A 72,089-nucleotide genomic window follows, 5' to 3' on the forward strand; every position below is an offset into this window, starting at 1 on the left:
CGAAAGGAGGTTCCGAAGCCAGCCCACAGAGTGATAGTAGAAAAAGTAACAGTTCCTAAAATTGGGAGAGGGAAAGCATTTTCCCAGCGAAAGTCGAACGCGATAAGCCGTGCCTGTTTTATCTCTTTCTGCGATGTCGTGGAGGGCTGGATTTCCAACCTCCTTTCGTCGGACTGACAAAGATTGCGCTGAAAAATTCATCGTGGGCTATTCTGTGCGACCTCCGTAGAGCATGGTGTTCGGCTATTTTTTCCGATGGGATAGCTCCTGAATATGCCTGTCAATTATCATTAATTTGACTAAATTAGACACGCTCTTCACATTGGTGGGGTAAAAAAGTGACCTTTACTAGGCAAATTTTCGACTTAAGCTCGCAAAAATTTACGTAATTAAACTTACGTTACACGACATTCATATGAGGAGGTGGCAAAAACCCAGTAAGAACAAATGCCATTGCCCGCATGACTCTAGGTGGTGTAGTTTTTTTTATTATAATTCAATGACACGTTTTTCTGGGACACCCTGTATATAAACGTTATTTATATACGTTTATATATACGTTATATATACGTTTATTATAAACTTATACGCAGGGTGTCGAATCGTACCCGAACCGATAACCGTACCCGAACCCGAACCGAACTTTTCATGACACTGTCGAACGCGAACCGGAGCAGAACCGTAAAAAAATAATAGCGGTAACCGGTTCGCAACAAAACGATTCGGACATAAAAGATGTCAGCATAAGAGTTTATCTCAATCTCTGAACGAAGACACTTTGGTATCATCATCACGCGTCCATATTATGGATTTCGGAAATTTCCACCTAGCAGTCAAACGAGGACATATAATAAGTATACTATCAGCGTCTTTCGAACACGTTGACGCGCAGTTGTCCTTGTGAGCGCCGCGGCTAGCGCCCCACGCACGCGCTGCGGCGTCTACTCTTCAGAGACGAGGCGCCACGCGGATGAATGAAACAGGAATGGAGTAAGCCAGTTATGTGGCTCTATAGTGCGAATATGTGATTAAGTAAGCGCCGAACATTTCTCTTTACACGTGAGCAGTAAAAATTAAACAAGTCACAAACGTGAGAAGTGGAGGAGGAGCCTACATAGAACGGTGCCTGTTTGATCGGTCGTGGTTTGAAACGTAAATGCAATTCTCTTATTGGATTAACTAGTACGCTGCTGTGAGATCGGACAGAGTAAGGCTGGCAGGTTTATTTTCGACATGCTTCACTACGGTTTCAGATCGATTCACGCTGCGAATGCAGTGTGCTGCAAGTACCGTCGTCTATAGCCCGATTTCACCAGCGGTGGTTAGCTTTGAACAGAGTTCAAGGGTTGCTAAAGCTTCGTATTAAGACTCAGTTCTTGTTTACAAACATTAGTTGGTGACCTGATGAATAATTTAGGGAAAATAACTCTCTTTAGCAAAGCAGAGTTCAGCGTAAAATTCAAGTAAAGGTACCGCTGATATTGGTTGAAATGTTAATCGACGTTGATGAAACCGGGCCTTTGTAACGCTGCCCATCTTATCAGGCTTCCTTTAAGCGTATCTTGCTGGCACTGTGCGTGCGAAAAAAGCTATTTTGGGAACAGAAAGTAGCAGGACTACACCGCTTCATCAGCGTGGACTGTATTTACAATAAGTGTCCATCCATTTCTCCTTTCTCTCGCTAAAGGGAGTACCTGACCACTAAAAACGTCAATGCAGACAACAGCAATAAGCTATTAGCCACGCATTTCCTGATAAAAGCAGTTTTATAGAACATAGGAACATGTAGAACAACCGGTTTGCGAAACGGTTCGATTTTTTGGCGTAGCCGAACCGGAACTGAACCGGAACGAAATCAAAGCAACGCGAACCAGAACCAGAACCGAACCCGTATTTTTCGCGGTTCGACTCCCTGCTTATAAGAAAATCCGTTCCACCTTTTGCGGGGCCTCATCTTGCACTTGTATAAGAAGGGTCCCTGTGTGAACCGCCACTACTGGCTCAATATCGAGTCTTCAGAATTGTACCTAATATAGAGCTTTCCTTGATTAACGTCATTGCCACGCGACCTGCCCACTGGTAGGCAAAACGAATACACGTGATCATATACGCCAAAACTTGCGAATAGATCCACGGGCAGCTGGCTCCCTCAGCTGTGACGCTTCGGTCGCTGTAATGTTTGCATAACACGAGGATGTCTATTCATATCATTACAAGCTGCGTCTCTCACACTCTATTCTCTCAAAACAGTGTCGTCAGACGGGTGGCAGATGCGCACACCGTAACGTAACACTTTTCGAAACTAGAAATTTACTTTATGTCGCATAGAGAACGAATATTTTGAGAAAATTCAATGCGACGTATATTGCAATTGCATAAATAGAGATTAGACCGTAACGTAACTTTGAAACGTCACATTCTCCGAACTGCAGGGTTTAGATGTTTTGGTTAATATATATACCAGGCAATGAAAAGCTACTCACTGCCATATATCCTAAACGCAGAGGTGGCCATGAAGAGTTCGTTGCCATGCTTCTGCTTAGGCGACTTTCCTGCTTCACGCTGGTGGCATCAGTTAGTCTCGTGACCATACCTCATGGAGCATTAAAATATATTACCATTTACACAGGACCCGTCGACGTCCTGTCGTCGTTTCTCTTCTTCTCTGGAGGTAATCTGGCCTATTATCAGTTCCTTATTATCGGCACAACGCATTATAATGCGATGCAAAGGAACGGTCCCGTATAAACGTCGTTGTGTCAAAGAAATGCGTGGCTATCGACGAAATGCTAATCAGGAATATTTCTCGGTGTTGGCGATATACAAAACAAGGCATGACTTAGTTCTGCTTCGGCAATATATTAGGAAGTTTCCATGTATCAACTTAAGCGTATATAATTTAATATTAAACTAGGGCCACAAATAACAAAGTACAGTTGACATTTTATCAACCGATGTGTTCGTTTTGCGTCAATTTCGAACATGGTTAGAGGGTGAGAGCAACGCGGTGGACTTTGTATTCACAGTGCACCAATGTATTACATCTTCGAATCAGTGTTTTGTGTGAATAAACGTTTCTTAGAAATCGCTTCAGTTATTCTGAATACCGTATGACGACGGCAGGCGTGAAATCCAGTAGAAGTCGAAAGTAGCCAGGACCGATCGAAGGGTCAGACGTTAAGGCTCCTGATTGGCCGACAGGCTATGCATAATGTCTACAACGTTGTACTCTCATTGGACATGTGCCCCGTGCTGCGTGAATTATCTCAAACTATGGACTCTATAGGGAGCTGTTGGAGGCCGGAGGAGTCATTTGTGTTATCTATTTTCTTCTGTTCTGTCCAAGCATCCAAGCTCGTAAGCTCGCTACATGGACAGGTACATGGCACAGGTTCCGGCCGATTGTTCGTTTGTTGCACAGCTAAGGAAGCGCGGAATGGACATCGCCGTCAGACTCAAATTTCCAAACGTTCATCGAGAAACAGGGATATCGGTGTTCATCGGTTCAGACCAGCCTTGGAACATCGTAAAAGGGAGCGCGCAGCACAAGGAAAACAACAGTGCGATGGCTGCCATCGACACCTCGTTGGGATGGACTTTTCAGGGGCTCAACAAAACCAGGAACTCCATATCCGATCAGCGCGACACGTTGATTTGCGTTCTACGCACTGCCGTCGAAATCGAGAACGACACATCAATGGCACTGCGACGTTTCCGGGACCTGGAGCATCTTGCAATTACTGATAACCCAACACCAGACCGAGATGACAAAGCACTCATGGAGTGCTTTGGAAGCACGGCTGAGTTCCAGAACATACCTATCGCGTGAACCTAACATTTAAAGTGCCCCTCCGAACTCAGATAACAGCGTTTATTCTATTTAGTCTATGAAAAGAATGCCTCTCAAGGATTCTATACGCGAAATTTCCATCCTGTTTACGAACGCTGTGCATTTCTGTCAATTTTCTGCTCAAAGATCTGCTGAGCCTCCACAAGTTTCGATGACGCCAGGAGCGGGTGACGTAATCATAAGCCTACAAACTAAAATGATGTCATGTTCTGGAGAGGGCATTCCTCTCCTAGCAGGGACACCGGCGTCCGGGGAGGGTCACGTGGTGGAGGAGTCATGTGAGGTTGATCGAAAGAGGGGAAAATGGGGGATGCCTTCTCCTTCCTTTGTGTCTTCTCCAAGGTCAGAGCGGTTGGACGGTATGTCACGTGGGGCTCCGCTACCGGAGTGCAAAAAGTGAGTCCGCTGGAAGGATCGAGGGGCAACAACGTTGCCAGATGAGAGCCAAAGCAGCAAAATATTTTGCAGGAATGTATAAAGCGAGGGAGGAAGATTTCAGTAACATTGCTTTGGTGGGATTCTGAAGACAAGAGATTTGGTCCGTAGTGGCACTTTAAGCAACAGCCCAGGATAGACTTGCTGGACAGCAGAGGGCTAGCACTCAACTGCCTCATTAGCCTGAGCACGAGAATGGCGCGAGACCCAAGCTTCTCCATAGATACGACCAAGCCATCCGACGTACCTAGAGAAGGGACACGCTGAGAAGGTTAAATCGGCTTCTAATGAGGCGGATACGAGGCAGGTGTACTACATGCCCCTCCGACCTGTGATTTGGGAATCCTCAGCCACCACTAAGCTGCGCGTCGTTTTTGATGCATCGCAGCACGCTAGTGATGCACTTTCACTGAACGACAGCCTCGGGAAAGGACCAAAAATGGTGAATGTCCTTTTCTTGCTGTTCTTGAGGTTCCGACTGCACAGAACTGCCATAATATCGGAGGTACGGATGGCGTTCCTGCATACTGGCATAAAGGGAGAGGACAAAGATGCCATTCGGTTCCTATAGTTTTCTGCAGCTCCAAATCTTGGCCACGAGATGCCTCCGTTGGAATAAAGGAGAATGACTTCGGTACCATTTGGAACCGCAGCGAGTCCGTTCCTACTAGCGGCAAGCTAGTCCTATCATCTCAGACTTATAAGGGAGAAATTCCGTGAGACTCCGACAGTGCTAGAGAGGTCCATGTATGTTGATGACATGACTACCGGAGGTGCAACATTGGAGGACATTGCAGCATGCCGCCGTATGAAAGCTAAGGTGACGCGATAACTTAGGAAAGAAGACCGGAGGCGTTGGCGTAAGTTTTGTTACCACCTTTCACTGTTTGGCCCGGCCATAAAGATCTGGAGGAAAATTCGAGCTCTGAATGATGCGACCCTACAAAAGAATCCTCTCGTGGCATTGGCTATCGTTAAGGGTCTAGACGAAATCACGCTAGCGTCTGGGAGGTACCCTGGTTCGAATCCCGGTGCCGGCTGTGCTGTCCGGGTTTTTCCGCAAAACGCTGCTCTCAGACATATGTCGGCAGAGTTCCCTTAGACGTCGGCCCAGGACGCACATTCCCTCAGGGCGTCAGTCGTGACGTTGCCCATCTATGTGAGGCCGACAACGTCGAGCCCTTTCACCGCCACCACCACCACCATGCTAGCGACAGATTTTTTCGTCGTCCTAACGACACCGGCGGCTGCCTCAGCGTCTGCGGTACACAACAGTTCTGTCCAGAGCTTGACGACACTCAAATTCACCAAGACTGGCCCCGTCCACCGGAGGTTATGGACGGCGACTTTACTCTAATCGAGCTGAAGACTGCGTTGAAACTTGTGAATGTGCGATCGTCCCCAGTACCAGATAAAATCACCTATACCGCACTGCGCAACCTTCACCAGCGGTTCTCTTCACCGTTCTCGACCAAGTCTCTACAGTCCAACATGCTCGTGCTCATCAGCGGATCGTTGTGTCGGTTCTCCTGGACATTAAGCGCGCATATGATACCGTCTCGCACTTCTGCGTGCTCCACGCCTTACGGCTTTTTTAGCATCTGGTCGACACTTCAGTTAGCTCTACGATTTCTTTACGGACCGAACTTTCGCTGTCCGTACAGCCCACGGCCAAAGCCCTCAGCACCCTGTTCATCAAGGCGTACCCCAAGGAAGCATTCTCAGTCCTGCGCACTTTAATGTTGTAATGACGGGACAAAATGGATAGTTTCTCGCAAAGTAGCATTCTTCGTGTTTGTCGATGACGTTGCCCTTTGGACACTATGCAAGTCACGGCCAGCCATTCAGCGCTGTTTCCAACTAGCCTTAAATAGTGTTCATCGCTACCTCACGTGACTTGTAATGGACCTTTCGCCTGAAAAGCGCGTCGAGCTCCCTTTCACTTGCAAGGCTATGAGCAATTTCCCTCTTTGGTTGGTGCAAAGAAGCTCGAGCCTGTGCGTTCCCACCCCTTCCTTGGTATTGTCCTGGACTCTAACCTGCGCTGGGCTCGCCACGTTAACCACCTTGAAACCAAAGTGCAGCGATGGCTTCCTGCAATTCAATATCTCTCTGACTTAGGATGGGGCTGTGATCAACGCTCCCTTATAGCGGTTCACGCGGCTTTGGTGAGGGCGACTGTGCCTTACAGCCTTCCAATCTTACACAGGGTTTCCACAACGTCGTTAAATTCCGTTCCGACCCTATTCGCCCGAAGCCTTCGCGACATTTCTGGGACCTGGACGACAAAGCACTCATGGAGCGCTTTGGAAGCTCGGCTCTGTTCCAGAACCTTCCTATCGAGTGAACCTACCATTTAACTACATAGAACCCAGCGCAGAGACGGGACACGAAGAAGAAACAATTCCACACACAGAGCGCTGTGTGTGCACTTGTTCCTTCTTCGTGTCCCGTCTCTGCGCTGGTTTCTACGTAGTTGTGCACCAACTTGCCCAAATCTCCGCCTTAACTACCATTTAAACAACAGCCCCGGGTAGACTTACCGAACAACTGAGGGCAAGCACTAAACCACCTCAAGAGTCTGAGCACGAGAATGGGGCGAGACCGAAGCTGCTTGATAAATGCCAGAGGAATGAGAGAATGTAGAATGTAGAGAGAATGCCAGAGAATGTACCTAGAGGACGGACACGCTGAGAAGGTAAAATCGGCGTCTCATAAGGCGGACAGAAGACAGGCGCACTACACGGCCACGGACCTGTGATTCGAGAGTCCTCAGCCACCACTACTGCGCGTCGTTTTCTATGCATCGTCGCACGCTAGCTATGCACTTTAACTGAACAACTGCCTCGGGAAAGGACCAAAAATCGTGACTGGCTTTGTCCGGCTGCTCTTGAGGTTCCGAGTGCACAGAACTGCCATAATATCGGAGGTGCGGAGGGGATAGAGGAAGAGGACTGAAGTGCCCTCCGGTTCCTATGGTTTTCTGCAGCTCAAACCCCTGGCCACGACATGTGTCTGCTGGAAGAATGGAGAGTGACTGCGGTATCATTCGGAACTGCAGCGAGTCCGTTCCTACTAGCGCCAACCCACTCCCATCATTTGACTTATAAGGGAGGAATTCCCTGAGACTGCGACAGTGCTAGAGAGTTCCATGTATGTTGATGACATGATTGCCGGAGTTGCAACATTGGAGGAAGCAATGCGCATATGCTCTGAATCATTATATTCATGATTCATCATCATCACTATCATGATATTTTCAAAAGGGCAGGGACGGAGTGGGCAAATGGGCGTCTAGCTCTAAACTAAAGGAGCAGGCCGCAACAGACGTGACCCGCGCACTGGGAACTGCCGAAAGAAAGGTGCCTGGAGTCGTATGGTACAGTGAAGACGACGTGTTCAAGTTCGACACTCCTGCCATCGTTGAGTTCCTCATCAGTCGAAAGAACACGAAACGACTTTTGCTCAGAGCACCGGCTAGAATATCTGACCCCTCGGGATTTCTCTCTTCATTCGTCACCCGTGTGAAAATACTATTTCAAAAGCTCGGGGAACACTGAATCGATTGGGACTGTGAACTCCCAGATGACCTAAGCTCAGAGTGGGACACGTGGTGTCAAGGTATTCCGAAACTGAGCCTTCTACATGCGCAGCGATGTGTCCTTCCCCTCAACGAGCACACCTGGTACGTTATCCAGCCTCATGTGTTCACCGATGCTAGCCCGCACGCGTACGGGGCCGCTCTCTACCTGCCAGTGGGTGCTGTGCCTGCGCACGTGCACGTGAACCTCATGCCTGCGAAGGCACGAGTAGCACCCATCAAACGTTTCACATTGCCACGACTTGAACTAATGGGTGCCCTGATTGGAGCTTGGCTACCCACCTACCCTGCAGGTATTTTCCACACGCCCGTCGCTGAATACCACATTGTAGACGGACTCCACAACAGCGCTAAGCCGGATCCGATTGTCAGCTAACAGATGGAAGCCCTTTGTGAACAACAGGGTTACTGAAATCCAAAACATCGCCGATACAGCGAGGTGGAGACATTATCCCGGCCCTTGCAATTCGGCTGACTTGGTAACATGAGACATCACAGCTGAGACCTGTGTTTCGAGCTCGTTGTGGTGGAGAGGACCGGAATGGCTGCAGCGAGAAGGGTGATGCTGGCCGGAGCTTCACACTCAGACGCCACTGACGACAGAACACCGGAAGTTGTTAACGAAGAACGAGCGGAGTGTCCTCACCACCACCTTCTCTTATACCGCGCGTGGCAGATATTGAAGGTCCGTTACTGCAACTTGAGTGCTTCGGCAGGATATCAAGGTTATTGAGAGTGATCACACGGGTCATGAGGTTTGTGGGAAAATGCCGCCGAGCTGGGGACGCACCGATCGGACCACACACTACCGAGGAAATAAAAGCAGCGGAGACGTACTTGATAAGCCGCAGGCAACACGAATAATTCCAACCACAAATTCCTGTGCTCGGTAAGCAGCGTTAGTTTGTCATAAATCAGAGCTGTTCCAGCTCAACCCCTCTCTCGAGGAACGGGGAATGTCGGTGACGGGACGACTCCAACAAGGAGAGCTGGAACAAGCAGTTCGGCACCCCATCATTCTACTTCCACGACATTGCTACACGGAGCTCGTGATTCAGAGCGACACTGTCGCATTTTGCATGGAGGGGTGTTGGACACTGTGACCGAAGTAAGGGAAAAGTATTGGACACCGAGGTGCCAGCAAGTTGTCAAACAAGTAATAAGGAGATGTAGAGTCTGCTGCAGTTGCAAGCTGAAACCAGCGACGGCTTGCACGGCTCCTTTACCCGGTGAGCGAATCTCTCGCTCTGTCTTTCTCACACGCACATACACAAACACACCCCTTTTCCGTCGTGGAAATTGATTTTGCGCGACGTTTTTTATGTTATGACCGACGTCGCTATAACGCGAAGAGCGGTAACTTGAGCTGTGCATCTTGAAATCGTATCCAGCCTATCGACGACGAATTTTTACTGGTTTTCCGGCGCTTTGCATCCCGAGCGGGACTGCCAGAAATGATATACTCGGACAATGCTTCGACATTTCGACGAGCGGCTAATTATGATATTCCGATACTTCTGCTTCATCCACATCATCAGGTGGAGGCTCATGGGGTGGATGCGGGGAAAGGATGGTGCGGACAACGATAAAAGGTTGCCTTCGAAAGGCACTAGTATGAAAGGGCCGGATTGGATACGGTGAACTAGAAACCACCCTCCAAGAAGTTGAAACCGTTGTTAACTCGCGGCCATCGACGATCATAACGTCCGATGTCGACCAGATGGAGCCGCTCACACCGGCTGACTGTCTTATCGGAATGAAGATGACAGCGCTGCCACCCCTGACCTACCGCGCATTACCAGCCGCGACACAGAAGACTGACCCGCCAACTAGCACACAGACAGTAAGTTATGAAGCAGTACTGGAACAGGCGGTGCCGTGAGTACTCGCTACACCTGAGGTTCGCGCACTATGGCAGAGAGAACCTACCTATTCATTTGAATATAGGGGATGTTTAATCACTCATGAAGATAAGACAATAAAACTGAACTGGAAGATGGGGAAAATTTGGGAACTTTAACGTGGAAGTGACAACGCAATAATATCCTGAAAGTTAGAACTGCCGAACGCGAACTGCATGACTGCGTCATGCGGCGGTGGATTCTTCGACTCGTTGGATGCTTTAGCACTTCAGATACTTCGACACATAGTCGACCGTGAGAAAGGTTCCAACGAGCTGAAGAATCCAAAGGTGGAGAAGGATCAAACGTGCTGAAGCATACGTTGGCCCTTTGACATATACATCCATTGGGTTCTTCTTCCTCCTGGAGACTTTTTTTACTTTGAATCCGCCGCCTTGTATTGGACCATTCTTCGATCCGGGGAAAGATGTTTAAGAACCGAACCGGGTGAGACCGTATCGAGGCACACAAGGTAGTGGTCCCACCACCAGGGGGTCACTTCTTCACCCCTCTCCGTTACTGCGCGGGGTGTTCATGGGCCATCTCTCCGTTTGCGCGAATCCGTGACTTGGAGGAGGGTCCGGATCGGGTTTCCTTTGGGAAATTTGTTGTGCTGGCCGTGGTTGACGATTCTACCTCGCTGCCGAGCTAACGCTTGACCTTCTTCGACGTGGGAGCTTCATTGTTTTTTTGTTTTTTTTCACCCATTCTTGTATCTGGGTCTATAGGGTAGTTATTAAATGTTGAGTGCTATAGACAGAGTGCCATTTTATTAAGCAGCTACACCGGCATTCAGCTTCACATTCCTCTACAGGAACGTTAAAAAAAAGTCCTGAAGTGTTTACTGCACGGTTGCGTAGACATCGGCGCAGTTGCATTTGTCGTAGAGCAAAATCTTCGTCGGGCCACAGAGGTAGTCGTACATCTCCAGGCAGCACGGATCAATGTTGTCAGGATCCACCACCACTAAGACGCAGGTGTCATCTGCTCGAAGTACAATACAGAGAAAACCATGATGTAATTTGACAGGAGCTCGTGCATATTACGTTTTAGCGCTACGAACAGTACAAAGACAAAAAATTAATAGGCATGTAGTCCATGCACAGTTACCCTAAAAATTTTTGAAGGAATACTTCATACAATATAATAGCTAAAACGCACAATGAAGAAGTAACCAGACTATATGGTGTTTGCCCATATCAAGCAAAATTCACGTTCTACCACCAGTGCCACAGCACAGGCAGGTACTACTTGTGCGATATATCGGAAGGGATGGGGGTGTTGTGGCTTGCACAAAGCGAACACGAAATCCTTTAGCCGCATCGCCCAACTGACGCCACATTTGCGGTTTCGAATCCGGCAGAGGTCAGGAACAATTGGACTCTCCTACACTGCTGCTTTTGGTGCCGAGTTTTGTGGTGATGTTTTCATCCATTCCGTTTCAAACAACAAAAACAATAAATGATGACGATGAGTTGGGGTGTTTCACCGCGATGGTGCGGTACCCCACCCCATTGCACTTGGAATGTACGTGAGGATGATGAAGGAAGGATGAAAACACAAAAAAGAACTAAAGCGTCTGGAGCAATCCAGTGGACGACAGGAAGTCCATGAACAGGTGAAGAACCCGACGATGTATCGCAGGATATTCATGAGTGCAGCTAATGTGAGCGGCCAGTAGAGTAGAGCGGCCTTTGCGGGCAGTAGAGTGAACATTCCATAAGAATGTGCTGGACGGTCGCCACGACACCGCAGGCGGAACAGTGGCCCGTGTCACAGCATCTGATCATGCACTTGAATTGCGGGTGAAAGCCACATCGAGCCGGAGTCTACGCAGGAGGGAGATAAAATGGCGTAATAGACGGGCAGGGAAAGAAATGAGTGAAAGAAGTGATGTCCCCCGCAGTGACCTAGAAGCCACTGCAGGTATATACGATAACCTTCATCATGTAGACGCTGAACTTGGTGGAGAATGTTTACTACGATGGAGGCCAGAGATCCACGTCAAAGTTAAAGTGTATAGATTTGTGTAGTTTCCCTTTCTTTTCTGAACAACGCGTCCGGGAGTAGCCAGTCCGCGTGGATTGGGACTAACATCTCCATTTTTTCTTGTACAAATCAAATCAAATCAACAATCGGGTGACATGGTGGTTCTACGCAGCGTCCTGCGAGTGCCATGTAATCCACGCGGGAACAAGACTAGATGCATTTCCCGCTCACATTGGACAGCGAGGAAAAAATGCGCCTCTGTGGAAGCGACCAAAATTATCTCGAAGTCTGCCGTTTTTGCCGAGGATAATTTGCTCATGCTATATTGGTCCGACCCTTTTTCTGAAAACGGCAAAAGTATATCACTGCACCAAAGAGAACAGATATTCATATTCAGCCAAAATTCAATATTGCATTATTGAAATGGCCATTAGGGGAAATTGATGGACGAAAACACTCCACTAGATAGCTTGTACGGACGTAACATGGCCCAGTCATTGAGGAATGTATCCCCATTTATTGCAGCTGAAACATTGTGTTTTCATATTTAAAAAAATACCTGCTCGTTAGCGGAAGACCTTGTATATGCATATATATATCCGAGCTTCTGGTCATGTGGTTCATTCGGAACATACAGTGTACTTTTAGAACTACACTTCAAGGTTTAATTACTCATTCGTCACACTATAGCGCATAGGTTCTCCATTCTCCCTATTCATCATCCCCATTCAACTCCCCATTCATGATCAGAAAATGAAGTTGTTGTTACCATAGAAAGGTACAAAACCAAGGGAGCCGGTGAGGAAATGTCAAAGAGAGTGTCTCAGGACGAGAGATACAGATACTTCGAAGAGACACTGTTCCGTGTGAATCAGTTCCTTATCGCTGCTCCAGGGTACTCGTCCCATATGATATGATGCCTGGACAGTGGTAGCTAAAGTATTGGCTAGTTTTGGTAAATTTCGTAGGACTGGCTGGCGGTATTTCAGTATTTTTAACTGCCAACTGTGGGTGTGAGGGCAGACTCAGTCTTAAGTCATCAAATGTACGCATATACCAGTAGTAGTGATATGGTGTAGGAAGATCAAGAAATATTGCTCGTTCAATTCCTCAATAATGCAAATAATAAGACCGAAATGCATTGGCATTGAACGTGTTATCTCCTGTATTTTATGACTTAGTTAAGTCATCTTCCGCTTTAAACGTTTCTCCTCATTTGTTCCCTTTACGCGCTCTCTGATCACCATTACACTACCGCAACCAGTACTACACCACCAGATTTCCACCACCACCACGCCACCACATCTACTCTGTATGTCCTATCTATTTTCCTTCTGATATCCAACAGCTTACGCCTCTACTCGAGACATCACACAATTTTTCAACATGGGGGTCGTTAAGCCAACCTCGTGAATGAATTCCTCCTTATGAAATTAAAGATGTTTTCTTGACAAAAAAAAAAGGGACAGAATATGTGTCATAAGGCAAAGTAAGTTAACGATAGTGAAATACTGCTGGACTCAGGTATTTGATCAAGGTAAGACAAAACGTTACAATTAGCCACAAGCCCACACAACACACACACACACATAAATGGGATGATGATGTGCTGGGTCGTTTACCGCCGTTAGGGCTGTACACTGCCAGAATGCCCTTGTGCAAGGGACGAGAAAGTGATGATGGAAAGGTGTACGTCCTATTAGAGTTCATGCAGTAGTCGAGTGCTGGAGAGGACCTCAGCAACAACTCGTAGGCCCTCCATTTGATGTGATGTGTCCGTCCACGGCCCAAGAATATTGGCCAACAACAAATAGCCATCTATACTGCTCCGGAAATATTGAAACAATTTTAGGATTGAACGTCAAGCTTTCATCTTAAAGTCTGTGTAACATCGTGAACATTGATGAAGCGATCAATGGCTATCGCAACACATAATAATATTCCATGCACCTGAGACACAGTGTCTCATCTTGTGAAAATACCATGACTTCTCCCGGTCAACTGTGCCTCTCACGAGTAACCGCGCCAGCACACATGCTGTAAGTGAAATACGAAAATATGCCTCCTCCAGGAATTCCATCTCATTATACTATTGCACGGTAAGCCAGGTAAACAAATTATGGTTATATGTCTTCGAAATGAAATACACAAATGCCTTTCCGAAAGTGATGATTCGGCTAACTATTCCTTGCTGGTAATTCAAATTGATGCGAATGTGACAAACTGAACGCTTCATAAAATGAACGAAAGGTGTGCCATATGGAAACACTGATGCAATTGATTCGATACTCTTGAAGGTCAAGAGAGAGGAACACAAAAATGTTTCTTACATCTAAGCTGGAGATCGTTGTAGATGATGCAATTCCCACACTTGCTGTAAAGAACAGGGAATGGAGAGTACGCCCCGTTCGGATCTGTAACGGGAAAAATACATCGCAACGTTATATGCACACGTATTTATAGTTCTAGGTTCAGCGTTTTGTTTTGCACCTAATATATCCAGGCGAAGTCAAACGGAGTGACTGAATGTCCCCTTTATACAGTCTTTGCAAGTCCCCTCCACTCATGATCGTCACTTCCTTCCCTTTCATTGTACAATGATTCCGTTTTACAATTTCTTTCTGTTTTTTTTTTCTGTTGTTCTTCCCACTCGCCAGGCAACCTAGGTCAGAGTGAACAAGGCTACTTGTGTTATTTACATTGTTATTTGTGTTTCACATACGGTTATATACAATCGGTTATCTGGGTAACAACTGAAGATTTGGAGTTCCAGACAAGTTAAGCCATATGTGTGTCGAATTAATTGGGGAAATCGTCAAAGTCAGACATCGAATTTGCAAAGCCCACAGCATTATGCATTTTATGCATAGCCTTTGTACACTAGAAGAGAAAACGTAGCAAGAACACACACACAGTAAAACATGGGAGCCATGACAGTCTACTAGGTAGGGGGTGAGAGCTCTACATAAGCTGTCCTCTGCATAGAGACACATATGTATTACTCCACTGTCGTGTTGGGCTAAAGGATATATTTTGAAACACTTTATTTTTAACGAGATATTTCCTAACGATATATTTTTCATGGTGGATTTTAAGCGATTGTTTTTTTTTGTTTGTTTTCTTTTTGTTTTGGTTTTTGTAAGCGGTTTTCCACAATTGGTCCAGAGAACTGGATGGTGATGAAGTAGGCATGCTTTAAAGGGATGTATCCGGCAGTCATGCCCCGCTATTTTTCCGCGGTAACGGCGCCCACAGTGCACTGGATACGGTTAAAGGGGCCGAAAAGTGAAAAATAACACCCATATTTTTGCCCACTGTCGTGCACAACATCGTTGTTTGATAAGACACAGAGAGCATAACTTCTCAATTCGGCATATTTTTTACGTATAAATATTTTGAAGATTGCGGGAACATGGACGGTGCTGCCAGCGAACGGTGAAAAAGAGCAACTTGTGTTTCGGGTTCAGGGCTCCCAGGGATTGGTCAACCCTTGCCACGTGAGAGTTAATTTTGTAGAGAACAAAGTTGACGCACATTATCTTATTGCTAAACGCCATTTTAAAAATGACGCTCACTTCCAACGCTTTTACGTTAATGAAGCATTCAGCTATTTCGCCGCTACGAGCTACGATCCGCCGCGTCACGCGAAGAAATGTTCTGATCTTCATCAAGATGACAGGTCATTGCTTGATCTGCAGCATTATTGTTCCTGTAATCTTTTCTCCTGTAATCTTTTTCACCAACAGAGAATACAAAAGTGAACAAATGGTAAAATATAACTAGCTTGTTAAATTCAAAAGCAAAAGACAAAACTGTTTATACGTCTCTTTCTCTTGTTTATTTTGTTGCAGCTTTTACAACTCTATCAAGTACGTCAAAACATCAGAGGGCAGGAAGTCCTACTCTGTTTCCTAAATCTCTGGACAATAAAAAAGAAAGATATAGTTTGAGTTGTAACAAAACGTTGCTTCTGCTCTTATATTATATTTCAATCAAATGTTACGATGCATTTGCAGTCTACACTGAAGTCAGTTTCAATTTGCAGGACTGTCAAAAGTACTTTACAAAAGTACATCTCAATTACGGTAACAGAGAACTTATGCAATAAATTATTTAACCATTTTGGAGTACTATGCACACCAATGGTGCATGGTTAACTTTGAATCGAGATCAAGGGTTAATAATACTTGAAGTCAGCCCTCAAGTCCTCCTTTACAAATGTTAGTTGGTGAATGTGATAATGAATCGGTTACTCCGTTTAGCAAAACAAAGTTAAGTGTTAAATTCCAATCTTGGTTCAAGTATTAATTGACATTTGGAAACGTAGTCACTAAAAGGTTATGAACACGGTTCAGCTGAATGACACTGATGAAAATTACCTTACTTACTCCTCACGAGTATAACCTACAAATACATCTATGCCCACAGGTTACTTAACCCTCCAGGAACAAACTAGTAATTATAATATGCTGTGACAGCAAAGAAAAAGCAATGAGAAAAACTTGCAGCAAACAACAAATGAAAATATGCTGACAACATTTCTACAAGTCAGCGCACTGATGGGAAAGCATCCCTAATAGCATGCATGACGCAGATCGAGATCCAGTGGAGTACTTTCTATTGCATTTTCTCGGAGCACCCCATATCCTTCTTGTGAATGGAAGACAGGTGGTATAACGAAATTTCCTGCAGAAATAAGGTTTTCCGTCCAGTTTGCCGTTCAAGTAGCGCGTAAAGACCACACTGCGCTGCCGTGTATGTTGCCATGCTCTTCGGTTTCTCGGATGTATGTAAAAGACACTTGCAGTACTTCGGTGTCAAGGCACAGTATTTCGAAATATTCGTTAGTTCTGATGCAATTGTCTGTCTGCCTTCCACACGCATTCTCTACCTCTCGGCAGCAAAAACCGTAGTATGCATCCGTAGTATCCGTCGGTTTGCATTTCACACATGAACACCTGGACGACGAAAAAACAGCGCTTGTTTCGGCTTACGCAAATGCTTCTCCCTGATACATAGAAATTTCACAAAGCAGTCCATGTTCACGGCACGGTGAGCTACTGCTGAGAGCGAATGTGACTCCGACTAACCTCTGGACGAGGAATCTTCTGCTGCGAAGAACACACTTTCCACCACGCTAAAGCACGAACAACAGTTCTGCGTGAGCGACAGTTCTCGAATACGGAATTCCAGCGCACTCATGTTCAAGAGGCTCGACATTCTCGACGTAGAAAGCGGTCACAAACGCCCACTGCCATGTTCGTTTTCGCCGGATTAGCGCCTGGATGTGCGCGTATTACATGCGTCCTCGACAGATGGCGCGGGGCTGATTGTGAGAACCGTTTGCGGCACAGTGGACGGAACCCGCGGAAATCATTTCATGGTCCCTGTAAGGAACGGTGGAAAGAGGAACGTATGTAATGACGTGACTTAGGCTCAAACATACGCGTAGACGTGCGCAGCGGAAGCGGGAATATGCCCCCCAGCTCAAAATGAAGAACAAGAGAAATCACACCACGCTATAGGGAATCAGTGCACCGCAAGCATCTCGAATGCTACCTATTAAAGAAGCACTGAGGTGACCCCCAAGTTTTTTTGTTTGCTTCGTTTTACAGTACTGAGTGTTCCCCAACGAATAAAATGAGTTGCCGAAAGAAAAAAAACATCACCGTAGGTGACCTACAGAGTAAGCGCGAGGGTTCTGTTGCGCACACATTGGAGAAAATCAATTTCCACGTGAAAATAGCGCATCGCAGAACGAGAGGACAGCCGCCGGCTCTAAAGCGAAACGCACCGCCTCCAAAATAATGTCGCCACCGGCGCGCGTACGCTAACGATCTCTGATTGGCTGCGCAATATATGAATAAATATTTGGATGCTCATTGGTCTAGAAAACTGGCGTCAGTTTTCTTTGCGCTGATTGGGCGAGAGTCATTTGACTGAGGAGCGAGCATCCGAACGCGCGAACCGCTCAACGGAAGCAGCCGAACGGAGGAAAGAGAAAAACGACAGGAGACATCGCGTCTGTCCGACCACGCGTGTTCTCTCGGACTGCAACCGTTGTGCACGCAGACGCTCGGGGGTAGTTTGAGAGTTTTGAATGCTTTAGATTTAGATTGTGGCGAACTGCTAATGTGAGAACGGAATGGCACATCCACCTTATCATCACAACAGCGGGAAGACGAACATGACATAGAATCCCTGCACCTCCAAAGGACGCAGAAATCGTCAGAGAGGAAGTCTGCACTCTTTCCGACGTACTGCAGGTGATCGGTAAGACAAGTTTGATTACTTTTTTGTGACTGAAGGAAGTAATGCAGGTTTATCACGTTAGGTGTATTACGTACAGCATTTACGAGTCACTCAGTACGTTAGCGGCGTTTCATTGTGCAGTGCATTGCCGTAAATTGTACGTTTCTGGTATGCCGGTAATCAAATTATGTGTGGTTATGCTAGCTGCCGCTCATGCGCGTCGCAGCCGTTCATTCACTGTGATCTACGAACATTCGTGACGAATGCCTTGGTGTTCAAATACGAAATCAAGATCGATTACCTATCATAGCAGTGATTTTCGTGCAGAGTTACGGATCATCAATATATTTTTTGTTTTGTTTTAGTTCTACCGCAGCCATCGGCAACAACGACGCACATAGCTCAGCATTGGCTTTTGAACTGCCCTTCGATGTCGAAGCACCTAAAGCTCCACAAGAACAGTGAAGCCTGTTACAAGACGTAAAAAGATATGTACTCTAGCTTTTTCGAGGCAGTTCCCGAGGACAAATAAAGTTGATTTGTCATACACCATCGCTTTTTGATTGTTTGCTTTGGGACAGCATGATCGTTCCTCTACAGCAAGACAGCAAGCGCCGAAGACAAACCACAAACGGACGAGGCTGGGGGGATAGGGGGGACGAGAGGAGAGACGAAAAACCCGAGGAGAGAAGGGGAAGGAGGTTGGGAAAGGAGGTCGTCTGCGCATGCGCACTGGGCCCGAGCTTTTTTCCCGCGCTGGCCAGCAGAGACGTTGTGAGTGGCTCCTGGGGATCACGTGGTTTGGGCGCCCGCCATTTTCCCTGGACCATTGCGTAAACGGCAGCTTCCGGCGGATGGAGAGGACGTCATCGTATGCTACTTCTCTCCGTGTGACATACAGCGGCATAGCTCAAGCACGTATAAGCGGCTCGTGAGCTGTGAAGATAAAACGAAGGGAAACGGAAGCGCGGAGCCTTGACGGCATCACGAGCGCATCCTGTCGCTAGTGTGAGGCTGCTTCCTGCCACAGGTTTTTGGAAATAGACCTCTACCCAAGAAATCGAAACCGAACAACTACAACTGAAACCGAAACAAATCGGAAGCGGAGGGCTGGTTTCCACAAATGGGAACTGTTCGCTGCCTCCTATTGAAACAAACGTAGGACCGAAGGTCGCGTCCCTTTCAGGGAGCATCGTAATCTCCTGAAGACTGTGGCTTTCGGTCGCGTCCTTGTTCGCCCCTCACTTCCAGCGTACACTCTAAATCCGGCACCCGATATGTACCGCATGAAAGAAGACCCGCACCTGGGCCAAGCGGTCCACATGAGGTACACTTCTCAACCAGCAGGTACAGTTCGCGGCCACTGCGAATTTCAAGCGGTACAAGGGCTCCGAGACCCATCCGTACCGGCTAGGTACCTTTTAAGCGCGGCCTATAGCAGCTGTACCTCATGTGTACCGCGTGTTTCCGGCGCATGAGTACGAACGCCTTCTCACGATCTCCATGCGATGCAAAAATATTTCGCGTGATTCCGAATACCAGTCAATAAATTCCCTTATGCAGCAGTGCCGTAATGGACCAGCACTATCATTCCATCAAAGAAGTGCAATAACTAGAACCCGTGACCGTGAGGGATCGCACGTTTGGGAAGAATGCGTTTCTTGCAACCGCTGGCAAATCAGTTTGTTTTGAAACGTCGGGGAGCGAGGACGAGTCTGCTCGGTCTTTGAAGAAACTTGTTCGACGCTTTCAAGATTGGAGTCATTTAAGGTGCGTATTATACAGTCGACCCCCGTTTATCCGGACTTCATTTATCCGGATCCCGCGGTATCCGAACAAAAGGCACGGGAACGGATTTTCCTCCATGTATTTTGTTCTCGTTTATCCGGACTTCAGCTTCCGGACTCGGACAAGAATTCCAGGGAACGAAAGTCGAAAATTCTTGTAATTCAGCTTCAGTTATCCGGACTACCGTGTGTAAGAGGAGACGCTGACCCCGCTTCGTCACCCTATTCGCTGTGTTGGGGTTATTCCCTCACACGTCAGGGACATGCATTCCTCCGTAGGGGAGACAACCGTGCACGATGACCCCCTTTTCTATTGGTTTGCGTTGGGTCACTTTGACCAGTTGAGTCATTTGGAAATATCTTGAGCAACTGTCCGGTTCTAGAGGGGAAAACTCCAACCCGAGGGCCTGCTGCTTACGGCCCGTTGGCCGATGAAGACATTCCCCTAGCTGAGCTGCGATCCTTGACGCAGAGGCTCACTGCGACTGCCGTAGATGATGCTGCGGTTCCTGACTACGTTGACGTTGATAAGGATGATGGCGCGTGTGCATAGGTCGGCGCAATCATGATCGCAATGCCTTATCAAAGCCTGATGATGGCGATCATGAGTGCGATCACGAAGTACTGGCAAGGCTGCCGCGATCATGATCTCGCCGACCTATGCGCGTGTGTAGCTATGATTGATGACGGTGTGATTGCTGCTGGTGCCTCCGATGATGTGCAGCAAGACGGTGCCAATGACGCCAGTGAGAAATAAGGCTCCGACATTGACACTTTGCGTCCGCACTGACATTCTCGAGCGCCACAGCGTGGCTCAACTCTATGCAGTTAGCAAAAGTTTCCAGGAATCGAGTGCGTATACTACTATGTAACAGCTGTCATTGACAAGATTTCTGTGTTTTAATTAAACCTTGCTCTGTAGAACGTTTCTATTCGGTTGTTTCATTTATCCGGATGCCCCGGTATCCGGACGATTTCGCCGGGAACGGCACCGTCCGGATAAACGGGGGTCGACTGTATCTGTGAAGTAATTATTCGTCCGCACGACGCATTTTCGTTCATCTTCGCTGTGATTCCCAGTGGTCCTGATCACCGGCAGGCTGGACACAGCGTCCGAGGGACGGAGACAACGAACTTTGCGCTTCATGCACGAACGTTGATGCGTGAATTAGAGAAGCCTAGATTGCAGTTTATACCTGGATTACACAAGCAAGTAGGCATGTGTTTCAGGCAAGCTATTTCGGTTGTTGGATTTCTTTACATTGTATTTTCTCCTAGGTTACGTCCAGGCGATGTCGTAAATGGGTGAGTCAATCATCATCCTGTGGTTGGTGTTACATTCTGCGGAAGAAACGGAAGTTGGGGAAGAACAGCAATCCAAAGGTGTGGAAGAGATAAAGAAGCGTGACCACGGAGCAGCTGCAATGGTGAAGGAGAGATGCAGTGGTCAGCGTTCATCCATGTACGTTGTGCCCCGTGTGTTCGGCGTTTGTGCATAATGACAATGCACGCTCGCGATGGACAAGCATCACCCCTGAAATGGATGTAGTTTTCGAATAAATGTATTTGTTTGTGATATTTATCGTACAGCGTAGCTTCCTGGGGCTGTTAATATATCGTAGAAGAGGGGAACCACCCCGACGGGTAGGCCTAAATCGCTGCGCGATATCCGTTACATGTACCGCATGTGAGGGCGCGTGTACCTCTTAAATTTAAGAGGTACATTTTTTAAAAAATGTACCTCTTGGCCAAGCGGTACTTAACCGTTACATATGCGTTACCTGGCTTAGAGTGTAGTTAAGCTCTACCGAATTGGTGGCGCTGTCGAACACTATGACGTCATTTGTTTACAAACACGGAGAGGTCTATTCGATTGCACGGCTATAACGCATCGCAGAGCGAATGTTAACTCTTTGCATGGTAACTTGGGGTAGATATCTTGACAAACGAGACAGGATTTCGAGCGATGCTAAATGGCACCTCATTGCTGTTTTAAAGCGTGCCGTCGTTTGGCCCCGTACGCTTGTTATAGTCTCCTACTCTTCCTTTGTTGTTCATTTCCTCTCGCTTTTCTCCATTCAATCCTTGACCAACATAGGCGTGGTCCGGGGCACCTTCTTGGGCTTGCAACGGCACACCAGGGCACCTCCTCGGGCCACCTGGGCTGGCGCACGGCTCACAGACAGGAACGTGCCGCCAAGTCATTAGATAATTTCTGGAAAGCGGCGCGCTGATCACCGCCGAGCGATCGGTAACGGCGTGTGGATTACCGACGTACCGGTCGGAGCCATGCCACAAAGCGCTTTCGGAAACCAGAGAGAGAAACCACTACGATAGATGTGGCGCCATTTTCTGTCGATAATAGAATGAAGATATACTTCCGAGGCACTGTAAAAGTTCTTTCAGAGAACAATAACAAACATACTTCCACATCCATATTTGATGGCTAAGTAACTGTACAACACTGGCTAAGACACTGTACACTGTACAAAACAAAGTGTCTCAGCCGTTTTAGATCCCACAGCACTACCACACTGAATTACATCCAAAATTGTAGCCGCTGGTCTTCCAGGTATTATCTACGGCTCTTATGCGGGGTGTCGCACCTATCGTGTCATAAAATTATATTTAAAAAAACAACGACTTCTCTGAACATCATATGATCGAAGCTGTTTATCTCGTGGAATGTTTTGCCATCAGGTGTGAGTAGTATCGTCAAATTTAACTCGCGAGAAATTGAATTTTTCCAAGTAAACTCGGGAATTGGTCATGCCACTCTTACGTTTTTTTTCCCTTCTGATTATAAAGAGAGAAATGGTATGCGGCAAATACCCTATCTCAGAGCTAAACACAGTCACCACTACAATGTAATAGCTGTAAAACATTGCGAAAACCGTACTTTCGAAGTGCGCAAATTAGCTGCCGCGCGCTCAGATCTCCACAAGAAGCGATGCGAGAAGGCCATGTATCTGCCCTTTCACTTTATATTTTCCAAGCTTCTTCCCGTAACGGCAGCACGGTTGCAACGCCAAGTTATGTGAAAGAAGGCAGAGAAGGAAACAGGAAAGGGCGGGTGACCGTTACCTTCCGCCACACCCATGGAGGTAAGAAACTAAGGAGATGCCCTAAGCGCCTCTCCCAATGCAAGCGAGCGTGCTGTGACCCGCGCATGGCATTGTGGTTAGTTGCCCACACACGTGACCCATAAACGTCACGGCAAGACGTCATAAAACATGGCGTCCTCCATGTCCGCGGCGTATCTTACCTGAATACAGAGACGAGCTGCGGCCGAATAACTTGTTTCCGGTTTCATAACATATTTGGAGTTCGAAGCTATCACACCCGTTGAAACACAAGATAGATCATCTCAGTGTGGAAGCAATGGATCACTAAATCGCTAGAAGATGTACGTACGTCATCGTGACATTGCCTGGCTTCTCTTCTGTTTTGCTATTTTGCTGCGATTTATCACGCGGCAAATGTTGAAACAACCCATACCCTTCAACGTATTGTGCGAATGGACTCCTTGAAGGTAAGGCGTTTGCTGAAGATGAAGTTTGCTAAACTTCAAAGCCTCCGCGCAGACCGCCATAACGCCGAAACATGTGGGGATCACGTGACCGGGAAACTAGATGGGCGTGGTATTGCCAGGAGCGACCGCTAGAGGGGTCCCACGGCCTTCCGATCTTTTAGCCCTCTCCTTAGTTTCTTACCTCCATGGCCACACCTGTCATTATCATGACGCAGAACTGAACTTGGCCGCCAAATGGCGCTCTTCGAAATGACGGTATTCGCATTTTCCCCGTTTGTAGTAGTGAATGCATTATGTACTAGAAAGGTGTAAATCCTGCATGCGCTCTGTGTTTATGTAAAAAGAAAAAGTGCTCAGGCCTAATGGCGAACTCCCCCCTGAGATGAAAACTGTTCACTCCATAGTATTCACACAAGTAGATTTTTACATAGAATTTAATGACACGTTAGGTGACACGCCTTGTATTATCTCAGTGACGATGATCGACAAGAGTTAGTACAGGTTGTGAGAAAAGTTTACGGAACACGCGAGCGGCGTATTTTTTCTTCGGTGCGACTTCCCAGCGGCCGGCGGAAGCGTGTGAGTCCACTGCTTCGGAGAGGCGTGCTCTGTTGCAGACACACCCTGGTATGTTCAGGTGTCGCTTGGGTGTGTCTGGGAACTGGAAGCATCTGCTGTGTGTCGCTAACAGCGGATCCTTCCACGCCCCCGAAACAGTGAACTCACCCGCTTCAGGCAGACGCTATAGGCTGTCGCACCGAACAAAAATACGCCGCTCGCGTGTTTCCCACACTTTTGTCCCAACCTGCCTTACGCGAGGCTTTTGGGGAGCGGTACTTTGTGATGAAACATTACGCAATCCGGGGAAAGCTTTATTACATGCTCGAATAAGGCTTGAGTACATACTCGTAGAAGCCTTGTCCAGAAGACCCCGTAGGGTTCGGGATCCCTCTCTAACTAAAACTCTCTACTTGCAACAATGCAATAAGCGGTCACGCCACCGGCTGTGGCTGTTCGCCCTGTGCATCAGCATTGTATCAAATCGCATGTTGTTCATATGCACTCCTAGAGCACCGTGCTCCTTGCGACAAGAAAATTTCTCTTCTGTGCTTAGGATCCAAAAGCTCTTCAGTTAAATGACAACAATAAAAAATAGTTTGATAGTCTTTTTAAGGTCTCTGGGTACATGGCTGCCGCAAAGCACGTGCTGTGAGGATTAGTTGGTTAGTGAATTTATTTAACACCATTGCGCCTCATGTTCAATACATGTGGTTCTCTTTGAGTCTTACTTACGTGGAAAGTCTACAAAGTTGCTGACGTTATATCCCGGGCTGGATCTGAGAAGGTAGTCTTGATTGTACAGAGTGACTCTGCATGAAAAGAGGGAAGGAGGCCAATGATTTACATCCATTTGGTTCATAAGTGACAGACTCCCCAGTGTTGGCATTTCAAAGGAAAAGGTCTCATCGCACCCAGATGTAGATATTTGTGAAATACTTACTTTTCGTACTCGAACAGTACGACAACACCAAGGTTTCTCTAGGGTTCTTCGTTTTTGGGTTAAACACGATTTTTCACGAGAGTTCACCCCGAACAAATTTTCAAGAATTCGGGTAAAACCAGATATCTACCCGAAATCTTTGCGGTCCTTCAACTTGTCGTTCTCGCTAAACCGTCGGAAAAGTTAATCATAATATCAGCAAAGAGAGCTATTTGTGACAATCCATTTGTTCTCCGCTTATAATTCCCTCCTGCAGGAGTCAAAGACGAGCTTCTCTGGAGCTCCGGCAAGTGTTTGAATACCGCGGTCATTCATTATACGAGTTCCGAACGAAAATATAGCGATTATTGGTTCTAGTGTCACAGCAGTGGCTTGTTTCATATGCCTTTCGTTTCACCCGAAACTTCGGTCAGGCTGACTTTTCAGAAATAGACGTATACCCCCCCCCCCCCTCGAAAATTCCCCGGTGGCATATCAAACAGAGATAATAGCACCCGATTTCTCCCCGAATTCTCGTGTGTAAATCGCACCCGATTTTTCCTCCTGAATTTTTCCTACTGGAATTTGCAATATCATAAAACCGGAAAACGAAGACCCCTAGGTTTCCCAGATATTATTTACATTTGTCCGCTATTATCCCTGGACGCGTAGTTGAATGTTGCCACTTTATTCTTGGCTGGATAGAGCTGCCTTTCGACGAAACAAGTCATACCCCTGTCTTCCAGATAGTTCTTGTAGTATGCGTGGTAGGTATACGGGGTAGCATAGCACTGTGAGAAAGAGACTACATGAACATTGTGATTCTCACAACACAATGAGAAACGATGCACAATACAGATCTAGATGTTCCAGAGACACGTTACAAGTGCGCCTGGAGGCTGAATTATTGGAAAGTACTGCGAAGCAGCACACACGCAGCTTGTTTTGACGCGGTAACACTCTGTTGCTCGAAGACCAGTGCAACGAGTTACCGTGTATTCACACCAGCGTGTTTTCTGACGGCGCAGCGACTGAACGAGCCAGATGGTAAATGATAAGGCGCTGAGGCCAGGCCCTTCTGGAATGCTTACACCGATAGTGTTCCAATCTGCTGTCAGCTTAGATGCCGTGGATAATGTTCGCGCTGCGGTTCAAGGTTGCAGCATTAATTTTACGTGCACGACGCTTGGTACGCAATGGACGAAAGAAAGCGAAAATTGTTGTCTCTTGCTGTTCTCATTGACGATAGTGAATGCTGCCATGAGAAGAAGTGGTTAAGGAAGATATGGACGAAAGAATGGGTGTTCAGGAAAGAGCACGGTCTGCAAAATGGCCTTCTGCGGGAGCTACGAGACGAGGACCCATGTGCCTACCGCAAGGTTTTGAGAATGGATGCGGCCGCTTTTGAATACATTCTGCTCCGCATAGCAAAGCGCATAAGGAGAGTATAGAGATGAATATGCGGGACATTATACTAGCCAGTGATCGTTTTTCCGTAACCCACCTCCAACAGGTTCCTTCGAATTATGTGCGCTTAAACATGCCTCTAAATGCATAAAGCGTTCGTAAATAAGACTCAGCGGGAAAGAGTGTAGGAGAGAGTGATATAAAGGCTGTGTGTCTTCGTTTTCTACCGTGACGCCGCAGCAGTGTGACGGTGATGAATGTGATGTAAAGCAGAGACAGCTGTGGCGTAAAGGTCGCACCTTTGGAACACAGTAAAAACAGCTTCATCGCATAGCGCACTCTGCGCCAACCATTGCCGCGAACAATAGCCCTGGCTCACTTCTGATTGGAAGACACAGTGGAGCGTACACCTTTTTGTCACAATGGTGTGTGTGTGCGTGTGTGTGTGTGTGGTAGTTCTGCCGCACGTTCTGCTAAAGCAAGAGACCTTGTCCTCTTTCTGGAGAATTCAGGTCTTGCTCCAAGACCCATCTAATAGGTTGCCCTCCCCGACGAACGCGTGCACCCTCTACGCACCTCTATCCTCCATCCGGCTTGCTTCTTTTCTTGCTAAAGTCGTGACGACGCCCGCGTCTGTGTGGAAAACAACTGCGAGCCGATCCTGCCATAACCCGCCTCCCTTGTGTCGATTCGGATATATGAGAAGTGACACAAAAAAAAAAAACGTCCGCCCTCCTCTCTCTTCGAATCAGAAGCCATGACCCTATCGCTCGTGGCCATGGTTGGAGCATAGCCTACTATGCCCTGAAATTCAGTTTTTAGAGTGCAGAAAAGGGATTGTTCAGGTACGATCCCCTCATTTAATAGTTTGAAACGCACCGGCTTTCAACAAACATAACAGAATACAGTTAACGTTTCGGGTCCCATTCGAGCCCCATCATCAGAATGACGCTGTCCTGGTCGTCACCGGGTATTTACGTAGAATCAATCGACAACCAGGCCCCCTCCCAGAATGCTTCTACGTAAATGCCCGGTGACGACCAGGACAGCGTCATTCTGATGATGGGGCTCGAATGGGACCCGAAACGTTAACTGTATTTTCTTCTGTTTGTTGAAAGCCGGTGCGTTTTAAACTATTAAAAATGTATACTCCCGGCAATTGGACTATATTCACGATCCTCTCCTCTGGGAGCTTCCAATTCCTGCGTTTCATTGTCCCCATTGCTTTAGGCGTTGGACAGGCCATGTTCTTCTGTCTACTGCCTTCGTACACTACTCATTGCAGTAAAACGTTCTTCGCATATACCGGTGGCATAGAGAGGTACAGTTCACCACCATGAACCCGCACCGTTGGCAGTGCAATTAGAACGGGAGAAGAACCTCTCTTGGAAATGATCCTCTCCCACTCAAACAACAATTATGATCTTTCCTGATCTTTTCCTTTCTTTTTCTTTTTTTTTGGGGGGGGAGGTACGCTACCGTCCCATCCATACGTATAAAACTATGGGACAAAACGAAATTTACGAATTCGCACTTTTTGCATATCGCGTTGTATAGGAAGCTCCCACAGTGAATAATTACGAAATAATGCTATGACAAAGCGAGACGCTATAACGTAAGTTCGTCAATATGTGGCATTTTGAGCACTAGAGATTATCCAGATTTATCCAGATTTAAAACAGGTTACTTTGAAGCGCTGTGATAGTTCCCCAACTTTGTGGCCGTGATGGATGGCAAACACGCAAAAATAGTGAAACCGAGGAAAACTGGCTCCGTTTACTACAACCGTTCGTCCTCGTTGATGCTTGTAAGGACACAATGTATGCACACAGTGGCCTCCCGCGACCGCACTGCAAGACGTGATGGTGAACACAGGGTGCTACCTGTAAGCTTGTGTAATTACAGCCCTAAAGTATTATAGCATTACACAGTTAATTTATGATGCAAGACAACTATGAATATGCGCGACCTCCGCAGTGGCCGGCTCGTGGATTAAATTTTGAGCCCCTTTGGCTTACCTGGCATGCGACATACTGCTCACACATTTTCTCGTTTTTAAACGAAACTACCAGCATCCTGAGCCGATACCTTTTGGTTTGGAATGCGAGCACGCAGCCAACTCGTTGTTCATAATTAACACGTTCTTAACTGATACAACGACTACGCCGTGAATATGGGGACCCAAAGCGTGCTTTGGTGTACATACATACCGTTGATTCGGCATCCAGTTGTCTCTTTTTCATTTCAAAAATGATCTGTTCTCACATGGCATGTTTCCATGGTACATTTCGGTATTGCTCATCGGCAAGTTTCAAAGTTCCAAAACCCCTCAAGGAATACTTGGGCTCCGTGGGACACTCCATCTCAGACGAAAAATCGTCCTACATGACTATCAACAAGAAACGGCGAACGAATCCAGCCAGCCTCATACATCAACGGCATAAAAATACCCAGGGTGAAACAAGAAACAATCTTAGGCCTGATCATGAATGACCGGCAGTCATGAAAACCGCAGGCAACAGCCCTCATGACAACAACTGCCCACTACCGGAATGCCCACAGGAGGCTCAGTGGAACGAACTGGGGTACTGCCATACACACTCACCTGCGACACCAGAAGGCATGAGAGCGCATAAACAGAGGCGGCCTCAAAACTGCTCTTGGTTTACCAGGAGTAGCAAATAACTCAGAGATTTATCTGGAAGCTAGAACCCTTCTGCTCCAGCTAACTGCATTTGGGCAAATTACTACTCCTCTTTGACCGACTTCGGAGAACACCAGTTGGAAGAGGAATTCTTGAGCCCGTCAAGGCGCACAAGCACTCACGCGTCGAAAACCTCGTGCACACCTTCTTCCTGTTAGCTAAGTCCTGAAATACCGTAGGCAATGCAATACCATACTTTCCAATGCAAGTCCATACCATACTTTCGGAAGAAGAATACAGTCCCGGCAATCGTCTCCAAATCAGTCGCCTCTGACTTCGTTCAGACGACACTCGACGACCACTGAAGATATTTACAGATGGTTTTGTCCTCCAAAACCCCAGATCAAACGCTGCTGCATTCCGCATCCCAGTCCTGAACTTATTTCGGAGTAGACGCATCACCACCCAACTCCCCTCCTCAACTGTCGAGCTCATAGCCGTAGAACATGCTCTGAAGAACCCACAAGTCAGAGCTTTCCTCAACCAGCATCATCCTGACTAATTTCCGCTCAGCCCTTCTTCGAATCCAGCACCCAAACCACGAAGACACCGTGGCGTGGCAAGTTAGAGACCTAATACGAACGCTTGAGGACGTAAATTATAACATCTGCCTCCACTGGATGCCCTCACATGTGGGCATAGACGGCAATGAACAGGCGGACAACCTTGCAGCAGGAGCGCACGTACTTGAGACAAACCTACATGCCGTTAGTGACCCTGACGCCACGCGCACGGTAATAAGGGATCATATCGCCATGGTTCACTTCCAAAGAGCAAACCCTCCAGGAGAGGTTTTTTTTTTTTGATGGGATAGGTCCTCAACATCCCTCAGTAGAAGGCCACGTAGCACGCGATTCCTCCCGTCAGGGTGCGCCAACTCACCACTGAACCCAAAGTGCAAAGTATGTAAGGGGAAAAAAATTAGCTTGAGCTCTTCGGCTGCACGTGTGACGTATTTTTGTAAGTGGTCAAACGTCGCTATGCCAGTACTGGACTGCTGTTTCTGCCTTATTCATTAAACCATCGTCAGCAGTACACAGGAAGGCAACGTTTGAACGGATGGCGTCAGAAAGTAACGTTGCACGTGATTCCTCCCGTCAGTGTGTGCTAACTCATCACTGGAAACCCAGTGCAAAGCCAGTGATGTAAGCCAAAAAATAAGCCGGAGCTCCTTGGCTGCACGTGTAGCATATGTTTTTAAGTGCTCAAACATCGCCATGTCAGTACCGGACAGATGCCTTACTGGGCTATGTCAGCAGGATGCGCCCCCAGGAAAGAACACGCGAAACCGCGCCGAAAACACGCTAGCGACATATTTCTCCGTCGTACATATGTCGTTCCCCGTCCACATCTCGTTTATTTGGTATTTATATTATAAAGGGTGTTTACCTGCAACAAATTTTCATAAAAAGCGGAGTTGCCTTAGGGCGGTTTTACTTTCGCCATTGGATTACTCGACGGGCTGCTGCTACGAAACCGTTTCCTCAATTATAGGGGCTGATTAGCAGACATATTTCAATCAACTTTTTAATTATTGGCTTTAGGAAACACTGCGCAATTGCATTATTAAAGCCTGATCGCCACATGATCTGCTCGAAGCACTGATGAAGCACTGAAGTAATTAAACACAGCGCGTGATGTAGACCCAAGTACTTCACCTCGACCGCCAGCTGTAAACAGAAAGTGATCGCCAAAAGAGCAACGGTGACGTCAGTACCTCCGCCCACACTTAACGTCACAGAAAAATGTCATATGCGATGTTGGCAAACCCTTATCGCGTTATATTTCACGATCTTTGTTTTGTATTTCTTTTTCCTTCCTTCTGTTCGCAGTCCCTTGCCGTATCAGGCGCTTCATGCTGACGGACACAGCTGTCGCCCTTCCCCGGTGCGATAAGCGCTGATATGTAGTGGTGATGCGCAAAGCTCTTTGCAACAACAACAACAAACAAACAAAAAAGAACAACAAGACAAAGATCGTGAAACATTACATTTTCTGTGACGCTACGTGAGAGCGCAGACAGCGACGTCACCACCGCTCTTTTGCCGACTACTTGAGGTGCGCAACACCCTCCAGAGCTGAAATAACTGTTGAGACCCTTGTTCGTCGCAATAATATATCAAATCTTTATACACCGGAAATCAAAAAGGTGCAAGAGGGCTCGGCATACAAATATGTATGATATTGATCTTATAATATGTGAAGTTAATTATTTACCACATCGAGGTTCTGGTAGTTCGATAGGTCAGGCCTTGCTGCTGCACTGGCGGTGACCCCGAGAAAGGCAGAAGACAAAATTCCGATTGCAATGCCTATTGTAGCTGACATTATTGCAACTCAGGTAGCTTTCGTAGCAGCAACATTAGGGTTCCACCGATCGTCTCTTATATACCAAGCGCACCATATGAGCCTGCGCGCTTGCCCTACTTTATGAAGATCACGTGGAAATCAACTACCACAGCGTGTGAACGCGGAGGCGTATTACCGCTTGTAGAGAATGAGCGTAGGTCGTTGCCCTGTTGTTAATATGTTGGTGGTACAAACCGCTTCAGAGGACAGTGCTTCAGCGGTATCAATAGGATCAACCTGTTTTACAGTGGAGTATGTTGGTGGTTTCTACTATCTAAGTGAAAAAGAAAAAGAAGAAAGAAAAAAATCATCACGTGTAACGTATAAACAGGAGATGCATGATAATTGTTCCTTGTTTGGTTAGTGGCTTCTCATTACTGAGCAATGTGACAGCCGTTGGTGCGGTATGTTGCTTGGTTAGGATCGTGCCTACTGTGCAGACCTTGCAGGCAGCTCCGCTGACATTTGTTTCAAAGCGCCTGAGGAAAACGCACGGGAATAACCGAAAAACCACTGCCGGCGCCGGGATTCGAGCCCAATTCACATTCTAGTTTCGGCGTGGAATCACAACGCACTGAGATACTGTGCTCCGGGCTACTTTTGCACACGCTCAATCTGCATGACGAAACCACACGGAGGTTCCGTGTAAACAAGAGCTGTTCCTCGGTTCTATATTATCCGTCCCTCCTGCCCACAGAAATTAGAAGAAGGTGGAATCCTACAAGAAATGCTGGCAGAGAGAGGAGATGTAAGGTAGCAAATCCCTCTCACAATGCTCGATGCTCCCATTGCTTGATTGATGTTGTAAATTCGGCCAGATTTGGCCACAGGCTTTCCACCTGTGAAAACACGTGCGTTCGGCGCAATGGTATCCAATCCAATGCAAGTCGCTTCCGCTGGGCTCCGTGTGTCATGCCATGCGCGAAGTGTGTGTGTTTTGTTTGCCATCACTTGTGTGCTTGGAATCCATAGGGAACGCGTATCGGTGTAAACCTTGTGCTGCGACATGAATGAAAGGCGCACGGTGATCGTAGGAAACGCGGTTCGTAACACGTTGGCCCTACCGTATCGATAATGGCAAGATGATGTGCTCTCACGTGCTGAGATGCCCCCCCCCCCCCCCGCTGTCTTGGTTTCTGGTTAATATGACAGCTCTATGCTCCTACCAGACCTGCATTAGCCACCTTGGTCGTTGTGACGCGTGGAATACGATGTTGTCTACATTCTAAAGGAAAGAAAGAGTAAATGGAGAGTAACTATGGAGGCGTTAAGCGGCAGCTCCGGAGCTGAGGAAGCGCCGTCCTTTTAACGGAACTGTGTCACTCAATACGGTGTTCGTGATAAGCTCTCCAATGAGTCGTATTACAAACTTAACCTGAGCGCGTAAGAGCAATGGAAGAGGGAGGTCCTTCTTTCCATGTTCTTAGGCACTTGAGGCTTACCACTGTGTTCCAACCTCAGAACATCACTTTCCATCGTGTTGAACAGATGCCGCTGCGTCGTCCCGTCGCACGAGTGGGTGTATGAGTGAGAAAAACACGTGAGAGTGCAAGTGGAATGAGTGAGTGGATGTGGTTTGTCCTCTCTAATCAAGCACACTTGGAAGTGGCTAGAGAGATGTGTTAGCTTAGCTCATTCGGTAGAACCCAGACAGGCAATCCAGAAGATGTGGGTTCGAATCCTACAGCTGGCTACCTCTTCAGTGAGTTCTTCCTTTCATTGTAGTTCGGAAAGACGCTTAGAATACGTGTGACTCTCGACCTTGGCTCCCGACGTGTGACTCCCTATCCCCATTGCAGTCACTGCGGTGCTGTTGAAGATCTCGAGCACATTCTTCTCGATTGCACACACTACCACCCTTCCCGCTCCGCACTCTCCGCCTCCCTCAACGAGATGGACTCCTGTACCCTCTCCATCACCAAATTGCTTGGCCCCTGGCCGCATCCAGCTCACCAACGCTCTGTCCTCAAGGCTCTCTTTGCCTTTTTGGACGCCACAGGACTTCGATCCTCATTGTAACGGGACCCATTCCTTCATTCCCTGCTTCACCTCCAGCAATGGGGTAGAGTATCGCCCCCGGCGATGAAACTCCCCACCCATTATCCTAAAATAAAGTTGTTGTTTCCTGACCTTGGTCATCCCGGCGCGCTACGCGAGCTTGTATGCTGCCAAAACGAGTTAGGTTAGGATCAGCAGTTGGCTTATCGGCTCTGGTCGAATAAGCACGTTTCCTTGGAGCTCCCGTCTCTTTTCTGAGTCACATTTTTTGTGACCTTTCATATTTGCCTACATGTATGATCTGCTCGTGGCAAGATCTTCTCCACAAGAACACATCCAACGCCTACGTCAGGTTTTCATCCCCTTTCTGCGCATGACATCGTCATCAATGTTCAAAGTGCGTATTCGGCGTGACCTCCACAGGGTTCCTCGGTCACAATGTCACTCCGGTCTGGATCACCCCCTCGAGGGCAAGATTGAAGCCATCATTTTTTCCTCAGTGAATTTCCTCAGTGTACCACAGAGAACGAAAGCGCAAGTGTTATCTTGCATCACTGTTACCAAGTTAATATTCTTATAATCTTTGTGTGTTGACCATTACAATTCATGTCACGTTCTGCCTGCTCCTTTTCTTTACTTGCGCACCTGTGGTGCCGTTCCCTCCTCCGTTATGTAGTACCCTTTGGGTCTTTAACGTATGACCAAATAAAATCAACTTTGCACGGCCACATTCCTTACAGCAACTCTGCCGTTTCCTCGGTCTCATTAATTTCTAACGCCGTTTTATTCCCCATTGCACCGCCACCTTGCGCCCTCTGGAGGCACTCCTCTCTGTGTCTCGATCAACTGCTCGTGAGCTGCCTTGGGAATCCAACGCCGTCTCCTCTTTCTTCAAGATCAAAGTCGATCTCGCCGCGCCACTCTCTTGCGCCACCCGAAGCACGACGCCCCGACGGCGCTTATGGTGGACGCTTCCGGTATTTTTGTCGGCGCCGCCCTCCAGCAGAAGATCAGTGACTACGGGTGTCCGATTGGTTCCTTCTCCATGGGCTTGAAGACGGCAGAGAAGAAATTTAGCACGTTCGACCGAGAGCCCCTGTCGGTATTCCTTGCTGTACGTCACTGTTCCCATTTCCTCGAGGGTTGAGCGTTCACGATCCTGACCTGACCACAAGGCCCTCGTCCATGTTTTTCGGTCTGCCAACAACAACAACAAAAACATATATATTCTGATGATGATGTGGGGAGTTTTTCCACTCTAGGAGTGGAACGCTACCCCATAGCTAGGGGGTCTAATATGAGTGGTGACAATGATGAGTGATGACGATGAGAGATGACGGGAATGATCGGAGCGGCGGTGGCGATGCTGAACGTGATCGTGATGATGGGAATGCCCGAGAGCGCTGCTGGGGTCATAATGAGTCATATAGGCCTGGCGCCTCAAAAAAGCCAACCACATGACGTAAGGCCGCACTGGAATGGGCCGCGGTGTCCCAAGGGCCGAGGATGGTCGACAAGTTGAAGGGGCGACAGCCAAGGGTGGCAAGCTCTGACTGCGGTGTACGCCTCTCGTTGATATAGGTCCTGCAGCGGAGGAGTATTTGTTCTACCTTGGCAGGGCTGGGCAGGAATACTCAGAATTTGTATTATAGTACAAATACATAATACTTGCTAAAAAATAGTATTATAATACTAATACATAATACATTTTATTTTCAGGTATTATAATACATAATACTATTACTTCCCTGTATTACTCAAGTAATAGTACTAGTAATACTTTTGTGCTGTGGCAGACAGTTATTAGAAAAGGAATCCCAGACATATTTCTGAAGGCACCAGTCCGCTCAACGCATGTTTATTTCAGTTAATTGCACTTAAGCAGAAACATCTTTTCAAATACGCCATCTTCTAACGATCATCTGTTTGGTCTGAGTAGCAGGTTCACAAACGAAAACGATCGTTCAACCGGCACGGACGAACATAAATTAGTGTTGAACTTTAAGAAAACACTCTTAACTGATGGGATGATGTTGGACAAGCGTGTAGACTTGTCCAACATGGACAAGTCTACACGCTTGTCATCGAGGTACTTGGGGACTTCCAACTTCGTACGGCACAGTGCACAGCTCTCAGGGCATTCTCTCGCGGGACGCAGGTGTGTGTGTGTCTATAATCCCCTTTTTTTTCTGCCTTACTTTCTGACGCACCGACCCTGGCTCCATTCTGTGATATGACCCCTTAAGGACTCCGGGTTGTTCACCCAGAGTGGAGAAGTTCCTCAGAAATTTGAGTCAGCCAGCTCCTGTAATCGTCCCTTTGTTGGCAGAACTAGGACATGTCATAAGTAATACGAGTTTTGCAGTAATACAATGCAAGTAATACTCGATTTTTTTTGGATTATAATACGTAATACAAATACACTTATCAGATGGGTATTATAATACGTAATACAAATACTCTAAAGTATTACAGTAACAGTATTATAATACAATGTATTTGTAATACTGCCCAGCCCTGTACCTTGGCAAGTACGCCACACTCGTTGCACATAAGGCTAGCCTCACAGCCTAGCTGGCAGCGATAGAACGGAGTGAAGGCCACATTCAGACGTAGCCTGTGGATGAGCGACTTCAGAGGGCGAGGAAGCTTTGCAGGCATCCGGTATGACAGCGTTGGGTCCACACTTCCCAAAGAGGACCTAGTTGGAATGTTGTGTTGCCACTGTAGGGTAGACCCGGAATCGGACAAATGCCTGAGGAGGGATCTTCTGTCTCCTCTCGAGATTATAATGGGCATAGAAGGCCGTTGTTCACGTGCAGCGGCAGCGGCAGCGTCGGCCTCGTGGTTCCCAGTTATTCCGCAATGCCCTGGAACCCACTGAAAGGCAACGGAGTGGGAGCGATCTTGTAGAGACTTCAGGGCGCACAGGATATCTATCACCACTGAGGAAAGGGAGCGGCGGATGCCTATGTTTTTAATGCATATGAGAGCTGCTTTGGAGTCAGTGTAAATTACCCAGTGCCGCGGTTCACAGTCTTCCGCATATATCAAGAATAACAAGATTGCCAGCAGCCGCTACTCCCCTCGCGAAATCCGGAACCTGTCTTTCCTCGCCGAGATGTGCACCGGCGTCGAGCACGTCAAAGGCACAGAAAACGGTCCTGTCGTTTTGCGTCGCGTCGCGTCTTTATCACCCATTACCAACTCTGTGTCCCACTCTGCAATTGCTTCTGCTCAAGTCGCTGATGAAGAGCTCGCAAAACTGCGCCACCATTCCGAGAATCGCGGGGCATCCTCCCTAAAGTCGGCTGTACCAGCAGATCCCATAGATGCTATGTGTTGCACCATGTTTTTCGCTTGCATCTCAATAAACCCAGTGCTACCAGAAAATGTCCTTGTCTGGATGAACGAATCAGACGCCCTACGACATTTTGATACCAAAATCGCGCCTCCAGAACCACAGAATTTTTTGCCCGACCAACTTAGCCTATTCGCCTTTCTTCTACGCAGTAACGTCTTTGCTTGCAAATATCTACGAAACTCTAAGCTCCCCAATAAATGTCCACCATGGGACGTGAAGATGAAAGATTCTACTTCAAACTGAGACAAAGAACGCCACCCAACGTAGCGTCAATTTTTTGCCCAGGGCGTATAAAGTTCTTAATCAACCAACGCGGCCTCGGAACGAGCTTATGCCGGGTTACGCGGATGCAACTAGTGTTTAGCTGGCGTCTCCGGTAACGCTTCGACGTTCACCGAGATAATGCCCGGGCTCGAATCCCCGCGTTTCGTTCATTGCAATATTTTTTTTTTATTTTACTGAATTTCCTCCGTGCTACGTAGGAAATGCATTTCGCACCCGTTGCTGTTTGCACTTTTTTTTCTTTTTTTTTATTGTTGCTAAAAGCCGCGCGTACAGGGATCAGTACTTGAAGACGAGCGCTGTATAGAGATACCGTTACGTAGATGCATGGAACTACGAACGATTTTACTTGGTCCCCCATATCTACTTAACGTTCACAGACGTTTTTGCTTGCTCTGAGCACAAGAAAAATTTTGCCGTCGAAACACTCGCATATCTCCAGGCGACGTCCTGCCGACATCCCACCCTTATGAAAATGGCTTATGGAAATTTTATAGAATTCTATTCAAATCAGGTATAGTATTTGTATACTCATTGGTGTATAGACTTATGCATTTCTTATAGCTATTTTGGACTAATTGTATACACTTACCCTTATACAAATGTACACACAGTTCTCTATACGAAGTGTATTGAACTCTGACGTTAAGATTATCTATTGATAGTACATGTCTCTTTTTATGTCTTTGTGCTTATGTGTATCTAATTAGTGATTCATATGAGCTGTGCCCATCGAGTTCCCCCACAGGCAGTCGCCTTACACAAAAACAAAATAATAATAATATGATAATAAAATAAAACAAAGAAAATGCACCACAGCCATAGAACACGTAACACTAAATTTCATTAGCGTGCACATACCTTTCAACTGGCATCCAGTACATCATTATTTGCTGAATAGAAATCATACACGGTTCACTTAACGCCGACGCACACATATGGAACATATGGAACACGTTGCACGGACACACAACTCATCCAATTAACCAGGCAGTCCCCGAAATTTCAAACAGGCAGTCACCGCAAAGTTCGATCAAGACCATCCTTATAGTGACGAACACGACAGTTCCTCAGACGAAATGGCCGTCGAACGATTGTCCAAGGAAGTGATACCAGACACGCTTCGATGTGAGAAGCAGTTGCAATTTTGCACACATCAGTGACCGTTGAGACGGAGAACTATCTGCAAAGAAACCGAAGTTAATACCAGCTCGCAGTCGCCTCACATTGTACAAAGCTTGTATCACACAAAGCTTGTACGGTACACCATTTTGCAGCTAACGTCCTTGCAACTGATACAGTCCTACAGTCATCTGGAACGAAAGGATACAATTAGATTCACTTGTTATGTACGCCGTCCCTTCACCCATGTATCCGATCCTGGTCTGCCGCCATTTGCAATGCGTCCACGGATGTCTGCAAATGAACGTACTTCATGCTCAAATACAAGTAAAACGGCGTCGTCGTAGGATGCATCACAGCTAGATTGACCTACCTTTCTTGTATTTAATCAAACATTAAACCCAGTGAAAAGCACGGTTGTCATCCTTGTCAACGGCGAGGTGCAAGTTGCACCTCTCCGTTGACAAGGATGACAACCGTGCTTTTTTGTACGGCGTGTGCACGGCGTGCACGGCGAAAAAGACACGTTTTTACAAATTTAGTCTATGTCGCGCTGGGAACACAGCAAAGCGTCCTGAGCTGACTGATTACTTGGTGATATGGTTCCAGTGACCGAACTACCGGCAGGGTGCACTTTAAAGGGCTGGTGTGTTCGTTTTTAGCAATTTCGTCTACGTCGCGCTGGGAACACAGCGAAGCGTCCTGAGCTGACTGATTACTTGACGATATGGTTCCAGCGACCCAACTACAGGCAGGGTGCACTTTAAGGGCTGGTGTGCACGTTTTTACCAATTTCGTCTATGTTGCGCTGGGAACACAGCAAAGCGTCCTGAGCTGACTGGTTACTTGGCGATATGGTTCCAGCAATCCAACTACAGGCAGGGTGCACTTTAAAGGGCTGGTGTGCACGTTTTTACAAATTCAGTCTATGTCACGCTGGGAACACAGCAAAGCGTCCTTAGCTGACTGATTACTTGGCGATATGGTTCCAGCAACCCAACTACAGGCAGGGTGCACTTTAAAGGGCTGGTGTGCACGTTTTTACAAATTTAGTTTATGTCGCGCTGGGAACACAGCAAAACCTCCTGAGCTGACTGATTTACTTGGCGATATGGTTCTAGCGACCCAACTACCGGCAGGGCGCACTTTAAAGGGCTGGTGTGCACGTTTTTACCAATTTCGTCTATGTTGCGCTGGGAACACAGCAAAGCGTCCTGAGCTGACTGATTACTTGGTGATATGGTTCCAGTGACCGAACTACCGGCGGGGTGTACTTTAAAGGGCTCGTGTGCCCGTTTTTAGCAATTTCGTCTACGTCGCGCTGGGAACACAGCGAAGCGTCGTGAGCTGACTGATTACTTGGTGATATGGTTCCAGCGATCCAACTACAGGCAGGGTGCACTTTGAGGGGCTGGTGTGCCCGTTTTTTTCAATTTCGTCTATGTTGCGCTGGGAACACAGCAAAGCGTCCTGAGCTGACTGATTACTTGGTGATATGGTTCCAGTGACCGAACTACCGGCGGGGTGTACTTTAAAGGGCTCGTGTGCCCGTTTTTAGCAATTTCGTCTACGTCGCGCTGGGAACACAGCGAAGCGTCGTGAGCTGACTGATTACTTGGTGATATGGTTCCAGCGACCAAACTACCGAGAGCGTGCGCTTTAAAGGGCAGGTGCGCCAGTTTTTAGCAATTTCGTCTATGTCGCGCTGGGAACACAACAAAGCCCAGGACACTTGGCTGTGTTCCCAGCGCGACGTAGACGAAATTGCTAAAAACGGGCACACCAGCCCTTTAAAGTGCACCCTGCCGGTAGTTCGGTCACTGGAACCATATCACCAAGTAATCAGTCAGCTGAGGACGCTTTGCTGTGTTCCCAGCGCAACATAGACAAATTTGGTAAAAACGGGCACACCAGCCCTTTAAAGTGCACTCTGCCTGTAGTTGGGTCGCTGGAACCATATCGCCAAGTAATCAGTCAGCTCAGGACGCTTTGCTGTGTTCCCAGCGCAACATAGACGAAATTGGTAAAAACGTGCACACCAGACCGTTAAAGTGCACCCTGCAGGTAGTTGGATCGCTGGAACCATATCACCAAGTAATCAGTCAATCAAGACGCTTTGCTCTGTTCTCAGCGCGACATATACGAAACTGGTAAAAACGAGCACACCAGCCCTTTAAAGTGCACACTGCGTGTAGGTGCGTCGATGGAACCATATCACCAAGTAATCAATCAGCTCAGGAGGCTTTGCTGTGTTCCCAGCGCGACATAGACGAAATTGGTAAAAACGTGCACACCAGCCCTTTAAAGTGCACCCTGCCTGTAGTCGGGTCGCTGGAACCATATCACCAAGTAATCAGTCAACTCAGGACTCGTGGCTGTGTTCCCAGCGCGACGTAGACGAAATTGCTAAAAAGGGGCACACCAGCCCTTTAAAGTGCACCCTGCTGGTAGTTGGGTGGCTGGAACCATGTCACCAAGTAATCAGTCAGTCAAGACGCTTTGCTCTGTTCTCAGCGCGACATATACGAAACTGCTAAAAACGGGCACACCAGCCCTTTAAAGTGCACACTGCGTGTAGGTGGGTTGATTTAACCATATCTCCAAGTAATCAGTCAGCTCAGGGCGCTTGGCTGTGTTCCCAGCGCGACGTAGACCAAATTGTTAAAAACGGGAACACCAGCCCTTTAAAGTGCAGTCTCCCGGTAGCTGGATCTCTGGAACCATATCACTAGTGCCTTCATAATTTGCCCACGTCTCGTAACCGTCATTTAACCTCATTTCTGAATGCACTCATACTGACCTCACACCCCTCAGGCCTCACCAGTGACTTCACTCACACAGACCTGGCGCCCCTCAGGCCTCATGAGTGCACTCACAGGAGGTCTCATGAGGGGCCAAACCTCATAAGTGCACTCACAGGAGACTTCGTGAGGGTAAGACCTCATCAGTGCACTCACAGGAGATCTTATGAGGGTAAGAACCTCATGAGTGCACTCACGGATGGCCTGATCGCCGGCTTGCCCTCACTCACCCTCACCTCAAAGGCGTGAGGTGAGGGTGAGGGGCACTCACGAGGGCCCTCATGAGTGAGTCCGCCCAGCGATGGGTGCAACGCAGACAACGGGCGTGAAAGCAAGGAGAGCTCTGCGGAAGAATACGCGGTGCCATGTCACTCCTCACCGGCAGTGCAATGTAGTGCGCTCCAACAAAGGCACACATATTCAGCGGGCACACAAACTGCCGAACAAGCACACGAGTACACATGTTATGAGACACACAAATGATTCAGAAGGCACGTGAGGACGACATTGTCAAACTACTCGCATTTTTTGTGTATTGTTTCAGTTGCCCTAGTGTTCCTTGCCCATGTGAGAATGTTGTGCTTGTGACTGATTAGCGCATTCTACCAATATTGAAAATGTGTCGTTCAGACGAGACATGGGGAGTGTGAAAAAGACATGTCTCCGTGCAATCTTTTGCCTATATCTTATACTATCTTATACATTCTATGTACAACTTTGTATTCAACATATATATAGATTTCTGTACACAATTTTTATACATTTTTAGCCGTGTTTTTCTATATGAAACTTTGTATTCAACACGTGCATAGACTTCTGTGTACAATTTTTATACAATTTTAGCCGTGCTTTTCTATATACAACTTTGTATTCAACATGTGTATAGACTTCTGTATACAGTTTATACATTTTTGGCCCTAGGCATAGCAAGCATATAGAATGATATAGGAATATATAGGTGCTACGTACTCAGTCTATAGGCCATTTTCATAAGGGCACTGAAGTTCAATCAGTACTCGAACTGTGTTATATACTGGATCTTGCACGGATACCCCTGGGACGGACATGTACAAGATACTCAGAAATGTATTTAAGATAAGATAAATACTAACGTTAGAATGTAATTAAGATAGAGTATAAATACATGAAAATTAAAGTAATTAAGATAGAGTACAAAATACTTCAAAAGTATTTGAAATACAATTAAGATACTATTTATCCTTGAACGCAAAAGTCACCGACTGGTCAATGCGGCAAGTCGCCGCTATGTCACATGAATCACCTAAACCCTGCGCACTACGCTAGCCGCCGCCGTGTGATAGGAGCCATCTAAACATAAGTCCCAAAATGATGACAAAGAGATACCACATGACTCCACTACAAGTACATGTGACCCAGAACAAAGCAAACTTCTAGCAGGTCCCTGCTCGGCGAGGTCAGAATTCGACGTCACCGCGTCAGGGCACACATAATAGAACCCTCACTAGCCGAGCATTAGTACACAGAGGGCAAGATCTCTAAATGGAGACTTCCAAGAAGGGTCAATGTCTGGGTTTAGAGTCACTATTCGAGTCAAGTCCGGGGGACTCAGGAAATTTGCACTGAACAAGCAAGATAATGGAAAAACGAGACACAGAATGTTTGAGAGGGAGATCCAAAGTATGTAATTAGAGTATTGAGTAGAAAATACCATAAAATGTATTTTAAATAGAGTACAAATACACAAATAAAAAAGTATTCAGTAGAGTATCAAAATACTGCAAACTGTATTTAAAATACAGTATTTTAAATGCAATACTCCAAATACGTACAAGTCTGCCCTGGGATCTACAGGCTGCTTACTCATCCAAAGCCCGATATCCTACAGACGTAATAATAATATTAATAATAATAATAATAATAATAATGGAATGAAATGGAATGGAATTTTTATTCAAAACACACACATAGAGCGAAGTCATGAAGGCCCGCCTAAGCCCGAGGGCTTGTGTCGCAGGGCCTGACGTCAGCAGCGAAATCGCACATTATTCACACATGGAAAATAAAGTATTGCTCACCTATAGTACAGGTCCCGGAGGTATCCTTTCAACTCAGTTTTACCTTAATGTTAGTAATCATATTAATAATTTATTTCATCACAAATACGTATACATAACTCAAAGTATCTTTAATAGTTACTTCATAGCTAGAATGAGCTTACCATATGTTTGCTTGATAAGACTAACAAACTTACCTGTAAAAATAAATAGATCCCTCCCCCTCCCCTCACACACACACCAAGAAACTGTGATGGTCATTTTTTGTTGCTGATTTCAGCCTCTTTGCGACATTACTGAGATATTGGAGTAGAACCAGCTTTCGAGTTTTCTCTTCTATTTTCTTTTTGACAAGTTTCTTATTGGATCGCAAAGCGATAAGCTCTGCTGCATCTTTCCTTGCAGAGCTGTTCTTCAGTGCTCGATTTTGAGCCAAGTGGCCGCACAGGGCCTAGAAATGAAGTGCGCAGTTTATTTCTAATATCGCATAGATGAAATTGTGCACAATACCACATGGCAGCAACTGGGTCATTCCACAGGAACCGTCTCAAAATCGTGGCCCGACCCCCACGGAGTTTGACAATTTCTTTTTGTTTTGTTTTTTCACTACTTCGTATCATTGAATTATGAATGTCAGAAAAATATTTCAGCGGAATTCCACGCGGCTTTCACGCGAGGCGTGGCCAAAGTCTGCGGGAGGCCCAAAAAGTAGGGTGCGTTTAATGGCTTGTCCGCAGGGAACGGCTCAAGCTATTTGAGATGTGTCACCTGCAGACTGATCAGGAAGCACTTCCCCTTAGTTCTAAGTGAAAAAATTCGGATGAAAACGTGTATTTAAGGCGCGCCACAGGCTATAACTGTTGCGTTTTTGTCGCATGTTTGGCATTTTTTCCCCGTTCACTCACGTTCCTCTTCTTTGTTATCACTAAACATATCCCCCCCCCACCGTTCACTCAAAGCACGCCCGAGTATCGAATTTGGTGATAGATGTGGACATGGTTAATATGTATAAAAAAGTTCATTCCTTCACTTAAAGGAGAAGGCTGCGAAACATGGCGTGTAATATGCAAATTTTCGAAAATTGCCAATATTGGAAGGAATAAAAGGTGAAGTTGCCACCGTGATACCGACATGCCGTCAATGCTAAAATGAAGCTCAGCCTGTCCACTTCAAACTATAAAAACATCTCCAGGGTACTTTTTCTTACTTTTTGGCAATAATTTTTCAAATCTCTGTCCATGATGCAAGCGGGCGCACGCTCCGCGCGCCCACCCTCTTCAGCTTGTAAGCGCTACCGGCGCTTGTTTATTTGTCCGAGACCCGCTGATTTTGATATTGTTTGAGCATGTGGGTAGAAATTCTTAACGCGACAGGGAAATTGCCTCCCAGCAATAAAGCAGCAAAAAGGTAATAAAATCAGGTACGTTTTTGCGCTGCCTCTCTCTCTCTCTCAGAATAAGCACGCAAACTGTGACAGATTCAAAGTAATCCCGATATAATATGGGACACAGAGCACACAGAGTGTTATGTCACACACAAAATACACAGAAAACATTGACATTTGCATATACACAGTTAATGGTCAACCAGCAGGTGTGATATAGTCTTTCCTGACATGCTAAGCTACGCTCGCTTGTACTTGGCGTAGTGAAGTGTGAAGTTTTTCTTCGGTGGATGCTGATATCACACGTACCTTCACTGTGTTAGTTGAGGCGGCTTCAAAGTAATGAAGTTCTTGTGTTCCAGGAATGGCTCGAGCCATTTCATAGCGATCCTGCAAAGCAGCCTGTTCCGCCGATACATCTCCAAAGGACACCCGTATGGGCAATATGTTTTGAAGGCTTTCTTCAGCCCAAAGGAATAAATCCCGCGGATTTAATATCTGACGATCAAAAGGCCTCTGCAGGCCCGCCTATGCCGCCAGCCGCTTAACAGTTCCACCAATCCCATCGCATGCACCTTTCCCGTGGGACGTACCAAAAAAATGTTCCATGTTGCCGATATTCCAAAATCCTCTTCATGAAACAGAGGTTCAGAAAATTATTTTTGTTCTTATATTGAGAAGCAGCGCCGTCCGAGAAATAGTGCAACTTTTTATGTGTGAGTGAGCGGGTAGGAAATGCTGGAGGAACTTCTTTTGGTAGAAGTGTACCGAAGCGTTGTCGTGAGTCAGGGATTCGGAAATAATTACGTAAGACAAATGCTGCAGGATTGGGTCAGATTGGTAGCGGAAATACACCACTATGGGATGCACAGTTGCCTGGGAAGTATTCCAGTAGATCGACTGTGGTGATTTTGTGCCACAAAGCAGTAGTTTTCTGAATAATCCAGTTGAACAATCGCTTCACTGACGGGAAAGTCAGCCTTGAGCTGTCGCAAGGAAGTTCAGTTCAAGAATCAGCTTCTCGCAAAATTCCTCTATGGGAAGAAGCACTGTTTGAAGTGATGCTCTATCCCCAGGTACCCACGGCTGAAATGTGATGGTGTCCTGAAACTCATCAGCATGGCCTAGCTTATCAGTGAGTTTGGCGCGTAGAGGTTCCAACTCCGGGGACTGGGTGCATCGTCCTAGCATGCACTCTTCCTTGTCGATGGTACAGACCATCAGCCGCAAAGGCTGATTTTCCTGGATTCCCGCAGCATGAAGCATCATCTTCACATTTTGATGATAAGAGCACACACAGATAGAATGCGTTCCTGGGTCTCCAGCGAGCACGCACCACAGGGGCCTCAAGGATGCAAATGTAGAAAATCCAGCTTCTAGAGTTGGGTTGCTTGCCTTCCATATGAGGAAGGCTTCCTTCAAGCCCCTAAGCACAAGCCTCTTCTGATGACCCTTGAGGACATCCTTTTGTCCTGGCGTGCAGTGGGATATGAAGTCATCTTGGCAAAACTTCTCAATTGATTTCTTGGTCACAAGGGACAACTGAGCCCTTCCTCTCGCTGAAGATGGCTCGTTCAGGACGCCCATCGCGTTTTTAATTTCTGGTGCTCGGCGAACAAGACGTTCCGAAGCTCCAAACAACTGCATTGTTTGTTGCCTCGACCACGACGATGGGGACAACGTTAGCATCATGACCTTCTTTGATTGGCTCTGTTCAGCCGTACATTTCTTTCTCTCCGGAGGCAGGGATTCATAATCTTCCGCAGTGATAGGACATGACTCCCCTGAAATGGATGCTGCAGTTTCCAGAGCTTTCCTGGCTTTCCACTCTATCCTACTGAGCTTCTCATATGCATACTTCTGTCTCTGGGGTAGAGCTCTTTTCCGTCTCAACGGAGTTTCACCAAGAAGTTCCAGTGACTCGTTGAACGACTGCAGTGTGTCCTGATCTGCGATCGCCAGGTCACGACCTGGGCTGGACACTCTCACTAGAAGTATCAGACTGGTACTTCATGCACAGCATGTAAGATTTGGGGCACAATCTGACCCCAAGAACTAGCCCAAGCCTTGCTGTGTTCTTTGCTAGAGCTGACGATATTATATTAGTTCCGCGCACTCCCTTCCTCTGCCTGTACCTTCGGACGAAGAACACATGGTGGTCCTTGCAGAGGGCACTGATTAAGGAAGAGGCGCGCTTTCCTCGGGTAGAATTAAGGTACTGCTCCTCTTCACTTAGTTCAGTGAACTTTGTTGGAGGGGAAGTGCACTCATCGCTGCATCCATTGAGACCAAATGAACAAATTGGACTGTCACTCACATTCACTGACGTAGATGGATGCTCCATGGCCACTTTCACAACACAGTGCGCCGGACGGGGCACATGCACATAGAAATTTCGACGAATTGAAGTCAATGCCGTTTATGTCAGCCGAGTTACTGAGGCTGGCTCCATGGACGAAGACAGTGGCGACTGACCTGCAGCGAAGCTTGTTTCCTTTCACATATAATGACCCTACCGCAGTGCCTAACCTATAGCCACAAGCCACCTGTGGCGGCGTCAAGCGGAAACATGGCAGCCAATAATCAACTGAGTGTATATACTGATGTAGCCACGATAATTTGTACTACTCCCTGCATTGTATCGGAACACCCACAGAGACATACGCCGGAAACGTCACCAGCAAAGCGCCTAATTGAATTACCCCTTCCCAGCTCTATTACAGAAAGACAATTTCCGAGTCGCGTTAAAAATTTCTGCCCACACGTTCAGACAATCTCAAAATCTGCACGTCTCGGACAAAAAAAAAAGAAAAGAAATAAGCAAGCGCCGGTAGCGCTCGAAGTACTAGAAGCTGAAGAGGGTGGGCGCGCGGAGCGTGCGCCCGCTTACATCTGGGACAGAGATTTAAAAAATTGTTACGAAAAAATAAAAAGAAGTAACCTGGAGATTTTTTTATATTTTGAAGTAGACAGGCTGAGCTTCATTTTAGCGTTGACAGCATGTCGGTATCACAATGGCATCTTCATTCCTTCCAATATTGGCAATTTTCGAAAATTTGCATATTGCACGCCATATTTCGCAGCCTTCTCCTGTAACTGAACGAATGAATTTTTTTTCTACATGTTAACCATGTCCACATCTATCAGGACACCAAATTTCATACTTGTGCGTGCTTCAGTTATAGCCTGTGGCGCGCCTTAAATACACGTTGTCATCCGAATTTTTTCACTTAGAAGTTAGGGTCAGTGCTTCCTGATCAGTCTGGAAGTGACAAATATCAAATAGCTTGAGCCGTTCCCTGCGGAGAAGCCATTAAACGCACCCTACTTTTTGGCCCTCCGGCAGACTTTGACGCCGCCTCGCGTGAAAGCCGCGTGGAATTCCGCTGAAATATTTTTCTGACATTCATAATTCTCGTATTCACCGGCTCCCTTGTTTATGCATTTCCTGCCTGGGCATAAAACGCATGGGGGTGAGGCTGGCTAAAAGTAACTGTTCTCCTGTGGAGCACAGGAACTCAGTATGGTGTCTAAGAACATTCGACATAAAGAAAATTGCATGAAGAAATGAAAAAAGCTCATAGAAGGAGTGAAGAGCATATACTATTGTTCTTAGTAGAGATGGGACGAGTCCAGAATTTTGCGAATCCGAATCCAAGGAAGGTTCTGCGAATTCACGAATCTTACGAATCTCGAATCTTTGGAATCCTTGCTTTAAAAAGAGTTGAAAAAGCCAAGAAAAAAAAAAACTTCTACTATATAAACCTGATACCTTCTACTATATTCTACTATATTCTACTTTTTTCTATGGGACAGCCGACCGATTCGAACTGCAGCTGCACATTCCTCACACATCTTACTCCCTTAGGAGTCTACAACTTTCTCTCTGCAGCCCCACCTTCCGCACTAACCTTGGATTCTTCTCTGTTTCTGCTTTTGGCACTCGTCTGTGGAACGAGCTTCCTATTGCCATACGACCCATCGATAAGTATGCAGCGTTTAAACAGTCTTGCCGAGCCTATTTTCGAGGCAGTTATGTTGATCCTTGTGTTTAATAATGTATAATCATGCATCAGTTATATATATATCCGTTACCTCTTTTGCAGTTTCTGTGTCTTTTCTTTTTTTTTTCTTTTCCTTCGAGGTATGTTATCTAATAGGTTATGTATGCATTTTGTTTTCTCTGCTTCCCGCAAGTCATTTGTGTCAAATTATGCACGTGCGTATAAGGACCGTTTTACAGGGTTCGCCCTCACGGTCCTCTTGTACTTTGTAATCGTAAATTGCACTAAAAAGGAATCTTGAATCTTTAAATATATATCTATAATATATATATATAGTATTCTAATATAACCTGATATGTACAGTGCAAGCACTAAATAACAGTGGTATATACATTGAAGCTCTGGGGTGAAATCAAAAAAGTGAAGCCGGTTAATAATGACAGTGGTATATATAGAGAAACCAGTTGATAACATAGAATGAATAACAACAGTATACACAGAGTAAGCTGTTAATAACATGCAATGAATAAACAGTGGTAGATAAAAAAAGACAGCGAAGAACAGTGCATACAATGAACCAGTGAAGAACATTACATTAAATTACATACATTACATTACATTACATCACATGCAATGAACCACTGAAACTATGAGGAAGAAAACCTATACACTGCTAAGTTAGTGAAGAGAGAGGAATAAGAAGGAAAGATAAGACCAGCTTTCATTTGATGTTTTAACACTGTATGGAGGTGACTGGTAAGACGATTCAACAGTGCGTGAAAAATATTCAGGAATTTTTCACGGTGAAGACGTTCGTGGCTAGCCACGTCAATGAGAAAGCAGAGAGGCTCAAGTGGTGCAACTCACGGGTCAAAAAGCTTCGCACCTCGCAACGAAGGGATGCTACTGCTGCCAGGACCGGAAGGAACCTCGCACGTCTCACCACCGCCCTGTTACGGGTCCTCCAGAGAACATGAAACCCTAAAAAAGTAACCAAGCGGCATAGCCGATGCGTTACCGATCGCGGTGCGACACGGAGGGCACCCCACTCTAATGGGCACCGCAACGAGAAACAACGCGCAGTTCGCGACCAGAAACATCTTGAAACACGGCATTCGTAAAATATGTGGTGTAAGGTTTCTTCTTCATTACAGAAGCAACAAGAGGAGTTTCTTGTTACACCCATCCGAGAGAGGCGCCCGAGGGTAGGCAGGGCATCCCACCAGGCTTGCCACATAAAGTCACGTGACGGACCGGGGAGGTCGTTAAACATGCGACTTCGGAAGGGAAGACGCAGGTTACGAAGGCGGGCACTAGCCTCGTCCGCCGTCAGTGCCAGGCGCTCAGAAATCCGGACAGCAGGCACTTCCAGGACATCTCTGTCCCGCAAGTGGTGCTGTATCCGACAGAAGAAGTCCACCAACGAGCCATGCAGCTGAAGAGGTGCTTCAGCGCTTACTTGACTGTCCAGTGGAGGAAGACCTGGCAGAAAGCGCATCTGTTCAGAACAAAAGTACACTGCCAGTTGGTGCGCTGCATACGCTACACTTGTTACTCTAACTAAGTTCCTTTTTTTGGTAACTTGTAACTTAACTCGGTACCTCTGCGGCGTGGTAACTTTCAGAGGAACTCAATTCGGAATTTGTCAATTGCAAAAAAGGGTCCGAACAAGGTGTAAATCTTACGTAGAATTATGGCGCCGCTTGTATTTTGCGAGTACGCTGTACGGATGGGCATATTTTTGACGATTACGAGCCCGTTGGGCCGCCCACCCGACACGATCGCCCATGGAGCGCGCAAGCTGCCGCTAAGCATTGCGGTAAAATCTGAGGAGCGCGTGACGTCAAATATCCCTCGAGCTCCATGTGCGGCTGCCAGGTGAACGGGATAAACACGGCTAATTCCGATAGGAGATGTCGTGAAAGACTGAGGGCGATATATCCGATGAGAGATGGGTTTCGCGCCTGTGCTTCTTTGTCTTCGTTTTTCCCCGTAGCGGGAATCAGACGTACGCCGATACGCCAAGTGGAGGCAAAGATTTGTGCCTTCCGTTTTCGTGAAAATACAGAAGGGGCCGCTCCTTCTTTCAGGCTGATGTACTTCGTTGACAAGCCAAGGCTAATGAGCATCTCTGGATTTGTTTTGAACCATTCGTCAACAATATGTCTGCACACTACTTGTCTTGTTTGTCTTGTTTCACCTGTCTGCAAATAGTAAGTTTCCTGTCTTTCGGAAACCTTTGAAATATAATAATAATAATAACTTTATTTTTGTTAAGGTACCCAAAAACAACCACTAGGGTCTACTAATTGGTGCACCACATAAGGTTATACATGTGAGCAAAGAAAGTAAAATATACAAAACGACAGTAAAATATACAAAAAGCCAACAAGGTTAACGGGGAAACAAAAGAAGTTAAATAGAAACAATGGCACTAATACTAGTAAGAAAATCACTAGAAGGAGCGAAAATGTCGATGTCATGGTGTTGTAAGGCGGAGTTAAACATTAGTTGTAAACGATTGATTGGATGAAGCTTTGCAAAAGAGTGAGGATAGAAAAGAAGATGAGACCTCAGAGAACGTGAGGGCACTCGAAAGTTGATGCACGATAGTAGTTCGGGGCAGGCGATGACAGAATGTATGAGCTTATACAAGAAATGACAGTCACGAATCGTTCTGCGATGAGATAGTGTGGGGATCGAGAGTTTGTTCAGTATATGATCGTAGTTATAGTAAGTGCTGCAGCCAAGATGACGAAGATGAAAAACAAAGATGAAGCGTCGCTGAACGTTTTGTATGTCAGCGACGTTTTCTATGTCATATGACAGTCATCAAAAAGTCAGACATCGGCGGTATTTGAACTACCCATGTCTCGATTGCCAGTCGAGCAGCAATGGCCGATACGGCCACGGAAAGAACCACAGACTGGTACAGTGTGTTTGAAAGAAACACACTGAAACATATCGTGGCCGAACGGAAGGTAAGACAGACAGCAATGTAAGCAGCAAGACTCTCACCCCTAGAGAGAATGAGGTCACCTTCCTTCGGATGGATTTCGGGGGCCAGCCTTGGTAGTGTTGTCTTTGTAATAAGCGTAACTCGATATTTGACGCTGTGTTTGTGCTGTCTATCTGTGTGTCGTTCGTGTAAGGAACACTGTCCTCGCGTTGCCGAAAGGAAGTTGGCAACATGCGGTAGCACAGCCAGGAAGGACTTCACAGGCATGTAAAATTTTTCTTGTCGCGAAAATCAACCTCCGATCGCAAAAGAACCGCGAAATGAAAGTCGGTCCAACAGGAGAGACAACGTGCGTCACTTTTGTGGTCTGCCACAGCGGCGCGGCGACGCTCACCAGGGGCTGAGAGTGCTCCGCGGCCGAATTTTATATCGTGATTATGGCGGCATTTTAACAATACGTAAATCTAAGTCGAATTCCTTATTGTTTTGGTACACATCGCCATATGAGGCAAACAGCTTTGCAACGTATTTTCGCTTCCGTCGTCCTTTAAGCTAAATTCCAAGTTACTTTTAATTTCCTTTTCATTCACGCCCATTTATCCACTTATTTTCATGCTTCCTCTCCGGTTCTTTCATGGCATTTTAGGCCACAGAATGTAATGTTCAATCAATGACAGTATTCTATTCAGGAATTAAGAACCACTGCCATTGAAATGAAGCTGAACCATTATGCGCTCATAGGGAGTAAGATGCAAAGCATTCGAATTGTTAGACATAAACGAATACTATCTTAGCGTGAAACAATTGATGTTTTGAGGCTGGACTTCGTGTTTTAAGTGTGTTGCTTGTGTTACGTCTCCTTCGTGTTCTAAGCGTGTCGCACTCTTCCGCAGGCATCTCAAGGTCTAACTCAACTGCTCACGCGCGCCGCACCTGTGTAGTGCTACTTTGTGTCCGAAGTAACTTGGAAGTAACTCGTTTTTTTAAGTAACTCCGTAACTGCGAGTTACATTTCAGGCTGAAGAACTTCGTTATTAACTTAGTTACATTTTTCACACGGTAACTTAACTCGTAACGAGTTCTTTTTGACGGGTAACTTCTCAATCGACGGTGTTTTGAAGCAGAATATGATACATTTGTTGAATTAAAAAAGAAAAAAAGAATTATAGTTCAGTTTCGTTAGAAAGTATACACATATAGTTCTTAATTTTCTTTAACATATAATTCGTCGACTACAAGAAATACATAAATTCTTGAGTCTGAATTATTTCCATAAAGCTAAAGCAACAATCAAAAGCAAAAGCACATTACTTTTAAACTTGTAATGTAAGAGTTCCTGCCTGAACTCTTTCAGTCCAGAGCAATGTAAACAAAGAAACACGAAAACACCCGTCGGTCCATGAGGCTTTCAGCGGACTCCGGAGGCGCCAATTTGAAAAAGTAACGAGCAAACATGTTCCGCGGATTCGAAAGATTCGATTCGCCGTTTTGGGCACCGGGATTCGGATTCCCGAATCCCGAATCCCTGCCTAAGATTCGTGGATTCGGTTGGCACATCCCTAGTTCTTAGTAGTTACCCTTGGAACATTGTGATTGTGTTGCTCGCAGATGGAAATAACTTCGAGACTTTCACAATCTTGAGATGCCCTGCACTTGATGTGTGCTGGGCACCCATCACGGAAAGTGCTGTGCATATGAAATGATGAGAGAAAAGAAAAGCGGAAAAAGCAACATGCTAATCCGTTAACAAAAAGCACCTGATCCTTAAAGATGAGTGTTTTCTAGAAACTTTTGTGTACCATAGCATTTTCCAGTGCACACCAAATTCACTTGGAATGAGCCAGGTTAAATGCAAGGAAATTTGATGATACGATGAAACATAACAGTTGTTTTATTTTTGAAGCAGTGGAAGAAAAAAAAGGAGCAGCTTACCTTGTTCATCTCTCTCCTTTGCTTGGGCTTTTGAAGTTCTTCCCTCCTTTAATGCAGCAGTACAGCACATGGTAGTTGCGTAGTCCTGTGTCCAAATATCTCTTCACTTTCGCTTTCCAGCCTCAACCGATCGGCAGTCACGCTTGTAAAACGGGACAAATTTTGTGCTACTGTGTTCGTCGACTGCTGCCTCAAGCTCTTGAAGAGTTCGAGATTTTGCAACAACTTCCATCATGCTATAGGTACCTGTTACCTGACACATTTATTTGTTCGCGCGCTTTCCGTGCAGCAGACGCTACGCCACACCACGCTGGATTTAGGAACGAATGTGACGATCAAGACACGGGACGAAAAGTCACTCAAATAAGATGTCTTGATAGTTACTGAGACTCCCATTTCCCCTCGGGTTCCCCAAATATCCCTACAGGAAATAAAAAGTATGGTCTCAATGAATTCTCCCCGCAGTTCCAATGAGATTCAATGTGAAATCAGACGGCCAATTCATTCAATGTGTATAAGAGGAGTATTTCTCATTGAGGGAATTCGGAGTTTTGCAGGGGGGACCTTCGCAACAACGTGTTCCAGCGTGTTGTGTGGCGAAGACCGCGCCCAGGGAATAAGGAACCAATTCAAGTAATTGGTCTAATGAGTATCAATGAGAAACGCTGACTTCCAATTGGGGGGGATATATATTTATTGAAAGGAAAGGTCTGCCAGGCGATGGACTTCCAATTGATTTGATGAGATACTCTACCAATACAACGAATGCGAAGCCAATTGAATGAATTGACCCAATGCGAACGAATGAGACACGATCATTTACAAATGAAGGAATGAGATGTTACCTCTTCGGCGCCGTATGTTTCCCCATCCGCACTCCAAAATGGTTCGCGTGACTTCAAATGTTTGTGAATATTCCCTCAAAGGTACGAGGCGGGTACCAGTGTTGCGCCTCCCACTTGAAACTATTGTTTTGCAACTCATGCAATGTTGCACTTCACGGAAGTGGAAACGTCCGCCAGCCGCCAGCGGAATAGTCAGTCTCTTATGAAACGTAGAAGTGTGAGGACGACGGTCGCACATCTGCAGCAATTCGCGCTTTGTCTTTACGATTTTTGCCGTTTTAAGGTACGTAGTCGACGTGTACAGGCATTCCTGTTCTTTGTACGCTTTTACCCCTGCAGGCATTATGAGCGCTGATGGAAAGACAGCAAGATGAAGTGGAGTGTTTTAGTGATACTGTTACCAACCGCGCTTTGTGAAACAGTACGTAATATGTTTTGATGCTTTCTGGCATTATAGCAACGTCTTTTGAAATGGTATTTCAAATATTATGTGAAGTTTCCTGAAATCGTATTTCGTGCAGGTTGAGCGTGTACGAGGCGGCAGGCAGGGAGTCCGTCGCGATGTGATGACCACCACCTCGTGGGAACGCAGTCTCGCCTAAGTTGGATATGGGGTTAATTTTTACGGAAGAAAGGCAAACTAGACGGTAAATCGTGAGGCGGCAGGTGTACGAGACACAGAAGAACATGGTCGTCGAAGAGCTCAGTGCTTCATTTTTTTTCTCTTGGCGTTGTGCGCTGTTCGTAGTTCGGACGTTGCGAAAACGAGCCTCCATGGATTGCGGTAATGTGTGTTGGTGATGAACTGTACGCCTTCAAAGACAGGTCAGGTCTGAATCGAGTATTTTTTCTGCTATTTACTGTTTCAGGTGGTTTCTTGCGAGCAATACTCAGTCGCATGAATACTCACACATGTGCAAGTCATTTGAAACAACTTTCAGCTTTTATATGTGCTATTTATGATATTCTAACATCTACTGTATTGTCATGCGAACAATAAATTTTCACGAAGAAACGACACCGAGTGTATTTCCTTTTTGCATCCAAAACTTCTTTCATTCTTCAAAGCAACTTTCTTTAGGAGCAACGGTATTGAATGTTACTACACCCTACAAAAGATCATTGGGAGGGAGAATATCAGGGCGACTTCAGTGCGAAATTACTTGTTGCAGCACGTTGGCTCAATGGGAACCAAGACTTGCCTCCAGTGAGTTTGTATGGGTGTTATTCAGTCTGTCGCGAATTGGATCCCATTGAATTCTACAGAGAGTTTTCATTGAGACCAATTAAAACACCAGTTGTGTCCAATATAATATTTGTTCCAAATCATCTATTGGGAATTGGAATTTCAAGGGATTTTTTAATGGTGTTTGTCTGAATGACGTCCAATTGAATTCAATGAGCTTTTCGGGAAATCTTCAATGGGTCCATTTCTAGCAGGGTAGTGTATAGCACGTCAAAGCTGAGGGCCGTCCCACCCAGATGCTTCTGGAGCTCATATGAACGGCAGGCGAAAATAACAGAGGAGCAAATTTTATTCAAAACACATCCACCCATCTGGAGACATCCATGAGCGCGACTTTCACCTTCGGAGTGAGACGTGGGACATTGTGTTCCAACTCATGATTAGAATCCGTCGGACGGAGCCCGCGATGTCGATGCCGGTGTCCGTCCGACGGATCTCTAGACACTGCGTTTTATAGATATGAACGTTTATTTGAATGTGTAGATCTACTCCCTGCTATTACTGTTATTTAAAATAGCGTAATTGCAGGCTAGCTGGTGGGTGAGCTCTGAGAACTCCTGCTCAGGCTTGTAACTGACTTTGTTATGTGTTTCATCTTTTAGCTGGTTTGTCATACAGATGGAAGATACTTGCAAGATACTTATGAATCGTGCAGAATAAGGGCTAGCGACTGCTGTGAGGTACTTTGCGTGATTGTTGCAGGAAAACATTTACCATTATATGCATGGCATTACGTGTACTTTTGCAACGTTTTTTCTACATGTTTTCTGAATGAAACAGAATTTGCAGTTCATTCACAGTCAAGTATGGACAGCACCGCTGTTTACTGGCTATCAGGGTGATGTAATGTTGTGAATTGTACTTGTTGCACAAGCCAGGATTGTAGATACTAAAGTTGCAATGTGGGGTAATTGGCGTTGACTATTCGCCTCAAATGTACAACTCAGGACAAGGACAACAAGTGAAAAAGAAGCTGTCCTATTCACTCATCCTTTGTGTCCTGTGCTGCAACTTTGGGATGGACAGGATGAACAGATATTTTTCTGATATGCCAAAAGGTATGTTGAGCTAGTGCAATGTGTCCACAGTAGAGATTTTCAGTAATCCAGTTCTTGAACTTTGAGTTACTTCTAGAATGTTTTCAGAGTGAGAAGACACCATCAACTGACCACTACCACATTCTGGACTGCATTGTCCTATAGCAGTATGTACTGTCTTTGGAATATGCTCGAATATATGTACCCATTCCTATGCACTCTAAATCAGGTAACGCGCATATGTAACGGTTAAGTACTGCTTGACCAAGAGGTACAGTTAAAAAAATATGCCTATTAAATTTAAGAGGTGCATTTTAAAAAATATACCTTCTCTTACCTCTTAAATTTAAGAGGCACACACGCCCTCACATGCGGTACATGCAACGCATAGCGGGCTGTGAATTAGGCCTACCGGTCGGCTCCCGCACTTCCAATGAGATTCAATGTGAAATCAGACGACCAATTTATTCAATGTGCATAAGAGGAGTATTTCTCATTGAGGGAATTGGGAGTTTTGCAGGGAAGCGGCCTTCGCGACAACGTGTTCCACCATGTTGTGTGGCGAAGGCTGCGCACAGGGAATAAAGAACCAATTCAAGGAATTGGTCAAATGAGTATCAATGAGAAACGCTGACTTCCAATTGATTTAATGAGATACTCCACCAATACAAGGAATGCGAAGCCAATTGAATGAATTGGCCCAATGTGAACGAATGAGACACGATCATTCCCAACTGAAGGAATGAGATGCTACCTTTTCGGCGCCGTAGCACGTTTCCCCATCCGCGCTCCAAAATAGTTCGAGTGATTTCAAATGTTTTTGAATATTTCCTCAAAGGTACAGGAGCCGTGGTATAACCTACTGTTGCGCCTCCCACTTGAAGCTATTGTGTTGCAATTCATGCAATATTGCACTGCACAGAAGTGGAAGCGTCCGCCAGTCGCCAGCGGAATAGTAGTCAGTCTCTTATGAATCGTCGAAGTGTGAGGACGGCGGTCGCGCATCTGCATCAATTCGCCCTTTATCTTTATGATTTTTGCCGTTTTAAGGTACGTAGTTGACGTGTAAGGCGTTCCTGCTCTTTGTATGCCTTTACCCCTGCAGGTATTATGAGCGCTGACGGAAAGATAGCAAGATGAAGTGGAGTGTTTTAGTGACTGTTACCAACCGCGCTGTGTGAAACGGTACGTAATATGCTTTTTTGCCTACTGACATTATAGCGACGTCATTTGAAATTGTATTTGAAATATTATATGAAGTGTATCTGAAATGCTCTTTCGTGCAGGTTGAGCCTGTACAAGGCAAGGCAAGGGAGTCTTTGTCACGATGTGACTATCACGACGTCGTGGGAACGCAGTCTCGCCTAAGTTGGATATGCGTTAATTTTCGCTCAAGAACGGCAGGCTAGACCGTAAATCGTGAGGCGGCAGGTTTACAAGACAGTGAAGAACATGGTCGTCGAAAAACTCGGTGATTGAAGAAAATTTCCGCCCTGCGTTGTGCGCTGTTCGTTGTTTGGACGTTGCGAGAACGAGCCTCCATGGATTACGGTAGTGTGTGTTGGTGATGAACGTATAGGTACGCCTTCAAAGACGCGTAAGTGTTGAATTGAGTATTTGTTCGTGCTATTTATTGTTTCGTGTGGTTTCTCAGTTCCATGAATACTCACACATGTGCAAGTCATTTGAAATAACTTTTCGTTTTTGTGTCTTGCTATTTGTCATAGTTTCACACCTACTGTATTGTTATGTGAACAATAAATTTTCACGAAGAAACCACACCGAGTGTATTTCTTTTTGCAGCCACAACTTCTTTCATTCTTCAACGTAACTTTCATTAGGAGCAACGGTTTTGAATGTTACTACTCATTAAAAAAGTGCATTGGCAGGGAGAATATCAGGGTGACTTCAGTGGGAAATTCCATAGTGCAGCACGTTGGCTCAATGGGACGCAAGACTGACCTCGAATGAATTTGTATGGGTGATATTCAATGTGTCTCGAATTGGGCCCCATTGACTACTAAAGGATTTTCATTGGGACCAATTAAAACACCAGTTGTGTCCAATATAATATTTGTTCCAAATCATCTATTGGGAATTGGAATATCAGTTGATTTTTTAATGGTGTTTGTCTGAAAGACGTCCAATTGAATTCAATGAGTTTTTCGGAAAAGCTTCAATGGGACCATTTCTAGCAGGGTGGTTCCCCTCCTCTACGGTAAATTAACAGCCCCAGGAAGCACGCTGCACGATAAATATCACAAGCAAATACCTTTATTCGAAATCACATCCCTTTCAGTGGCGCTTGCCCATCGCGAGAGTGCATTGTCATGATGCACAAATGTCGAACACACGGGACACAATCTATGATGAACACTGACCACCGCATCTCTCTTTCACCATAGCAGCTGCTCTGTGGTCACGGTTCTTTATCTTTTCCACACCTTTGGATTCCTTATCTTCCCCAACTTTCGTTTCTTCCGCAGAACGTAACACCAACCACAGAAGATGATTGAGTCACCCATTAACGGGATCGCTTGGACGATCAACGTTCCTGCATCAAGCGCAGAGTTCGTTGTCTCCGTCCATCAGTCGTTGTGTCCAGCCTGCCGGTGATCAGGTTCACTGAGAATCAGAGCGAAGATAAACGAAAATGGGTTGTGCGGACGAATAATTACTTCATAGATATAATACGCACCTTAAATGACTCCAATCTTGAAGGCGGCGAGCGAGCGTCTTCAAAGACCCAGCAGACACGTCCTCGGTCCCCGACGTTTCAAAACAAACTGATTTGCCAGCGATTGGAAGAAACGCATTCTTCCCAGACGTGCTATCCCTCGCGCTCACGGGTTCTAGTTATTGCACTTCTTTGATAGAATGATAGTGCAGACCCATTAAAGGGACTCTGACCAGAAGTTCGACAAATATTTCGTTTGCATCTATTACGAAGGTATAATATGCCTCCAAGCCACACGCGAAATATTTTGGCTGTGCGCGGAGGCAAAGTTTGCCAAACAGGGAGCTGAAAACCGGCTTCGCTTTTCCCCCTCAACTCGCGCAATGGGGGCCGAAATCTAGCCTCTTTGCAGTGGACATCCGCCAATTTCCGTGTGCGTGACGAAATCACGAGGGCCACGTTTCATTGGCCGCCCGGACCTGGAAGTTTGGGCGCCCGGAAGTTCTGTTGTTAGTGAGTTTGTGAGAGCGCCGGCATCCGTCCGGAAAGCGATCTTCAATATGGACGTCGAAGGCAGAAATGCGGAGACTTCGAGCCCGGAACCTCTTTCTGACCTTTCTGCGATCGAGACATCGAGAAGAAAATTCTGCGTGCTGAACAACTCGGTAGGCTTTCGAAACGTCGCCGATGCCGCGAATGCGAGACGAAGTTAGAGCTCTACGAACATCAGTTACAGATGAAGCAAACAGCATGAGTCGCCTGTCTTCAGGTAAGCGATGAGCTTTTTAACGCACACTGTGATCGAACATGTAAACGTTCTCAGAAATTTCGTGTTCTGATATCTAATGCGTACTTGCTGTTCATGGTGCCGGTGTGGCTGGTGTGTCATATTGCCGAAGGAGATCGAATGCTTGTGCTGCAAGGAGCTCGAAAACACTGCCGAATGACTGCAGTATGAGTGCATTACAACCCACAAAGATTTCCAACTTCTATTCTTCAATATGACTGTCCTGAAGGTCGCATATTGAACTCCGTGGGCAGCGCGAACCTATGAGCGACTGTATTCACAAGTAAGTCACGTGTGTCCTTGTCGAACGATGTTAAAATTTGGGCGCCCAAAACTGGTTTGGTCCTGCAATAGAGTCGTTAAAAACTCCAGTACAGGGCGCAGCACATAAAAAAGCTATACAGTACACGACTCTGAACTGGAGAAAACCAATATAGGCAATTTTGTAATTGTCAGTGTGCTGTGTCCTGAGTCACGTTTTTATGTATTGCCCTGTGCATAAGGTTTTAGCGTAGGTTTTTAGCGATATTGAGTGTTCTTGATTGTCGATTCAGTGAAAAGTAAAACAATTTTGGGTTCTAAAAGAACACAGCATGTGTAGTAATGTACAAGGTGTGGGCAGGTAAACTGCAGTTACTCTCAGGTACATGTAGAAATGACAATGCACACACACTGTACTGTAACCGGTTACCTATTTGCCTAAACTATATTTTATGTACATCTGTGTAGACGATGCTGATACACTGCGTATCGCCAGTTTGCAAGGTGAGTATGGCACAAGCTTGGAAAAAACAAGATCATGGTCATCCCAGCCTGTGCAGTGAAGAGGGTCTGGCAAGCCTTTCCCACAGAAAATGCCACAGGCTTCAAGTACCCAAGATCCTAACTGGGGGTACCTCTTCGCACAGCTCGTCTATCACATTTAAAATAATTCAGCATCTGTATTTAGGATGATCTATAGCTCTCAGGATGATGCATGGTTCATGAGTTCAACATGTTGTGTTGAAACACAACACTAGTCCTTTTTAATGAGTCTTGCGGAACGATAGATGAGCACTCCTTTCGTGACATTGTGTACCATTGCTACAGTGAACAATTTCTTGAGAAAGACTGATGAACGAACAAAAAATAGAGTCTTGTCTTCCAAATATGTATGTTCCTTGTAACTTCCGTATTTGTTAAGTGACCCATGTTGATGTCCCCCCTCATGTAATGCCTGCAATGGCCTTTCAGATATATTCATAAATAAATAAATATCAAAACCGGAAAAAGATGTAACACGTATCCTCTCTTTGTGTGAATGATACATAGACATTCTCAGAAGATTTGTACATAGTCACACTTTGCCTCATTTTGCATAAAGCCTAGTTCCACCTCTTACATCATCTCCACATCTTCAATCTCCAAAGCAGTACAAGGCTAAAGTAATCAGCTACTACATAAAGAGAAGGTGGGGAGGAAAACAAATGCTGGCACATCTAAAATTCGAAGAAACCCTGGTACTTTCACGGGGCTACTCACGGCTCAGTGCTGGATCAGATCCCGATGGAAAACAGCTTTTCTGAGCCTCAGTGATAGATTCCCTTGATTGCACTGACTGTGAGGCACATCTCATTGCCTTGGTGGCAAGTGGGCTTGCGTCTGATAGTAAGATTTGGAAGAAAGGGAGCAAGGAACATCTCTCTACGGTCTTAAGAAGGATATCAACGTTACCTGTCAAGGTACAGCATTTCATGTTGCTTTCAGTAAGTACAACACTCCTCATAGTAGTTACCATTCGTGTTGGGAAAGCATGCTGAAGTTAGCTCAGGCAGTGCATCCAGAACTGTGAATCGGGTTCATAGAGAGCACCTGGTGAGAGGGACAGCAACAGTGTCCAGTAAAGACTCTCCAGGAATTTTGTGCAAGTTTGGGGGTCACAACTTTTAATAGTGTTGATGGAAAGCAGGGTGTGTGAAACACTGACTTCTGGTAGATGAATTCTTGTTATTTATAACCAGGTACCCATGTTCTAGTAATCTAGAAAAAGCCTTGGCTCTCTTGGAGGAAATTGCTAATGAATCTGAGTGTCTTTTGTGGAAACAGGTTGTAACTGCCTTTCTATCCACCCTTCTTAGTTGCCCTAGCAAAAGCAAATATGTAATGCTGTACACCATATCTGATGCTAGCACACTAATTGCTTTGGGTGTTCTCAGGCTTCTGAAATGAAGCTGCCTCGTACATACGCTGTGCCATGTCGGCAAGAACATAAATCAGACTGCCTTTACTTTTTAAATTGGCCCTTCAGTGCTTCATGTGACTGCAAGAATGGCACCCCCAAAACAATAGGCAACAAGAATGATTTCTGCAATGTATTGAGCTTTGTAAAACAACAACTTTATTTGAAAATATATTCCAAAAGCCGGGTGACAACCTCATAATGTAGCATCCTTTACTGCAAACACCGCTCAACACAACGAATAAAAGCAGAGCGTAAACGTTTTGTCGCCATATCCGGGTGGCATCATCAGTACAACAGAGGCCAAAGATGAGCACATCAGCCTACCTAAGAGGGAATCTTACACATCCGATAGGGGGCCACGGTATGTATTACAGGCTGAAGCATCATGCCTGATAAAGCAGGATTCTAAGAACTTTCTAGGGCCCCATCGCTAGTCATGAGCAAAGGTTACTGCACCATCAAAATATATGTCCCTTAGGACAGCAGTAGTAGACTGATTCGGTCCTGTTTAGTTAAGCTAAGCATTAGTAGCCCTGGCAACTGGCTCTTTTAGTCTTGTCCCACGTCTTTTGTCTATCTCGCCAATGTAGGTTGCATCACATTCTATGCACTCAACTTGATATGCACAGTCAAAATGCCTGACGGGCACAGTGCCCTCCAAATAGCGTATGAAATACAGTGGATGAAAGGAATGCGGACCACCGATTTGACTCCTTTGATGTTGTTTTTGATTGTTCTCTGTTGGAGGGATGATGCCACCTGGATAGGCAATGAAACGTTTACTCTCTTTATTCTTAATTGTTGTGTTAAGCCAGTGTTCTGAGTAAAGCATTTTACATTATGAACTTTGTTTGAATGATGATTAGTGGCGAGCTTCATACCCTGGGCCACTACTCTAACAATTGCTTGTGGTAGTGTGGCGAAATGGAATAACGAGCCTTGTAGACAATTTACTTGGCAATATATTTATTTATCTCTCATAGGTTGAAGAACCCAGTGTGGTGTTACATAACGGAGGGGCACGTAATTAGACAAGACCGATCACCAAAAGGCCTTGCTTTTGGCTAGATTAAAATGTGAAGCGATTGTAATATAACAAATGCTCCATGGTGGCGATATGATAGGTTCCCCTCACGAGTTGTCGCCACAGTTACGGTTAGTCGAGAAACTGCGTATCCAGGTAGCAGGATCAAATTTTAATTAGGCTACTTTGGCCAACACGCGAGCGTAGAGCACAGTGTCAAAAGCCCTTACAGAATAAAAAGAATACTACATCTACGTGGACCCCGAAATCAAGACAGTTTGAAATGCTGTGAACGAATTCCACTACGTTAGTTTTGCCTGAATATCCTTTCTAAAGCCATGCTGGAATTTAAAAAAAGAAATTGACAGAGTCAACTTGGTTGACAACGTGGTAGTACATGATGTGCTCCATTAGTTTACAGGGAACCCTAAAAAGTAGAGCTGGTTAGTAGATAGAAGGAGCATAGTTGTCACCTCTTCTGAAGACAGGAATAAGCTTGAGACCTATGTCCTCGACTCGCACACATATTAAGAACCTTTGACACAGATTAACATATCTTCATTCCAGCTCTTTCACTTTCAGATGTTCATCTCTGTTGAGTGGTCTGTCATTCTTGTAATACAGATTGGAATTGAAATGCAGGTGCATAAGGGATGCTCTGAAAGAAAAGTGTTTGGTTTTAGTCCTCTTAATGTTTCTGAAAACGAAAACAAACTTCACGGTGACTATTCTTCTGAAATGAGCAATTCCAGGATGACAGCAAAAAAATATATCTTGCCATATCATTATATCCACCTGGCACTTGGCACCTGGCACAGTTGAAGATGACGATGATTCAATTTAATGACGCATAAGCAACTCGGGCTATAGTGCGCCAAAACCATGGTAAAACTGTGACTTGTTAAATATCAGACGATTATACTAAAATAATATACTCTGTTGGTTGGTAAATTGAGATATAGACAAAAACATGATATGATAAAAATAAGCAATTGAAGAAAAGGCAATTGTTGGCTTTGTGTGACTGATGTCGAGTTTGCCACACTACGTGTTGAATAATAATGTACGCTGATACGCTGTAGCATATAAAGTACAATCATACACACGCTCAATATGTGGTGGATATGTGAAACCAATATACACATACTTACATTTCAAACTTTCTTGAAAAAGGCAGTCCAGGTCTGTCGGATTTGCCAGACTCTATACAAAGCCAGTAAGCACAGTGTGGAATGACTGATTCATCTTTCGAAGGCAGAGGGGTGCAGCTACCACGACGCTTCGCCATCTCAATGCTTCGGAGCGGCACAGCCTAGTAAGAAGCCATCAGAAGGATCTCATAACGATAACTTGGTCGAAAAAGTGGAGGGTTCTGTGGGATATGTAAGAAAGCATACGCGTTACACAACAGCTACGAGAATGATCGACTGCACCTGCATGGTTTTCAGTACGTAGACTTGGAACTGAAAAATAAATGTGCTAACCTTGTTGATACTACTTTTCCGTCAGGACCACACGAGAGCACATTTGGTTTGTTTAGTTGAAGGTATCATCGGGTCCCCATGCTCCTTTGAGATGCAGCAGACAGAAGTTCGCTGAGGCGAGTGACTGCCGTTGCGGTTCGTCGCTTCGCAGCAGATCAAGAACAGTACACCGCAACGATAGGTGAAACGTTCAGAATATGGTGACCAACTCCAACACCAACCCAATGACCCGAACAAAGAGGATGAACCGGGAGTCACAAAAGTTCGCAGTTCGCAAGCTCGGCCATAGCCTCCTATATACTGATCAGTATATAGGAGGCTATGGCTCGGCATACGGCATCCATTACAGCTGACCGGATACGGAAGCATATATCGAACGCCGTGTACAGATTGAAAAGAAAATCGTAGAAACTGTTGCAGGTGATAAATGTAGGGTATATTTTTCTTTTTGAGGCTCTGTAACAAAAACATATTAACGTAGAAATGCCATTTCATGAAGGAAATTGACAGATATTGCGTGACCACGTGACGCGTTTGAGCCAATTGTGGGTGTTGCGAGTGGCCCCCGTGTTTACGTCATCTTGATGGTGGGCCGGGGTGGATATTCTATATAAACGTATGTTTTCTCGGTTTGACGCGAGGCGTGCTGCACTCGGATGAAGTCGAATGTTTAAAATTCGAGTTTAGAGAAACCGTGGGGTTTTAATGCGTGAATTTTCGCATGGAGAGTCCTTGTTGGGTGCTTTGTCGACTACAAGTACGAAAGAGCTCCCACAGTTTCTGGTCAGAGTCCCTTTAAGGCACTGCTGCATAAGGGAACGTATTGACTGGCATTCGGAATCACGCGAAACATTTTTGCAGTGCATGGAAATATTGAAAAAGCGTTCGTACTCATGCGCTGGAAATACGCTGTACAGATGAGGTACAGCCGCTAGAACGCGCTTAAAAGGTACCTAGCCGGTACGGATGGGTGTCGGAGCCCTTGTGTCGCTTGAATTTCCCAGTGGTCGAGAAGTGTACCTGCTGGTTGAGGACCGTACCTCACGTGTACCGCTTGGCCCAGGTACGGGTCTTCTTTCATGCGGTACATATCGTGTGCCGGCTTTAGAGTGTGGTTTGTAGTAAAGTGAGCTATTCATATTCTCTACATTTTGCGCTTTCACTGAGATTGTAATGCTGTTGGTAGTCAAGAGTAGTAGTTAGTAGTACTACAAGACAGGGACAAAGACTAGACACGGACATGCACTCGTGTTTGTCCCTGTCTTGTAGCACTATGGCTGATTGTTACCATTCTTACCAACGCGCCGAAACCATTTCGTTACTTGTTGTAGCTTCAGTTTCAGGGTGGCTCCGGGGATGGAATGACATCAAACATGTTCCTGTTGAATTCACTTCCAAGATGATTGTGAGCCAGTTGGAAGTCTATTTTAGACAGAAATGCATTCCTAGCTGAAAACTGATTACTGGTTGCATAATCCACTTAAAAGTGGATCCACTTCAACAATCTTTCCGCTTGGGATGCAATGTGCCTATGTTCCCGGTATCTTTTTGCGATGCTCCAGTAGGGGTGGGTTGAACTGAAATTCAGCAAGGCCTGTGTGCCACTTACTGCGTATACTATATCATCATTCACAGTGCTGAATACAATGAATGAGGTAACCTTCGTAGAACTGTACCTTACTACAAAGATTTTAATCAAATAATATATATGTGCAAAAAAATCAAGCTTCCTTGGTCTAATGATCCCAGCAGCTATATGGCTACTTTTCGTGCCATTTAGCTGAGTGAACCACTGGATTGGACCAAGGCGCTCATAATCCGACACTAATTACCCGATTGAAAAATACATCAGAAAATCTCATAGAAACATAGCATTCTCTCAGGATTTCTTACAGAAGTGTCTTCGTCTCTCAGAATTTCCTACAGAGGCCGCAGATTCGTATAGATATCCTCACAGGCACACCAATGAGAAAATATCGTGTGGGATAAGTCAGGGCGTGGCTTTGTGATTTCTATGAGAAAACAGCGTGAATCATACAGAACTGACTTTATCACGAACTTCTCTTCAATATTAAGAGCAATTTTGTAGGATATTTCCCTGTCAGATGAGCATGAAGCAAGAACTGACGGGCCGCAGAGAGTGATATGTCGTCCGTGTTGGAAAGTAGTTCGTGCGATTTCGTACGTGAATAATCCCTCTTAGGTAGAAGTGTCATGGTTGCTACGCTTTGTCGTTCCTATTGAAACTATTAATTATATAACCTGTTATGACATTCCATCGTACATTAGTGGAAGCGTTTATTCCAACTGCCAGCAAGTTAGTTAGTCTGCTTTGAAACGAGGAAGCGCATGAACGCAGCTACGTATCTCAAGCAAATAAGGCCTGACATTCAGGATTTTCGTCGCTTTTCAGGTATATAGCACGTGTGCATGTGGTATATAACCTTCCGTGCTATGTATTCCCATTCTTTATGCGTCTTTACCCCTGTTCGCAGGTATTCGGTGGATCGGAAGGTAGAATGCAATGAGATGTTTGTAGCAACTGTGCTTTGGGCGAACGGTATGTTACATATTTCTATGCCTATCTCTCACGCACACACATGTTGTTGTAACCGGGCTTTTTGAAATACTGTTTCTTCTAGGATAAACTCGTAAGAAGCGGCAGGCAGTAGGAATTAACGCATTGGATCCGAGTTCATGGTCGTAACCCATTCTCGTCTCGAGAAAGTTGGATGGTGCTTTTACGCAAGAAGGCCAACGCGTTCCCAATGTGCAAAACATAAACATGGCATAATCACATGAAGAAATTTTTTGGTCGTCGCATTGGACACTTCAATTACGTGTAATGCGTTGGGTCATGCCTTTCTGAATTTATTGGCTGAATTATTTACAGTGACGGCATGCGACTTACTCTAGGCCTCGGTCCCTATAGGGATCGAGGCCTAGACTGGTCCCACTGAAATCCCGTCCATCAAGTGGTCCCACTTCCTGACTGGTTCCAGATTCCGAGCAGTCCCCATTCCAGAGTGGTTCCCCACGGGGACCACCTGGGAGTGGGGGCAAGCGCGAGACCTATCTCAAAAACCACTTTGTACTGGTCCTACTCTGGACTTTTACCTGGGATCTTTGCACACATGAGTTTAAAGCGACAGTCCGGACCTCCGGAGGGTATTCTGATCGCGACTGCATTCGATTGTCCTCTACACGTATATCATTCCCTTAAAATAGAAAGGGTTAAAGCTTTCCTGTTTTAGAGGAAATACCTACGGTTAACCCATATCCGGTTTCGGTTTCTCGGTGACGTCACTGTTCTTCCCGACGTCACTATTGTGCAAGACGACAACAACAATCGGCACTTGGTAGAGGCGCAAAGTGGGATTTTCAAGTGAGATTTGACCAGTTGAGATTGGCGATTTGGTTTCATAACCGATGTTATATTGCGAACTGTGTAGCCTGTGACATTTGTTATGCAGGTGTTGCTGCTGCAACTCAGAGAGACTCGCCTGACAAATGTTTATGCTGCGTAGGCCAAATCTGTGACGAGAACGAGGTTGACACTTAATAAACACTTACTTAACTATATCTTAAAAAGGCACCGAGCTTTTATCCAGGACGATGAATACTGGCAATCCGCAACTGTTTTAGGGGTTTGGTCTCCGCAAACCCGAAAAACGACACTCCCATTGTGTTTTCGTTCTTGTTCTCACTATATGCACTGAGCAACACCTATGCCTCATCGCTCAACAACACCAACACCACATTTGCAATAACCAGTCACTGCTAATATAAAGCAGGAATCCCATGCGTGAGGGTACCAGCAACGCACAAAGCACAACACACAGCCCGACGAGAGGAGACGAGTAGACGCCGCAAAGGCCGGAAGAGAACGCTCCACGCGTCACAACTGTTCGAAGTGCGGCTTTCAGTCAGGGGCCAAAGATATAACTTTAAAATTCCATTATAAATTCTCGGATCCGAATATAAACGAAATATATTGCACGGTTGCTCGGAACGATGCATGTAAAGAATCTTCTGATAAGGCCTATACACTTCACATCTGGGGTCCAGACTGTCCCTTTAAAGGGAAAAGAATGAATTGTGCATGCTTACGCGGCACTTGGCACAGGGCTCTGTAGGTCGATGTCCGATGTCAAAATCTGGCGTGATTCGTGCAGAATAGGCATTCGGCCGCACAAAATAGATGGAAACGTGTAGGTGAATGAGGGAACAACACACAACTTTGTTGCAACAAAAAAAAATGTTTATTAACGCAAGTCACACTTTCATTAGAGCACAGTACAGCAAAATTAAGCTGTTTCACCGGATAGTTGGCAGACGTGTAGCTGCTGCTGCAAAGGAGCATGTCAAAACATACATGCGGATGCTGTTCCACACGCTGCGTCTGAAAAAACTGTAGGTCGCATTTTGGGTTAAGTATGCTCCCTGTGTAAGGGGAAAAAATGTGGAGGTATCGTCTTTCTGCTTCGAACCTGTAAAGCAGGATGACATCAGGTGCGGTTGATGCATTTGGGTGTTATGAATTTCGTCGTTCGGTGATTGGGAGGGGTGATGTCTTTCTATTTTTAGCTTTTCACCTTGGGAACCCGTTCTTCTTTTCTTTTCTTTCTCCTTTCATTCATTTCATTTCCTTTGTGGGAGTAGCAGAATTCGTCAGTGACGAATTCAATATCTTCCGTTTTTTTTTTCTATAATCAAACTCAAACTCAATTTCGTCTTTTTTTTATTTTCTCTGAACGGCTGGGCTTGAGGTAGGTCAAATGTATAGTTGCAAGAATTTATGGTCACAAACGGCAAATGTTGTGATATCAGATGTACCTTGCATATTTTATTCTTGCACTAAAACAATTTTACATCACAGATACGCATTCACATTGCCACTAAATAGTAGACGTGATACGTGATTGTGGTTCGGACAGAACTCATGTTCAACACAAACTGAGGCTTATCTGATTCGGGGTAATAATCAGTAGGATATGACTTTAACTTGAAGAAGCCAGACCGTAAATATAATGTCGTAGGTACACATGTTGTTCGATATGGTTCGACACAGGTGAACTTCTATATAAAAAAAAAATGCATGGTGATTATGGTTTATTTTATTGGATCGAACACAGTTAATGCCGAATTTATAAACCGTAAATGTTCCTGCAAAATATTCCCATCAATTGAGATACATAAATCGAGGTTTGCAATTTTGTAATTATGAGGGGATTGCTTTTTGTTCGAGAAGGCACCGTTAATAAAACGAGGGAACTGGTATATTGAAATTTCATTCATAGATACATTATTCAATTTCGTTTGAATGAAAATACCTTTACATTGACTTTATCGCTAACAAGCTGGACTGTATTACACAGGCCCCCTCACCACGCAACGCTGCACTGTCAGCGTCGAGTAGCCAAGATGTATGGCACGATATCGTGGCACACGGCTGTTTGATGTAAACAGTTGTAGTGCCATCCCACTTTGCTGGAGGTTCCTCCCAGGTTTTGGTATTATTGCATAAAAATATAATGCATAATTTCGTGGCTAGTAAGTGAATTTTATTTTTTTAACATGTGCTGGATAAATATGGCTCACACAAACTGTCGGCCCACCCACGTCAACCAGACTTCAAAATTACATTGATGCAGCGATCATGTACTTTTTATTAGTACTTTCTAACGGATTTAAGAAACCCCTGCTCAAACAAAAGGCATACCACAAGCAGATTTTCAGCTGAACGGCCAACGTGAAGCCCTTCATCTGTCATGGCTTCATGACAAATGTTTGCGGGGCCATGCATCTCAATCGCACTTTGCTTTGGGTTCTCTTGCATGACCTACACACAAGCACAAGCAGGATAAAATTGAGGCATGGCAAAAGCCTGTGAGGGTGACTCACTTTCATTAACATTATTACATAAACAACAGAAGTAGTGCCCTCTTTTTCCTTACGAAGCCCTTGCATAATACACCTTAAAATGTGTCGGAAAAAGCTATAGGGTCTGTAGCATACAGGTGCATGTATCCCCATCACAAGGGAGCCTTCCCATGTAGAGCTGGCTCAGTGGTTACCGTGCTGGCTATGTAACGTCGAGACTGGGAGGTTCCCGGGTTCGAAGCCCGGTGTCGGCTGTGCTGTCTGGGGTTTTTTCCTGGGTTTTCCTCAGACATATGTCGGCACAGTTCCCTTAGAAGTCGGCCCAGGACGCACATTCCCTCAGGGCGTAAGTCGTGACGTTTCTCACATCTGTGAGGCCGACAACGGCGAGCCCTATCACCATCACCACCACGTCATGGCAGAGTAAAAATTCATGAGTGCTGTATTATGTGTGGGTAATTCCAGCTCCAACGTCCCGATGACGGCGCTCGACCATCTCCGATTTCCATGCAAAAAATTAATTTCCGCTGTGTCTGGCGTGAGCAATTTTTCCTGAAAACACCGTACATAGAAATCTCAATGTTATATTTTTTCCCACCAATATGACACTCCGAAAAAGTTTGACGGCCGGACTCTGGACCGTTTGGCTACAAAAAGGCGCGAAATTTGGAAATTTGACGGAAAATTGGAAACTTTGACAAGAAATAGCGCTAAAAGTGAACGTGGGACAGCTCTTAAATTTGCACAGCAATGTAGTACAGTGTCCCGGTAATTACTATAAAAAATATATTCAGGGTGTTTTTTGTTTAAAGCGCGCGATGAATTTTTCAATTTACCCTGTAGCAACAACCCTGAAGTGCAGGACGAGGCCAATACCACGGAAGGATTATACTGTTAACTTCTTATTCTTTTGCTTGTTTGTCGCTTATACGATCAGTGATGGATCCGACGCTGTCAGGGCCCAGCATGGCTAGGAGACCAATACTGAATTTGACGTGCAGGTCACCATATCGCGTACACGGCACAACATTTCTTACTTCCAAGCTCATCAGACGGGTCATTCCAGCTCAAACCTCCCTGTCGCGTGGCTCGACCATCAGCGATTTGCGAGAAAAAAAGTATGTTGGTCGTATATATGGACATATGCAGTACACGATATATTTTTGCCCAACGCCAATTAGGGCGTTGTCGGGAATGCCTCGAAGTCACGCATGAAGCCAAAAACTAAGGTGCGCTTTAGCCCCTCTGGAGCGAATGCGGATTCAACTGAGAGAGAAACTAAAATTGGACGCTGTTGAGGAAGCCTAGCGCTCTCCGTGGACGCGTCCGCTCGTGCTACGAGTGAAGGATTCAAAGGCTTTCAGTTTGTGAAATAACCGCAAAATTCGCGATATTTGACATTTTTTCCGGACCAACAACGCAGTTACAACAACAAAATTTTCTAGGCTGGGCTATTTTCCGGGCTCATAGACGACACAACACTCAATCCATGGGCGCTAACTTCTGTGCTGTAACGCCTCCACATTGCGCGTTTTCGCACCTCAAAGTTGGCCAATTTAGCTGAAAATCTCAACTGCGGGATTTTTTTAAAAGATCAGCCGTTCGGCGGTCCAACCTGATTTTTTTCCCACATAATATAGGTACAGTCCAACATCCAGAAAATATTTTTAGTGATTGTAATTGCGTTGTTGGTCCGGAAAAAAAGTCAAATATCGC

At 45.8% G+C, this 72,089-nt stretch overlaps 1 protein-coding gene across 1 annotated transcript; it reads right to left on the minus strand.

Moving 5' to 3' along the window:
- Nucleotides 1–10,628: 10,628 nt before the first annotated feature.
- On the minus strand, nt 10,629–44,652 carry LOC135385848 (uncharacterized). Its single transcript, XM_064615418.1, has 5 exons — nt 44,584–44,652; nt 25,470–25,618; nt 24,641–24,717; nt 14,107–14,190; nt 10,629–10,771 (listed from the first exon to the last, which is right to left on the minus strand). The coding sequence occupies exons 1-5, from the start codon at nt 44,650–44,652 to the stop codon at nt 10,629–10,631; spliced, it is 522 nt and encodes a 173-aa protein (XP_064471488.1).
- Nucleotides 44,653–72,089: the final 27,437 nt, after the last annotated feature.

Source organism: Ornithodoros turicata, chromosome 1 (assembly GCF_037126465.1).
Source record: "Ornithodoros turicata isolate Travis chromosome 1, ASM3712646v1, whole genome shotgun sequence".
Lineage (NCBI taxonomy): Eukaryota > Metazoa > Arthropoda > Arachnida > Ixodida > Argasidae > Ornithodoros > Ornithodoros turicata.

Excerpts from the sequence above, each read along its gene's own strand:
- LOC135385848 (XM_064615418.1), bottom strand. The coding sequence starts at position 44,652 with ATGGCTCGAGCCATTCCTGGAACACAAGAACTTCATTACTTTGAAGCC. Across the intron at positions 24,718-25,469 it reads AGGGATAATAGCGGACAAAT|AGTCACTCTGTACAATCAAG; the intron begins GTAAATAATATC and ends CTTTTCATGCAG. Across the intron at positions 14,191-24,640 it reads CAACTTTGTAGACTTTCCAC|ATCCGAACGGGGCGTACTCT; the intron begins GTAAGTAAGACT and ends TTCCCGTTACAG.